Below are 72089 nucleotides of genomic sequence, written 5' to 3'. Positions count from 1 at the left end.
CGGTATACAGTTGTTGAAAAAAACTACAGCTGGATGTATGCAGATGGAGAGCTGGGCCTCACCTGTATAACATCAGCAGGTTTGTCTGTGTTCTCTTTGAACAGGAGCATGGTGGGAGCGTATGTGTTGATGTTAAACCTCTGCACGACTTTGGAGGTCTCAGTCAGGCCCATGTCCACATAGCCAAACTGTACATAGTCTTTAAAGGCAAACGCGGTGAGCTGCGAACAAGAGAATATAACAACTTGTGTCAAAAACACAGATGATTTTAATGACAGACTCTTTGAACGGCTAATATAAGGAACACTCACCTTATACAAAAGAGGGATATTAGATGCTACATCAAACATTAGCACTCTTGGCTTATTCTCTTCATGCCAACTATTTAAAAACTCAAGGTAGCTGTTATCAGTCACCTAAAAGAAAAGAATAAAGAAGGAAAGAAACAGGGAAGGAATGGAAAAGGGAAAAGAACGGCAAGGGAATACAAGAGACAAAGGGATGGGGGAAAAGAAAAAGTTACAAAAGTGGGAAAACAAAGGTAAGGGAGAGGGAAAGAAGAGAGGAGGAAAAGGAACAGAAAAGGATTAGGAAAAGGGAAAAACGGAAGGGACAGGAAGAGGAAGAAATGAAATGAGAAAAGGAAAGGGAAAAGAAAAGGAAGAAAAATGGCAAAGGAGAAAGGGAAAGGAAATGGTAAAGGAACAGAAAGATATAAGGAAAGGGAAAAGGGAAGGAAAGTGGGTGGAGGAAGAATGAAGTGAAAAGAAAAGGTAAAAGAAAGGGGGAAAAGGGGAAGTGGAGAGGACAAGTGGATAAAATAATGAATGAAAATGAAATGAAAAAGAAAGGCAATGAAAAAAGAACAGGAAAGGAATAGAAATGAGTAAGGAAACAGGAGAGAGAATGAAAAGGATAGGGAAACGGTACAGGAAATGAAAATAAAGAGACAAAGGGAAGGGTTGAAAAAAGGAGAAAGGAAAAAGAAAGGATAAAGGGATAGGGTGGGAAAATGAGCATGAAGGGAAAAAGAAAACGCAAAAGGAAGGAAGGAAAGCGGAAAAGAAGAGAAAAGGCAAGGAAATGGAAAAGAAGAGTGACAAAAAATGGAAAGGGATAAGGAAATGAAAGTGAACAGCAAATAAAACTTCATTAATGAACTCTTTTAAGCTGCATTTATGTGATTGTTCAATTGACAGTCCGTGTTCATTGCAACAAGAGCCAGTGCTTGAGTTAAGTCGAACCTGACATATAGTTAAATTCACCTCAGAATTAAAATAATTATGTCATTAATAATTAAATATATAATAAAGAATACACCTCAAAGTGGCTGGCTGAGTACAAACCTTCTCAACCAGCTTCTGGGGCAGAAGGCTTTCCACAAACTGTCTCAAGTGTTCCCTGACCACAGCATAGTGGAAGAAAGTGACTTTGCCATTGATTAAACCAAGTATGGACGGTGTGCGGTGGGCACCAAGATGATTAGCAAGCTGTCTCTCATATCCAATGTCCACCACACCAATACCAACCCCTAAAAACAAACCAATAGCTTATATTCCGATTATATAATTTAACTGAAAATATTGTCATATGATAAAGATTCATTTGCCCAATACTTGCATGCTATGCCATTGTATGCTTATTAGAATATTACCCGATTCTACTGGAATTAACTGTGAAGGTGAAAATCCTGAAGAACCTACCCAGCGGCTCCAGCTCTAGCACAGTGTCCTTCCATACAGGCTCAATATGGATGCAGGTGAAGCACCACTCTGACGTGATCTTGATCAGGTAGGGTCTCTTGAAACTGTCCGGCAGCACCTCACTGATGTATTGGTTGTAGTGAAGGTGGTGCTTGCTGTCGGTGAAATCACCACTCGTCCGAGGGAAGTGAAAGAAAGACTCATCGAAGTAGAAGCTGTCATGAAAATGTCTGAAGCCCTGCGGTGCTCGGGCAAAGTTTTGATTCTCGTCCATTTGACCAAACCGGTCATAGTTTGACCTTCTCTCCTCATTGGAAAGAATCTATGGACAGCAAATCACATGCAATTCAAAACGCATGCTTTTTACTGAAGACACATTCAAATGTTTAAATGCATCTTATACCAATTCCTCCAGTTTGCAAATTCCAACCAGCTTTGCCCTGTTACAATGTCAGTACTGTTGTATGTAAATGAATGATGTGTACTTTTGCTCCGCGTTACATGCAAACAAACATCCCTGTGTGTCTGTCAGCAAAAGTGTCGGATGATGCAAAAATGTTTTGTTTTGCTTCTTCCAGCAGACTTCTGACACTTCTAGGGCTTAAGTTAAAGGAGTCATATGATGCTTTTTTGTAAAGATCATTATTTTGTGTATTTGGTGTAACAGAATATGTTGACATGCTAAAAAACACATTATTTTTCAAATACTGTACATTATTGTAGGTCCTCTATGCCCCGCCTCTCTCAAACCATAATTTTCTACAAAGTCCCTCCTTCTGACAAGCACAGTCTGCTCTGATTGGCCAACTGACCCAGTGCATTGTGATTGGCCGAACACCGCAAGCACTCGTTGGAAATGTAACGCCCCTTTCCATAATCACATGCTTCAATATATCCAGAATTAGATAGATCAACTAATTCAGACCTCTCTCATTTAGCGACCAGAACAGAGGTAAAACAGTATATTAAATAGATATATGGAGGAACAGACACCCAGATACATTCACTTATTCATGCTACTCTAGTACTTATAAAACAATCTTCTTTTATCTGCTGATCTAATTTCCAAAGTTAGTAACTTGGTTGAGAGATCCCAAATTTTTGGAGATCAATGATAAACCGATCTTTTATCAGAAAGATTTTCTCGCAAAATAAATGTAAAGAGAGTTAATAATGACCTTAGTTTTAACATCAGTTTAAGCCTGAAAGGGGAGCTTGTATGTGTTTGCAGTACACAAACCACTGACGATTAAGGCAGCTGACTCCTCTTCCTCTGTCTGTCTGTCTGTGTCTCTCTCACACACTCACAAAGTCAGAATTACTTCCACTCCTTCATGAAACGGTCATTCATAAAATGTGTTGCTGTTCTGTTGTAAGTAATCTTAAAGATTCCTAAATGCATCTACTTTCAGAAGGCCAAATAAAGTGCTTTTGCTTCCTCCTAGATACACACAGCATCTCCCTGACATGACTGCTTCAACACTAACTGCGGTTACTGAAACCACGTGGACGTGGCAGTCTTAAATTTGATATAGAATATCTCTTTGGTTTTGAAACTTTAGTCTTTGCAACTACAGGGATCTTATCTATGCACAATCAGCTTGTAACACTCCAAAGAGAAAGGAAAACTTGAAATTGCATCATATGACCCCTTTAAAACCACCAATTGAACGTCCTCTTTTTTTTTTGTACTTTTTGTATTCACAAAACGGTGGCACCAAAATCAAAAGTGCATTATGTGTATGTCAAAAAGGAAGGTCACATATTATGTTCTTGATTTCTTGCATCTAAACTCTTAAACAAGTCTTTATAATGAGCAGATATTAATTAACATTTGTGAGTGTGTAAACGTACATTTACAAGAAAATATTGCACATTTGCCAAATTTACAATTGTAATTGTACAATTGTTCAATTGTATACAATCACATGCTATACATTTTAGATAAATATTTCATAACAATATTTGTATAAAAGAAAAAATGTGTGACTATATTGGTATAATACAATACAATATTTTCTATATAAATAAATATCCATTTTATTTTAAATTTACAATTCATTGCTTGTAATTATACATTATAATTTTTGCCATTTTATAGCACATATTTCGTGCCATAAATAAACTAGCGCTCAAAAGTTCATACAGAAATGTATAATGTTACAAACAAAAAATTAGATTTCAAATAAATGCTGTTCTTTTTAACTATTTATCAAATAATCCTTAAAAAAGTATCACAGTTTCCAGAAAAATATTAAAGTTCTATAATATGAAACTGATAATAATAATACATGTTTATTGAGCAGCAAATCAGCATATTAGAATGATTTCTGAAGGATCATGTGACACTGAAGACTGGAGTTATGATGTATTTTTAAATGTATTCGAATAGAAAACAGTTATTGTGAAATATTACAACAATTTAAAATATTAATGTCTTTTTGATCAAATAAATACAGCCTTGATGAGAAAAACAAAGTTATTAAAAACATTAATGAAATACACACGTTTCCCAAACCTCTAAATAGTAATGTGTACACACACAGTATTAAGTAAAAAAAAAAAAGTGTTTTTGCTCTTGCTTTACATTATTTCCAAGATGCAATGCATCCATCCTACCTCATATGATTTAGTGATCTTGATAAACATGTCCTCTGCCCCTGGACTTTTATTTTTGTCTGGATGCCTAAGGATAATTGTGAGAGAGTTACACAATTATTACACTGTATTAAACAGAAGCAGGTTTCCTACTTATTTTCCATTTCAAAACTCCATACTTTTCCAGACTCTAATTTCCAAACATCTCAGTAGATTTTCAGACCATATTTAACATAATTGGTTCATAGAGCATTATTTTTAGCTTTATATTTACAGTCCAGCCATCAGTTAATTTTTGTATTCTCTCGTTTTTTTCCCAATTGATTTCAAAAATACAGAGCCCCCGAAAAACTTTTACATTAACACAACAAACTTTTTTGTGCCCTCGAGAAACTATTCACATGCGCATGGAATGTTTTTGCATGCTTATGCATTACAATTTCTAGTTTTATATAACCTATTTCCTTTGTGCATCACTGCCATCTTACTATGAATAAAACGAAAGCATGGATGCACATGAATTAACAGAGATATACTAGCTCAGAATTTAGCTTTTCTTATGGTATCTCTAATATCGAGACCCGTTGTCCAATTTAACTCATCCTCTGTGGCGGAGGAGAATCCATGACACAAAATAGTCTGATGGCATATAATCGGCCAAGTTCAAGGGTATAAAAAATAAGACTGGTACTGTAAACAAGTGTTCAAAATTAGGCCTTCATTAGGGCAGTATGCCATATTTTAAGGCCTTAGGTCTCTATAAAGTCTGTATAATTTGTATTTTTGCATAGGTACTTGAGGCTGTAATACAGTTCTAAAATATAGTGAGAAGAAACCAGAAATGATTATAACCTGAATTATGCATAATGAAAACGTGGACCTTGAAATCATTTAGTGTATTTGACAATCACTAAAGAATCACTTAACAGCTGCCATGAGAGCACACTTCTTATATGACAAATGTATTTTCAATGAATTCTTAATTTGTTATATTATAAATAACTAAATGGGGCAGAAATCTGGAAACACTATTATTTTTTCATACTTTGCGAGGCCCCGCAGGAACCCTGCTCACCATTCTCTCACGAGATTCTTGTAGACTTTCTTGATTTCGGCCTGGCTGGCATGTTTGGACACTCCGAGAACTTTGTAGGGATCAAACTCAGGCGGAGATGCGAGTGAATCTTCAAACAGAGCCAGGAGAAGAATGGCCCAAACACAGCAGGTCACAAACATACTCCAGCCTCCCATCTTGAGGTATATGAACCGACAAGCTACACAAACAGAGGAGACTCGGCTAGTCACACACTTTAAACCACTACAAATTACTCAGGAAAGGTCTACTTCTTTATAAACAAACAAAGAAACATACAGTTCACTGACTCCAATAGCGGGGCATGTTGTCACACTATATGGGGTAAGTTGTCACAATAGAACATAATATTAAACGGCCTATTATAGGCTTCCCGACTAAATAAAAAAATAAAACAATTCTAAAACATAAAATACGCAAACATGTAAAAGGTAACAATAATATCAAACCACGTTTTGTGTAGTCAGTCTACAGTAAACAGTGCCCACACCTCTCTAGTCACCTGAATGCTAATATTGTAAACACTGATCTATATAATGTCTATTATTGATCAGTGACTGCAATTTCATCTGAAGCGTTTCTATGGGAACCAGCACACCGAAGCGATCAAGAAAGTAAATCAGCATCAGATCAGCTCAAGGTGTGATCATTTGATCAGTGCAGTCAAAATGCATAAGACAGCGATTATTTACAGCAGACAAAAGCACTGTCAGCGTCTGATAACTAACAGATATGCCGAGAAAACATTGCCCGATTTAATGATTTCCACATCAGAGCGCAGAAGCGCGAGCTGCATGCCCTATAGAGGATGACGCTTTCATGCAAACGCCTCATTAAACACATTAATCCACAATGATTGTAATACCTAGGCACGACTCTTGCTGTAATCGTATGTATCTTCAATTTAGCAACAATCCATGTTTTCCCGATGGCAATGGGTGGACCGCTTCCCCGGCCTTCCCAGTCCAGGACTTCCGGAAGTGAGGGATTGTGGGTAAACACTTTCTAAGATAAAAGTCCCACGGATTTGTTCCAAAATCAATTTAGTATTATTTCTGATCTTCATCAAATCATATTTTATTAGGGGATTATATATATTAGGGCCGTCAATCGATTAAGATTTTAAATATAATTAATCTAAATTCATTACAGGGTGCTGCGATTAATTTTTAAACATATATATTAAAAATGTATAAGGTGTTCATTGTAGCTGACACCTAATGAACACATTACAATTGTTTTATGACTGCAAGTCTTTCTCCTCAAATGCTATTGAGCTTCAAATTTGCGTTTGAGCCCATGTGAAAAATTAGCATAATTTACATATGATTTACAGTTTATTTTAATAAATATCAAACATTCAATTCAATTGTGCATTATGGGTGACACCTAGATGAACAATTACAGTTGTTTTTATGACTGTAAGTCTTTCTCCTCAAATGCTACTGACGTTAGAAAAGTGTATACCAATATCGCATGTAACTTTAGAGACAGTCCCTAAATTTGAGACTCTCGAACGTCCAAAGTCAAGCCAACTTTATGCCTGTTTTTTATTTATTTTTACTTTCTTTAGTTTTCTTTTCTCTGCACCAGATTGCTGATGTCCTTTAACCAGGCATAGATGTCCATCCATCAATTATGAACATTCAGCCGCAAACATGAGGTGCGAGCGGTCGCGAGCGCGGATGGGAGATTGGCGCATGTTTTTTTTTTTTTTTTTTTGAGCAACTGGGATGGTGCCCCCTCTGGGAGTTGGTGCCCTACGCAGACTGCGTACTCTGCATATAGGGAGCGGTGTTACTGGGCTCAATGACTGTGAGTCTGACTCTCACGCCGGAGACCAGACTTCTAGTTCCGGCTCTGACTCCAAGCTTTGTTGGACTCAGGTGCAGCCAGGAACTTTATGGACCTCACTCTTGCTGTGAGTCTCCAGATCCCTCTGAATCACTCGCTACCCTTCTGACAGTTACTGCTCTGGATGGAACAACTCTGGGTCCAGGCAAAGTAACACTTTTTACCTCTCTCCTTTGACTCTCTGTTCGCCAACACCAGGAGGAGTTGTGTTTTCATCTGATACAGTCTCCAGAATTCCCGTTTATCCTTGGTCACCCCTGGCTTCTTCACCATAACCCTCATCTTGAGTGGTCCACTGGCACTATCCTCAGTTGGGGTCCCACTTGTCATGATACCTGTTTAGTCCAGAGTTCCCCTGACCCTATTCTCGAGTCTCAAGATCCCCTAGACCTTTCTCAAGTCCTCTCTCAGTACCCTGACCTCAAGCCAGTCTTCAATAAAAAGAAAGCCACCTCTTTACCACCACACCATCCCTATGACTGTGCCATTGACCTGCTTCCAGGTACCTGTCCCCCCAGAGGTTGCATCTTTTCCTTGTCTTCTCCTAAGCATGCTGCCATGGAGAACTACATTGAGGAGGCCCTCACAGCTGGGATTATTATCTCCGGCTGGAGCTGGTTTTTTCTTTGTGGGAAAAAAGGATGGGGGTCTACGGCCCTGGATAGATTACAGAGTTCTCAACAAAATCACCATCCATAATCGTTATCCATTGCCTCTTATGGCTACAGCCTTTGCGTTACTGCAGGGAGCTTCCATATTTACCAAACTTGACTTGCGCAATGCTTACCATCTTGTGCGCATTAGACAAGGGGATGAGTCGAAGACCGCATTTAACATGCCCACTATGGCACTATGAGTACCTAGTTATGCCCTTTGGCCTCACCAATGCTCCTGCAGTTTTCCAGGCTTTGATAAATGATGTCCTTTGAGACATGCTCAATCAGTTTGTATTTGTCTACTTTGACAATATTTTAATTTTTTCAAGTTCCTTCAATAAACATATGGGGCATGTCAGGAAGGTTCTCCAATGCCTCCTTGATAATCATCTTTTTGTGAAACCTGAAAATTGTGAATTCCAATTGACGCAAATACAGTTCCAGGTATTCATCATTATGCCTGGCTATATTCAAATGGATTCCCAGAAAGTTCAAGTAGCCACGGATTGACCCACTCCTGTGTCAGTGAAAGAGGTGCAACGATTCCTTTGCTTCACCAACTTTTACCACAAATTCATTTTGAACTTCAGGTCTGTGGTAGCTCCCCTATCAGCTCTCACTCAATGGAATAATGCAGGGTTTGGTTGGAGCCCTGAAGCAGAGTCAGCCTTCAGTGAACTCAAACTCTGCTTTACTTCAGCACCCATTCTTAATCTTCCGGACCCAGACAAACACTTTGTGGTAGAGGTGGATGCTTCGGATGTGGGTGTTGGAGCAGTGCTTTCCCAGAGGGGGAAGGATAACCGACTTCATCCTTGTGCATTCCTTTCACACCATCTTACACCAACAGAAAGGAATTACCATGTGGGAGACCGTGAGTTACTGGCTGTTAAACTGGCACTTGAAGAGTGGCGACCTTGGCTTTGGGGGGCCAAACACCCATTTCAAGTACTCACTGACCAAAAAAATCTAGAGTACATTCAGCAGGCCAAGCGACTCAACCCTCATCGGGCATGCTGGTCTCTATTTTTCAACCGGTTTTAGTTCAGCCTGTCCTACCGCCCCGGTTCGAAACATCTTAAACCTGATGCCCTGTCTCGAGTATATGCAAGCAGTTACCAAGAATATCCTATCACACCCATTATTCCAAGCTCCAAGATAGTGGCCCCTGTAAGATGGGAACTTGAAAATACAGTAAGACAAGCCCAGGCCCGAGAACCAGACCCAGGAGGAGGGCAAAACAACGCTTGTTTGTCCCTAAAGCTGTCCCTCACAGGTTCTTCAGTGGGGTCACTCCTCTCACCTGACCTGCCATCCAGATACCACTCGCACCCTTGAATTCCTCCATAGACATTTTTGGTGGCCGACCATCAAGGAGGATTCCAAGACCTTTGTTAAAGGGATCTCCGGTTAGTTTGACAACTTAGCCTTATTGGGTTAGCGATACCATTTGATACCATACCATAATAACACACCCGATGTTTAAGTTGTAGCGAGATATTTTTAAATAAAGTTTTTACCTGTAAGCCGCCATTGTTGTTTTTACCCATTGCATTCTGGGCCGTGACGTAGAATGGTCCCAGGCCCAGCGCGCTACAAACACAAGGCGCGTAAGCGAAATGTCTGCCGTTCACCCTTTTCAGTTTGAGCCTGAACGTGTCGCAAATACGGAGGAAGGTTCACAGGATGATAATAATCTTGTAGCCGTAGGTGAGGATGAGCAGGAAGAGAGAGTAGGGCACATGCATTGGTGTGGTTGTGGCAATTGTTTACCGATGCTTACTGAGAGGGAGAGTGTTTGCTGTAAGGAACTCCACTTCATATCAGCAGCAGTCCAGGGTAAGGTAGCAGCTAGCTAGCTAGGGAAGCTATATTGGCCTGAAGAATTTTGAAGTAATCTACCACAGTAGATGCATATTATAGCCTAAGAACAGGATACTTGTTTGCAGATTTACCATGCATCATTGCCCACCCTAATTTTGAGGCAGTTTGTCTCAATCCAGATGTACTGTGGGCTGCCCTCGTCAGTCTCCATGACAGATGGAGCGCTGGTTTACCCAGCCGCGATGCAGTTACTAACAGGCAGGTCTAACATGAACATATTTGTTTAGAATTATATAACATGTTATTTCTTCATAACAGACCGCTGCGAAGTATAACACACCATTGCCATGAAAACAGCGCGTTGCTATGGACGCGGAACGGACTATTTTCTTTTGCGGAAGCAATGCAATCGTTTTAAATCAATAAACTCCCGTTTAAATTTATAATTTGTGTCAAATTATTTATTTATTTTGTAGGTAGCCATGTAATAAGCGGGATTATGTATAGCGAGGCGGTTGTTATAATTTGCGAATAACAACCCCTTCAGGCTGATTCAAGCTCCGCTTCGCGTCGGGGTTGTTATTCGCTATAAACCGCCTCGCTATACATAATACCTTACATAGTTTGGCCAACACTGAAAGTTTTTCCAGTAATAAAGCATTAGACAATAATACAGCGCAAACATTATTGGCTGGCATGTATTGGCTTGAGGCAAACCTTGATTCACCCTTTTATAACATTTAGTGTAAAATTTTGGCTTTAGGTCTTACAGATATTCTTCCTATCGCCAGTTTACATGGTGGATGCATGGCTGGCTGGGGAGAAGAGTCCGCAGAATCATTCCCTCGTGTGCAGTGAACAAAATAAGAAATGTCTATCCCGAACCAAGTGGAGCCTATACAGGATTTGAACATGCAGACAATCAGGGAGAAGTAGAGGAGGCATGGAGGAATTTTTAACTATGCATAGACTGAACTTGCAAAAAACAAACTGCTAAAAATAATTCAAAATTAAAGCAGCTGAGCATTTAAACTACAATGGTGTGTTCATTGTGTATTATCAGAGGTGTCAAAAGTGCACACTTCCCATACTCAAAGTAGAAGTTTCCTGTCAAATGAAGAGAAATAATTTTCAAGACCAGAATTCCTTTGGGACCATCACAATTTATTCCCTATACAAAAGCAGGTGTGTGTGTATCAATCAGTAGCTCCCCCTCCCTCCAAGGTCCACACAATACTACAATAAAGCACAGTTATGTACATATTCACAGATTTAGATGTTTATACACCAACATATAATATACCAAGACACACCAAATCAAACTGTTGAACACAGTTGTTATGTACATATTTGCAAGTTTAGATATTTATAAATACAGGTTTGCTTTCCTACATCACTGATAACTGAATAAACAAACACATGCCAGAGATTCGCAGCTATTTAAAGCGTGAATACTGAAATGATTGCAAAATGATCTGTGATCTTGACAGTGTCACCTGTGGAGCCATGATGTGTCTTTGGTTGAAACTCATGTCCACTGCCTGGTTTGGATCGAAATCAGAGGAGAGAACATCTTCCATCATGGCAGCCATGTAGCTGTAGTCCTTTTCTGTCATCACAGGTTTTGCTCTGAAGGTCTTGTGGACTTTGCTCCAAGCGATTTTGAATTTGGGTTCACCCACGCTCTCCCCATCTTGATAAACAGCCTATTCAAAAACAAAAAAGGGAAAATAACTTAATATCAGGTTATTGCATATTGCATTCTGTGACAAACTTTAAGAAATGTATGTATAGGAAAAGTGATGGTCACTTGGTGAAATAGACACTTGCACAATTATGCATGGAGTATTCATTAAGATTTTAAAACATTATTTTCTTTATTTATAAAAGTAAATATTTATGAAATAATTTTGTCTACCGTCACACCATCGGACAATTTTGAGATTTGGCTCAAAGTTGTAAAAAAATAACTTTGGTATTAAAACAACAAATTCATGTAAAACAAGAAAATGTGTAATCATTTACAGTATTATTAAAGGGATAGTCTGCCCAAAAATGAAAATACTGTCATCATTTACTCACCCTCAAGTTGTTTCAAACCTGTATGAATTTCTTTTTTCTGCTGAACACAAAAGAAGATATTTTGAAAAATGTCGGTAACCAGACAGTTGATGGACCCCATAGTAGGAAAAAAAAAATACTATGGAAGTCAATGGGGTCCATCAACTGTCTGGTTACCGACATTTTTCAAAATATCTTCTTTTGTGTTCAGCAGAAAAAAGAAATTCATACAGGTTTGAAACAACTTGAGCATTCTTGTGAGGAAAAATCGTGGGTATTGCATTCGGTTTAAGTACTCGCCTGTAACCACGAACCCCCATGAGCTCGTTCATCAGCTGTCGGCGATCAAAATCCTCAAATGAATCAGGGCTGAAGTGTCGAGAACAGAGCCGCGGGTAATTGGGGAGTTTCACTCGCCCACAAGCATCTTCCCATTGTTTTCTTCTCTTTGCATCAGAACTAGGAAAACAGTGGAAGGTCAAATCACCGCTCTCGTTTGTCTTCGAATGGGCATCACAACCAACAGCAACACAGTGTGGCATTTTATCTCTCTAGGTGTGTCCAACGGAACTGTAGAAGAAGAGTGTGTCGAACTGCCCGCGTTTTAGTTTGGCGCTCTGCCGCGCTCAGGACCGTCGTGCGTCAACAACAATCGACGGCCCATAGTACAGAAAAGCTGAAAAAAGTAGTGATCGCGCTTTTTTATTTTTCTTAATCATGAACGCGTTTCATGTATTTTTAACTAAGCGCCTTACTTAGAAGGGGTATTGACATCATATCTAGACCAGTTTGGCGAACTAACCTGATATCCTTTTAACACCTGTCCCGTATGCAATCAGGGGAAGGGCTCCCATCATTCACCTCAAGGGTTGCTTCATCCTCTCTCTATACCTCAAAGACCGTGGTCTCACCTCTCCATGGATTTCATTACCGGACTCCCGCCATCAAGGTAACACCATAATTATGGTTGTTGTTGACAGATTTTCTAAGGCTGTCAGATTCATTCCTTTGCCCAAATTTCCCACTGCAAAAGAGACTGCAGAGTTCATCATTAACCATGTTTTCCGAGTTTTTAGCATCCCACAGGAGGCCCTCGGTTCTGCTCTCGGTTCTGGCGGGCATTCTGTCAACTTTTGGGGGCAAGTGTGAGCTTATCTTCTGGATTCCATCCTGAGTCCAGTGGCCAAATGGAGAGGTTGAACCAGGATCTGGAAACTACTCTGAGGTGCATGGCTGCTGTCCTGTCAGTGTTTTGCTTGTTATGTTCTGTTTTGATCTCTAGGGGTCCTGATGATGCTCTCGTGACCAGCTTACTCTACTTGTAATTAGTGTTATTAGGGTCACCTGTGTCTCGTTCAGCTGTGTGTAAGTGACTTTGTCTTGGGAGTTCTAGTCTTGGCTCTGACATGTGGCACTGCACACAGCACACTTTAAGTTGATTAACTGCTCAGAATAAAAGATCCACATACTCAATGCACTATAATTCTTCATATCTGCTGTCATGTAACTTAAATTTGAATAAATGTATTGTGGAGCTGATATTTATTTATTTTTACATTACCATTGTCAAAAGAGTACATGAGTGATGCATATGCTTGAAAAATCATTTTTATTTAATAAATGTTTAATGCAAAGAAAACATCACTGATATGTAGTAATGTTTGTTTTTGGGTCAACTCAGCTAATATGGTAATGACTTAATGATTTAATAAGTAAGACACAAATTAATAATTAATGACTTGAGTATGACAACACATTTACAGTCCAAACAGTCACACAGTGTTAAAAACAGACAAAACGTTTTAAATTACTCAAGGGGAGGGTGTAAGAATACAATATAGTTTTCCATTTGGTCTGGGAACTGCTGTCAGATGCATGTAACTGCATAGGAGGGTATCCCCACATGGATGTGTCTGCCCAGGTACCCCCAGCACCATCTGACAAAACTTCTGTATGCCAGGTGTCTGTAAGAACTGTGAAAGACATTTAAGTGACTTTGTATTGATATACTGATTAGTCGTGTGAATATTGAATCTTGCATTGCTTATAGTTAATACATTGTAGAAACATAGCCTGTTAAAAGTCAGTTATTCAGATAACCTACAGACATGTAACAATGCAGTTATTTTTTAATAGTGTTTAACAAAACTGACCTGTTGAGGACAGGGTTTCTCATCTCCCCAAACAAATGGCGATATGTGCCATACACTGCCTGCAGGACATATGGGTTTAGAGCGACAGACTCAAAACCTGGGTGATCTGTTACACAGGCAATACCATCCAGCAGTCCACATCTGTGCATCACCTGTTTGCACAAAATGATGAGCTTTTTTATAATACTTTGCAATGGAAGATTTGGCGTTTACATGCAATATAAAATTTCAATTTGATAAAGACATATTAAACTTTTTAGAAATATTGGAAATACAAAAAAAAAAAAAAATACAAAACATTATTTGTGCACAAGAGATTTATTAACTAAACACTAACACAAACTAGTAAACAAACAAACAAACAAACAAACAAACAAACAAACATATATACACTTACGCGTGCATACAGAAGGGGAGCTAAAGTGACAAGTGAAGTGAGTGATTGACGTGACATTCAGCCAAGTATGGTGACCCATACTCAGAATTTAGCAGAAGACTTGGCAGAAGGATTGGGCTTGTCCAATGAGAATAGCTGAAATTCCAAGCAGGAGGTTGGAAATACTGGGGAGTTTTACGACCTATGTCTGAGAGCATGTTAATTTGCATATGGAACTCAATTAAGTGTTGATGCACAATTACTAAAGATTCTTAGAACACTAATATATTGCCTATGCACTAACATATAATATACACTCTCGTTTAGATTCATCAGAAGAATTCATAGATACTAAACATGGAAAGATTATATATAGGTAAGATTACATAAACAAGCAGTTCTATCATGAGCATGCATAAAACCGTATACAATACAAAAGACAATATACAAGAACAGTAACAACATAATGACCTGAAGTATATAAATGTTCATTCAAAGAAAGTTTTTCCTATGAATCAATTAGAGAAAAGTCAATTGGAGGTTGGAGGATGTAGCCTTCTCGCCCCCCTAAAAAATCTGATGATCAGGTCATGCTTCCCCAGGGACTTCCCTTCTACGGGGTCATTTTTAGCAGCAATCACAGTGACATAAACTTTAAGGGTGGAGGGAGACAGCTGCACCCAAAAAGCACATTGTAAGCAGAGGCGTCGTGCCCATTCGAAGTGAGGGGGCACGTGCCCCCTCAGATTTCTGAGCCAAGTGGATTCGCTTCCAAACGAAAAAAAAAAAATTGCAGAATAATATTTTTTATATATTTGATACAATCACAGCGGTGTGATTAGATCGTTCAGTGCACAGCATCAGCTGCTAAAATCAAATCTGCGTTCGCTGGCTGGCGCTGAGCCAGAGACAGACGTGTTCGTACAACGCTTCATGATAACCAATCAGAAACTATTCTGTTGCGCTTATGGATGCAATGGCCAATCAGAGACATCCAGAAGAGTCATCACTGAAACGCAGTGTTTTGTTCACTTGCTCGCTGACTGAATTATTTAGCGAATTCTCTCATCAGAAACAACAAAAAGTGCAGATGTGCGTACGAATGTAAGTAAGATATTCGTTTCATAATGTAAAGTGCTTCAGTGATTTTAATGGGAGTTTTTGAGAGTGCCTGAACTCTGGCTAGACTGAATGAAAATGTTTTTTGATAATGTAAATGTTCTTTACTCTCTGTAAAATTAAAGTGTTAAAATAAGTATCTTACAATATTGTTATTAAAATTTACATTAAATGCAAATTCAGTCGTATTAAAAATATTTTATGGCATGATATGGCACTTAAGTAAAAAGTCAGGTTTTTATGTGTAGTTAATAGATTACACTACATTTCCATATATTGATCAAATAGCAATCTATAAAGGTGCAAAACGCGTTTACCTACACATATTTGAGAAACGAGATATTTCCTGATATATTAAGCATGTTTGGAATTGTTTTGAATAAAAAGGAAAAAAAAAATAAAAAAAAATAAGCCTATATCAGTTAATAAGACTATATCATACAGTGCTTTCGTAGAATGACTTATACCCCCGACCCCCCCCCCCCCCCCCCCCCCCCCCAAAAAATGTGTCCCCTCAAAAATCATGAATGCATGACGCCCCTGATTGTAAGAATACACCCATCGGCCCAAAAAGCAGAATCCAGTGGACTGGTCGAAGGTTTAATGCATATTCATTCTTTTACTTGCACTTCTGAATTTATCAGGATTCAGTTTAAATTTTAGTCTAGCTCCATGTTCAATCTGACTCCAATTTCATGTGATCATTAAATTTGGGCAATATTTCTAATCAAAAGCTGATTACAGATATGGATTGTTTATTAATTTAGAAATTTGAGTATTCTGGAAATTCCATACTTTCAATTCTTCATTTATTAGGGACCAGGTATCGCATAGGAATTGCACTCGACCGATAGTGTACCCATGGACACAAACTCTGAAAGTTCTGAACTTACTCAGAGGATGCAGAGTGGTTTTAATACATTTAAGTGAGCTGCACCTGCATGCTCATAACAAAAAGTGTATTTTCTCCTATAACAATGAGAGCTACACCGTGCTAAGCCTGTGACAGTCAGAGATCAGAAGCCCATCATCCATTGGTGCTTCCATATGATCTGTCCTGAACTCAGATTTACAGAAATACCATTACACATTAATCTTCTTGAAACATGATTTCAGAAGAGATCAGAATAAATAAAATATAATAACAATTTGCTATTTGTCATGTAAAGTTGTATCTAGCCAATTACATAATGAAACAGCTGGAAGCCAATTCATAATTAAATTCAGTTCCAGTTCAGATAAATACATAACAAAAACGTAATCTAAGAGATGCATACCTGACTTCAAAGAGACAGCAGCGAGAGTTCTGGTGCAGAGCTCTAGAGACTCTCACACACTGCATGGGTTTTTTTCTGACTACAGAATCCCAAAGTAGCTTTGTCACTTCCCTTATATACTCAGACCAGACAAAACAAAGAAATCTTCAAATCAGTTGTAAAAAACATAAAATAATTTTTACTTGTTAGGTTTGTTGATCAAGTGTCACACCTGGCTGGAGATAGATAAACATTCTCACAGACCCCAAAAGGGGGACACACCTCCTCCCCAGCAGAACACAATTCTACAATTTTCAATATTTCTCATAATACAAGTGACTACTGTAAAATTGAGACCATTTTACCAATTGCACAACTGCAAAGACCTTTAAAGTGACACCAAACATGAAGAGTTTATGATCATGAATTTTGAAGATGTAGTAAATCTTTGTGTTCACCATTTATGGTCAGAGGAACATGTTGAGTGTGCACTCTCCTGAAGTCAACAACAATCTCCTTAGTCTTCTCCACATCCAGAGAGAGATGACCTGGCCAGGTGGCTCACCTGACTCCTGTAGTTTGTCTCATCTCTGTTGCTAATGAGACCCACTACAGTTGTGTCATCAAACTTAATAAAGAGGTTGGTGTTGTTTGATGGTGTGCAGTTGTGTGTCAGCAGAGTGAAGAGGAGGGTGCTCAGTACACATCCTTGGGGGCCCCAGTGTTCAGTGTGATGGTGCTGGATGTGACACTGCCGACCCGTACTGCCTGAGGTCTCCCAGTCATAAAGTCCAACAGCCAGATGCACAGAGAAGTGTTGAGCCCCAGCAGGACCAGTTTGTGAATGAGCTGTTGAGGGATGATTGTGTTGAAAGCTGAACTGATGTCTATAAACAGCATTCTGACATATGAGTCTTTTTTGTCCAGGATGGCAGCATCGGTCGAGCGGTTGGACAGATATGCAAACTGTAAGGGGTCCAGGGAGGGTGGGTGTACAGACTTGATGTGTTGCTTGACTAACTGTTCAAAGCACTTTATGAGAATAGAAGTACAACTGGATGGTAGTCATTGAAGCAGGATGGAGATGACTTCTTCAGGACTGGAACGATTGTGGTAGCTTTGAAGCATGTGGGGACAACAGCCTGACTTAGTGAGATGTTAAAAATGTCTGTGAAGACATCAGTGAGTTCTGCTGCACAGTCTCTCAGTGCATGCCCAGGAATGTTGTCAGGAACCAGAGCTTTAAGTTTATTGATGCTGCTGAGGGAACTCCTCACGCTGTCTGGGGAAAGCTTCATCACCTGTGTAAGGGAAACAGGTCAATTTAGCTCAAAGGGAATCATTAAGACTTTAAAGGTTATTTGGATAGAATAACTGTTTTACGGCTGATCACTGAGACGGCCAGTAATTCACTGAATGAGCTGTATAACATCAACTCTGCAATGGATATTAATATCCAAAGTATAGTGAAAAAACTATTACTTAGCACAGTAACAAGATCAGCAGTTTAAGACATTAACTTATAAACACAAAACACTTCAAAAAGATACTTCTCTTTTCAATATAAATAAGGCTTTATTAGATACATCTAAGACATAAACTAATCTAACACTCAGGGACGTGCACAGACATTTTGAGGGGCAGGGGCTCAAGTGAAATAAAGGGCACTTCTCATAATTAGTTTTTTTTTTTTTAACAAAAAAGTATATATATATATATATATATATATATATATATATATATATATATATTAACGCAACTCTGACTTCCATTTAAAAAAAATAATTTAAAAAGTTAATTAACTAATCTTCCTCAAACTCACGCAATTGTTTCATTTTCAAAAGATGTCTACAAAATAATCAGCACACAGAAACCATGGTCTCCTTAGTATTCACTAGGTTTATAGAGCAGCAAAGGAAACCATTCCACAATGTGCATGTTTTGAAAACATTTTCTATGCTACTAGTTTCAAGTATATATGAAGAGTTTAGATGCAAAAGCCTCTAAGTGCCATCTGAAATTTTCTTATGAGCTTTTTTTTTCAAGCTCGTATTTAAGTTCAGTAATTTAACTTAAATGACAATTAATAGGTAATTTTCATTGCCAGTAATGTGAAATAAGTGAACATAAACATACAAGCTTGATAAAAATGATCATTGAAGGAAATTTCAGATGGCACTTAGAGGATTTTTCATCTGAACTCTTCATATTTAGAATAACCTAAATAACTGCATCAAACAGAGGGGCGTGTTTTACTAATAATTTGTTTATTTTTGCACAAGGCACTACATCGTTTTAATTATTTTGGTGTTATCAGAATACATAACACTTTAAAATTAAACTTACCAAAATAATTGAGTAAAAATTCAATAAAAGCCAATGTCATGTATGTATTTGTGGTGGTATGGAATACTATTTTATAAAGGTTTCGAGGAAATAAAAAAAAGTTAAATTACTTAAATAGTTAATTTATAAATATTGTTATTTTTAAAGTTTAATGTTAACTTATTTCTACTCAGTTTTATTTATTAATGTACCAGATGCAGTTACTCAGATTTACTACATTTTTTAGAGTGTATCCTCCATGTAGATTTCTTTTTAAATTCACCAATTTAGATTTCTAAATTTCAGGGGGAAAGACTCTTGATGTAAGTCATTACTGGGTACGTTCTGTATGCAAATTAGGCGTCAACTAGTTAAAATGCGCACATTTGCATCTAATTGACAGGGAAATGCAGGTAAATAGGATAAACAAAATAACTAAAGCATATCACCTGGTGGTGATATATGCTTACTTTATTAACTTATTTTATTACATGGCTTGGTTGAATTCCAATGTAGAATGCGGTCTGTTATAACCAACAGACCACTGTGTGGAGTATAACAGACCGTTGCCATGAAAAACAGAGCGTTGCTATGGACTCACAGGATTCTAACCGTAGAGACGGAGCGGACTATTTTCTTTAGCGGAAGCAATACAGTCGGGTTTAACAATCGGGGGAGAGGGAGAGGGAGCGCTTCAGAACTCCTGACCTGATATTTAGATACTATATTTCAATAAATATCTTTGTTTGACAGGGAAGCTGTGTGCAAACAGAAATATATATTATTTTTCAAAAATAAAAAAAAAGCATCCCAGAAAAAAGGGCACTTTCTCTCCAGGAATAAAAAGGGCAGGTGCTCAAGCCCCCTTTCGTCTATGTGTGCACGTGCCTGCTAACGCTTAAGCACACACACTCACACATTCATACAAGTTGCAGGGAGAAAGTGAGGAAATGTGAGAAGGTGCTCACATTAATTTGATACTTCTTGATTCTGTTCTAGAAAATGCCAGATTTAGAATTTTTGCTTTCCGGTAGAACTAGCCTATTTGTTTTAAAAATCCGGTATCTAGTGCATTAGATCATGACAGCGTGTGCATGCAGACGAGGACGAACCAGCACGGCTTTGGCTAGATTTATATGGAGATTACTGCTAATGTCCCATTCGGCACAAATCCAAATGTTTCCATATTCGCAATGTATTTGAATGTTAAACTATTATTTATAATGTAAACTACTTACACATTCGTACATAGATGGAAACGATGATCCAATGTCCAAGATGTTCATCTTCTATCAATGAGAACATAACTCATCCACAAACGCCACCTCAGAGTGTTTAATGCCCAGACATGTGAGGCAGCAATCGTGAACATCCCCCTAGGTACCAGGTAACGACCACATCCAGAAATGCCTGGGTGATACATTGTCTATAGCAAGACCCAAATCGTCTTTACAAAGATGTTGTCAAGTTTGCATGTTGGGGGATTCAGTGGGGGTGTCCTATTTCAGGGTGACTGTGCCACATTTTCTTTTTTTTTTTACAACCCTGCTAAAATATAGCCTAGCTCACCTATGCCTAGAAATGGTGCTGAGGTATTGAGGTCTTATGAAGCAAGGTGATCTGTCTGTGCAAGAAACTAAGCATAATCTGCTATGTTATTACCTGTAATCTATAACCTCAGGTAAAAAGAATTCACCAAATGGAACTGAAACTTGCAATATATCATCTAGAGCCAAAGTGGTGGTATCCGTTGATTTGCAGTTCATGAATCACCAAGGACAATCGTTTCAGCTATAAATCTTCTTTACTGTTCTACTGATGAAAAAGAGTCACCTGAGTCACTTTGATGGACTGAGGGTGAGTAAATGATGATTGTTGGTTGATCTATCCCTTTAAAGTCAGGATAACAGCAAATGCACTGGGTGGTGTGAAAGGTTACAGGATTTCTGAAAGTTCCAAGTTCTTCTACATTCAAACTTTATTCCTACTTTTACATTTAGATTATTTAAGTGTTACGTATAAACTATTGCAATTCTCAACTTGAATTTTCTCAATTTTCATACTGTATGATATAATGTTAAGGTTTCCAAATTTATGATAGACAAAATAATAGAGAATTTTAATATTGGCCATTTATCAGTTATTGGTCATAGTTAATGGTTAGCATTTTAAAGTTCATGCCTAAACATAACGCATGTCAGCAAGACTTTGTTATTATTACTAGTTTTGGTAAGACTTCCTGAAAATTTCCAAAAAGAAAAAGTGCACTTTAAATGCCTGGATAATGCACTTAGTAAACTGGAAATAAATAAATAAAAGTGTGGAGTGTTGGACACTTAATACACTGTATTAGCTTGTCCAACACTCCGACGGGAAGGGGCTTTCAAACTCTGATGCTGGATGACAAAATAATCCTTTGTAATTCATGCCCTGAACCTGGAAAGTTACTATCCAGCAAACTTCAGTCCAACCCTGCTCCAACAAACTGCCTGGAATTTTCAAGTAACCCTGAAAAACTTGATGAACTGATTCTGTTGTGTTTGAAATCTGCTAGATGGTACAGTAGCTCTCCAGGAACAGGTTTGCACAGTGTAGAGTGCCTCGTTTCCACCGGAATTACCCAGAACAATTGTACCAGGAACCATTTTCCCCCCAGACCTGTTGTTTTTTGTGTTTCCACTGCTGTCTAAAGTACTGTGAAGATTAGGCAAATAGAAATTTTAGAATCCTCGGTAGTTCAGACTTCGCGCATTCGACTCGGGAGTGTGATGTCCATGACGACGCAAATCAGGTAATTCTGCAAACAGCAGTGTACTTGATAACATCAGTCAGCTCGCTTTGGCTACTGCAATTTTCCTCACTGTATATTTACAATAGAATGAAATAGGATATCAAATACCACTGCCTCCTTTTGTTTTTCATTTAAACATAATAATAGCCGCAGAAATTTACTTAGTTCAGGGAAATGTGTATATATATAGCCATTACAATGAAACAAAATATTATTATGCCTCTTTTTATTTTCATTTTAACATATAGATACATTTAAAGGGTTAGTTCATCGAAAAATCTAAATTATGCCATTAATAACTCACCCTCATGTCGTTTCAAACCCGTGAGACCTCTGTTTATCTTCAGAACACAGTTTAAGATATTTTAGATTAAGTCCGAGAGCTTTCTGTCCCTCCATTGAAACTGTGTGTACGGTCTACTGTCCATGTCCAGAAAGGTAAGAAAAACATCATCAAAGTAGTCCATGTGACATCAGAGGGTCAGTTAGAATTTTTTGAAGAATCGAAAATACATTTTGGTCCAAAAATAGCAAAAACTACGAATTTATTCAGTATTGTCTTCTCTTCCGTGTCTGTTGTGAGAGAATTCAAAACAAAGCAGTTTGTGATATCCGGTTCGCGAATGATTCATTCGATGTAATTGGATCTTTTTGAACCAGTTAACCAAATCGAACTAAATCGTTTTAAACGGTTCTTGTCTCCAATATGCATTAATCCACAAATTACTTAAGCTGTTAACTTTTTTAATGTGGCTGACACGCCCTCTGAGTTCAAACAAACCAATGTCCCGGAGTAATTCATTTACTCAAACAGTACACTGACTGAACTGCTGTGAAGAGAGAACTGAAGATGAACACAGAGCCGAGCCAGATAATGAACGCAACTGCATACTGACATATGAGGTAATAACTTCTTATAGTCACACAGCCTGTTAGGATCTATAACTACTACTATTAAAGTGTGAGAATTAACTTGCGCTAGTCTACGGATGCATGCGCAAACGCTGCACATACTAGGCGCTTCAGATCAAAGCCTCAGCAGTCTAACAGTGCTCGTCAGATCAAAGCCTCAGCAGTCTAACAGTGCTCGTCAATGTCAAAATGACTGAGATGGCCAATCAAATCAAAGTAGGCAGGGTTTACTGTTCACAGAAGCAGAGCGCAAAGCATCAGTTTAATGTTAAAGAGAGCGAGGTAAGATGAAGCTGCAAATCATTTAATATTAGTCAACTTTTAATAATATGTTTTATGATAGAAATGTTAAATGAGCGACAGCTATATGAAGTGAAAAATATGGCCAAAGCAGAGCAGTGGCGTCTCGTCAGGGGAGGCACAGCTTCCCCAGAATTTCGAGGTGAAAATAAGAACGATTTAATGTTAATAAAATTCACTATTCATTTCAGTTCATAACTCAGAATTTGTATATTTTGTTTGTAATTTCACAGTTAACAATACCGTTACGTGAAAGCGCCGCTCTTCTATCGCGAAAGTGCCAAATCGCTAAGTGATAGAAAAGGGGAGGGGGAGGCCAGGTTAGCGCAGTATTTTTTTCAGCGCTGAGGAGTGTTGAGAAAAGGAACAACATTGAGGAGGCTAGCCTCCCTTCGGGTATATCAACCAATCATCATAGGGACGTGAATTACGTGCTTTTAGTTTGAACGTCTCCCATAGCGGCTGGGCTGATAATTTACCAAGAACTTATGATGAGTAGCGATATTGAATATTTAATCTCCAACAGATTTTCCAAGTCATCATTCAAACAGTATATATACAAATATATACACAAGTAGGCCTAATTAAAGCCACGTTTCCATCGCTGGAACTTTACCCAGGAACTAGGGGCTTGTACTCGGTGTGTTTCCACCGCAGGAACCAGGAACTAAATAAAATTCCGGGTAAAAAATCCTCCTCAGAAAGTCCCTGCTGACGAGGTAGTACCTTTTCAAAGTTCCAGAACTTTGGGGGTGGGAATTGGGCGCTAAACATGCTAACTGGTTTAGTTCATGCAGCATTGTGATTTCAACCACCATTTATTCGGATCATTTTCAAAATATTACTGTTATTGTGTCACAAAATGTAATTTTAAATGTATTTTAGGTGAGAATGTAATTGTTTAAACTCAAATCTGCTGTTTATTTATAAAGACAGCGCCTATTTAAAACTGTGTTTCACCAATTTCAGAGACAGTCAGCTTCACGCGAACAGCGGGAGCTCAGTGCTCATGTATCCGCCGAGAGCAGCCTCACTTCGGCTAGACCTTTTGATATGTGCCGCTGGCTTTGATGTCTCTTTAGTGGTTGTTAAACATAAAATATAATTTGTTTTGGGTAAATCTAATCTGGCCTGTATTCAATTTATCTATATGTTAAAGTTAAAATAAAAAGCAATTGATATAATATTTCGTTTTATTGTAATGGCTATACCTATACACATTTCCCTGAACTAAGTTCATTCCTGCTGCTATTATTATTTTTAAATGAAAAACGAGAGGCAGTGGTATTTGATATCCTATTTTGTTTTATTTGTAAATATACAGAGAGGAAAATTGCAGTATCCAAAGCGAGCTGACTGATGTTATCAAGTATATTGCTGTTTGCAGAATTACCGGATTTGCGTCGTTGCGGAAATCACACTCCCGAGTCGAATAGGCAAAGTCCGAACTACCGAGGATGCAAGTCTGAAATTTGCGTACTTTGTATTGAGTAATGCGCGCAGACCTATGTCACCAGACTATTTGCCTAATCTTTCCGGTACTTTAGACAGCGGTGGAAACACTGAAAGCAACAGGTCTGGGTGGAAAATAATTCCTGGGGAAAAAAAGTTCCTGGTACAATTGTTCTGGGTAACTTCGGTGGAAACGCTGCATAGCACAACAGGCAGCTCTCTTTTAACACAGACTTTTAAGAAGGGATGGATGTTTGTTTCAAGTGATAGGACAGGTACTGTAAGTGAATTTATGTTATCTTGCTGTATGTGTGTTGTTTTCTGACTAGGGCTGGACAATATGTTGAACGATATGTGTGGAGGCGGAGGCATGGTTTAGCGAAGCCTGCAGCGGGAGAGAGAGTCGGGAGACGAATGGTGAGTGAGCGGGTTGAACGGAAATAATCAACACCTGTCTCTTGTTCTAGTAATTGGCGTGGAGAGAGTATTTAACGCCAGGGGAAACTGGAGTATTGGTGAGAGAGAACGACTGCTGACGACCGCACGAGCCGGAAGCCGCAAACCCGGAAGTGTTCATAGTTTTTGTTATTTACGGTGTGAGTGTCACCATTGAGTTAACTCTTTGTTTAATAAAAGCGTCAGCAGTCAAGCCGACCCCTCGTCCTCTTCCTTTCCATCCTCGAACATTTGTACACTGGTGCCGAAACCCGGGAAGGAAGAAGGACCGCCGTCGCCATGCGAAACCCGTCCTCCACGCCACTCGCGGATATCATCACGTCCCTCGCGGTCCTGCATCGCGAACAACATCAGCAGGAGGACCGCGAGAGGTTCCGGAGCTGGATCGACCGGGAGGTTCACACCAAGGCCGCCGGGCCGCCCACGGTCCCGGTGCATCTGCCATTGCACAAGATGGGACCCCGAGATGATCCGGAAGCATTCCTGGAGCTCTTCCAGAAGTCGGCAGAAGCGTGCGGGTGGCCCCGCGAACAGTGGCCGGTGCGCCTCATCCCCCTCCTCTCTGGCGAGGCCCAGGTGGCCGCGCAACAGCTCCCGGTGGCGAAGCTCCTGGTCTTCAACGACCTGAAGAGGGCCATCATCCAGCGGGTCGGCCGGAGCCCCGAGCAACATCGCCAGCGCTTCCGGTCCCAAAATCAATTTTAATGATTTGTAAATTCGTGCAGGAAGATGCCAAAAATTGGGATAAGTGGTTAGAACCCTTGTTGTTCGCCGTGTGAAAGGTCCCGCAAGCCTCCACGGGGTTTTCCCCCTTCGAGCTTCTCTACGGACGGCAGCCCCGCGGGGTACTGGATGTCCTGAGAGAAACTTGGGAGGAGGGACCATCTCAAAGCAAAAATGAAATTCAGTATGTCCTGGACTTGAGAACAAAACTCCACACTTTGGGGCGGCTATCAAGGGAGAATTTGTTACAAGCTCAGGACAGACAGAGCCGGCTGCTTTCTTGAGTGTTCTCATGAATCTCTCAACCTCACCATTGGCTTGAGGCCAGTAGGGAATGATCTTTCGATGGTGAATACCAAGGTGGGTTGTGAAGTTTGCAAGGTTTTGACTGGAGAATGGAGGGCCATTGTCAGACTTAATTATTTTGGGAATGACGGCTGTGGAAAATATTTTATCCAATAATGGAATGACTGTATGTGCAGATGTTGATGGTGTTGTCTCTACAAAGGGGAATCTAGAGTATTCATCCAGAACAACTAGAAGATAGACAGGGACCGCAAAGAGACATTCTGCCATGGACCTTCAGGAAACTCTGACATCTGGAGTGGTTGATGTTTGTTGTAAGTAGTTGATGCTTGACAGGGAATGCAAGGTGATATTAGTTGTTCTGCCTGCTTGACTATTCCAGGGAGCCAGACCTTTTCTCTCAGCAGCTGTTTTGTTTTTACTAAACCTTGGTGGCCTTCATGTGCAAGATCAAGTGCTCTGTGCTGCAGTGCCTTTGGCATAACGATGCGGTGTCCTCTTAGAAGTACACTTCTGTCATCCAGGACAGTAAGCTCCTCTCTGATATTGTAGAATTATTTCAGATCAGACAGATCACGCTCTGTGGTGAAATGATCATGGGCAATGTTGATGACATGCTGAAAGTCCTTTGCTGTTGCAGACTTTACTTCCTCCAGTGTCATGGCTTTAGGGACTGCGTTAGTGGCGATAAAGTTTACATGCATTTCTGTGTCAACATCATGCAGGACTTGTGCAGTTGTTGTGGGTGGCGAGACATATACCAGTCAGCCGGATTTGTCTTCCCTGCTTTGTAGATGACCTTATACTTGTAAGGCTGGAGTCTGAGAGCCCATCTCTCAATTCATGCTAATTTAGGATTGTTAAAAATTAGCTATAAAGGTTTGTGGTCTGTGATCATGTTAAATTCAGCACCATAAAGATACAGATGGAAGTATTCACAGCTCCAGACGATGGCAAGAGTCTCTCTTTTCGTCTAAGAGTACCTCTGTTCAACTGGGGTCAATGCCCTGCTTGCATAAGCATCAATATTTGTGTTATTAGTGGTTTTGTCTCTCTGTGCCAAGATAGCGCCAAGGCCGACAGGACTGGCATCCACAATGACATTGGTTTCTCTTTCAGGATAGAAGTAGCTCATCACAGGGGCTTTGACCAGTCTTTCATTCAGGTTTTGTCAGTGCGTCTGGTTGCTTTTTACCCCACAGCCATTTAGAGTCCTTCTTTGGGAGTTCCCTCAGAGGTTGTGTGAGTGAAGTGTAGTCAGGAATGAATCTTGCACTATAATTGGACATTCCTAGGAGGCTTCTTACCTCACGCTAGGTTTGTGGGGGTGGCATACAGGTTATTGCCTACATTTTTGGGGGGCCAGGTGCAATGCCACGATTGGAGAATACATATCCAAAAAACTCCAGGGATGTTTTGTGAAATTCACATTTGTCGTTGTTGATTGTCAGGTTGTTTTCATGCAATCGTTGAAAAACTGCTTCAAGAGATCTGTTGTGGGCATCTGCTGTGGCGCCATACACCAGAATGTTGTCACTGAAATTTCTAATTCCAGGGATTCCCAGCAGGACCTGTTGGATGGTATTTTGAAAAACTTCAGCTGCAGATGAGATGCCAAATATGAGCCTTGTATATCTCCTCAGTCCAACATGGGTTGAAAATGTTGTGATATATCTGGACTCAGGTGCTAGTTCAAGGTGGTGATAGCCTGAGTTAAGGTCCAGTTTAGAGAACATCACTGCTCCATTGAGATCGTGGATGATGTCATCAACCGTTGGTGAAATGTGTCTCTCTCTTCATACGGCTTGGTTTGACAAGGGCATGTCGACACAGATACACATTTTCTCTGGATTTTTAGGCTTGGGCATTGCTACTATGGGTGAGACCCATGGTGTTGCACCTTCCACTTTTTCTATGATGCCTTGATCCTCAATAAGCTGCAGTTCTTTCTCCACCTTTTTTTCGGATGTGGAAAGAGATACGATGATGTGGCTGGATGACAGGTTTGACAGTTTCATCAATGTGTAGCTTAACTTTAATGTTTTTCAATTTTCCAATGCCCTTCGTAATGTTTGGGTATTTTAGCATAAGCTGATCAGCAACAGAAAGGGTAGGCTGCTGAACTATGTCTGCAGAGTAAACAATGTGAATGAGTCCCAGCTCTGAAGCTGTTTTGTGACTGAGCAGAGACCCATGATCTCCCTGAACCACATAGAAAATTGCTTCAGTGGTTCTTCCATAAGTTGAAACATCAGTGGTTAGTTTTCCCAGCAGTGGAAGGGGTTGTTGCTTGCCATACGGTAATATTTTTTTGTTTGTTGGCTCCAGTTTTGTCTACATTTTTATTCTGTCATGGGCATTGTTGTCAAGAAGGTTGCCTGTGGCTCCAGTATCGATCAGTATGTCCAGAGGTTGTTGAGATATCCATACTTTTGTCATTGGTTGTTTGATGTTTGAAGGTGCTTGCATGACGTAGACATATTCATCATCTGTACTTGAGGGCGCAGTCAGCTCCAGGTCCTTTGGTGAGCAGTTTTCTTTTATCTGTATTGCTCTCACCTTTTGTGTTATATTAGGTTTTTGTTGTGGTTTTGTGTGTTTTCTGTAGACTTGTTCTGTGTGTAGTTTGTTGAGACAACAACATACATGCAAAATTATTTGGTTTGCCACATGATTTGCATGACAGACCTCTAGCTGGACATGCTGATTGTCCACCAGGATGTGGAAAAGAGCCACCACAATTTCTACATGTTGATTGTTGTTTTCTTTGTACTGTTTTCTGTTGTGGGCTTTTACTTATCATCTTTCTTTTAAAGCTTGTCTGTGGTATCGCTGCAACACGTTCAATGTCACTAATTTGTGTGTTATTTTCAATGCCAGCTGCTTGCATTTCTGATGTTTCAAAAGCTCTGGCTAGATCCAACAGTTGCTGTCTCTTAGTGCTCTTCTCCGTAGTCGTGATGATGAAAAGGTAAGTATGATTTGGGATTTTATTTCTTTTTCTGCAAATTCACTGGTTGTTGCAAGCTGTCTTAACCTGGTGTGGAAAGCATCAATGGTCTCTCCTTGTTTTTGTTTAGCTTGTCTGAAAATGTAATCTTCATACTCAATATTGTGACTTGGGCTGAAGTATTCTGTGAGAACTTGTACTGCTTTATCATAGTCATCACTGTCACCATTTTCTGGGATCGTTTCATTTTATTGTGAGAGATCCTTGGTCTGTGTCAATATCAAATGTTGCAAAGTAGGGCAGTTCAGCAGCTGTAGCCATGATTTATCATCAAACAGTAGCACAAGTTATTGAAACGCGTTTGGCTTGTTTACATATACACGAGCATTTGCAAATTGTGTTAATTTGCATTTATAAATCGCTGCTGCGTTGCATTCACCGTTTCTTTTTCGTCTCTCGTTTTACACTCAGGCGGAGTTCAGATTTGACGATTTTCTCTGTCCTGTGATTTCATGTTTTGCTGGATCCTGTTGACTGTCTCAGCAACTTTTAGCGATGTCTTCTGCTTATGGTCGTCTTTTTGTTTTGTTTGTGGGTTTATTGAGGTTGTATTGGCAATTAATCACTCGTCGCCATTGTAATAACTTCAGACCAACAACTGTTTGAAGTGCAAACGTCTCTCTCTTTTACTGCTTGTTTCTTATTCTCAAATAGTACATGCTTACTGTGCGTCCACACCGCCGACGTCGAGAGCGTCAAAGTGGCCGGAAGTCATTCATTTTCAATTAAAGCCGGTGTCGAGCAGCGGCGAGGAGCGACGCGACGTGACTTGGCCATTGAGAGCGTCGAGAAGTGTTGAAATCAAGGCAACTTTATGGTAATGAGCTATGACACGGTTGGGCAGCAACCAATCGGAACATAGAAGTCCACCGCTTGAGAGGATTCCAGAGAACGCAGCTCCGACCCCAAGCACAATATAGGACAGGTTGATTATTGCTGTTTCGCGTTTGCAATAATCTATGATGTGTCCCTGTTTGCGTACAGGGACATTAAAAAAATAATTAAAAGTAATTCGTGGACCAAGGTTTCTGAGATTGTTCATTTTCCTGGTGAGTTGCTGATGTGCAGTATAGGAATAATAATCTAATGATACAATAAATAATAGTACTGTAGTCCCAGTTTACTTTTAAACAGATTTCACTGATTATACTTACATTAAGTTTAATGTTTATACTTGATTATATTTACCTAAGTAGCATTTTCAATGCAAGACTTTTACTTGCATCAGAGTATTTTTTACAGTGCTTTATACATTATTAGGTAAAGGAACTTAATACTTCGTCCACAACAATATTTAATGAGGTTAACTTATAACGTTACCCTCCTTGTGGTTAGTCTGCAAAAGATCAACAAGCTTGTTTGCTTTGCAGCCGCTTTAAATACAAAATAATCATTCAATCTACGTCAGAGCGTCTGAGCGCTCACAAATCTTTTTGCAGCATCGTGAGCAGGGCGGCAAGAGCGATTTTTGACGCTCTCGACGCCGGCGGTGTGAACGCACAGTTAAACACACGCTACAGCACAGCCACTGGGAAAGCACTTTCTTAAAGGCGAAGTACAACATTACAATGATCATGTGCATCTTGTCAGTAAAGCCAGTTGGGATTTACCGCTTATCACTGAACCGGCTTTATTGACGAGATGCACATGATCATATAGTTCAACATATTGTCCAGCCCTCTTTCTGACTAAAAGCCACCAAAAAGCCATTTTAAAGTGGCTAGGCAAATAATCATAATAACAATCGGCAGGGATCCCAAGACCAATACAATAAGTGTGCCTCCTCTATTTTAAAACCCACGACCCGCCACTGTGTGTGTGTGCGCACGCACGCACGCACGTGTGTTGGCACAGTGGTTAACCAGAAAAATAAAAAATGGCACATCATGATGAAAAGGTTGTCGACCCCTGGTCTACACCGTATTTAAAATGTGTCAGACTTTAATGGACAGTCAAACAAAGGCAGAACACCGTATAACTCCAAGCCGGCACCATAGCTTCATATTGTCATGCTAAACAAAGGCAAGACGCTGTAACTCAATTTGAGCATTCCAAACAAAGTGAAAGAGTGCTAACTGGTGTTATACGGTGTTCTGCTTTGGTTTCTCCGGGGCTTTTTGAAGCTGCGGTTGAGAAGACCCAATATGTTCTCATAAAAACAACTAAACTGACTCAAGATACTTTATCATACACATGATAAACGATGTCTTGAATGTCCCAAAAATATCAATAACTAATTTTCGACAAAAATCTTTGCCTTTGCACAGCAGTATAGCTGTCCAATTATTTAAATGGATTTAAATGAATATTATAATTATAATATTCTAATATAATACGAATAATACTTCCCCATAGACACACTTAATAACTCTAATGACTATATTTACTTAGTTGTCACACCACAGAATTATGTAAAATGAAATCGTGAAGGCAATGAAAAAGGTGTCAATGTAATAAGCTCAAGACTAATGTTTAAATGGCTGTACTCATGAGCTGTGTGCTGTTCTCACTGTATCTAATGAGAAGCTGTGGTCACTGTAAGCACAGGGAGCCACTGACTGTAAACTTGTAAAGCTGAGAGAATGATACGCTTCACTGACGACACACAGATCAAGCACTCACTTACACCTGCTCCTTAATTTGGCCAAGAAAATATTTACTGGATGAGATCTGACATTTGTGAAAGGAGTTTCTTAAAAACCATTCAGACTTAGTTTCCTTTGAATCATTTGCCACAGTTTAGTCATCATTTTAGTTTGAGTTAGTTGCTAGATTTGTGTTGTCTTCAAAGTTTTTTTATTTGTATTTATGTTAGTTGTGTGTGTGTGTGTGTGTGTGTGTGAGTGAGTGACTGACTGTCAGGTGTCATGTAAGGTATCATGTTTATTTGTGCTAAAGTTTATTTTAAATTTTTAATTTCTTATGCTTCTTTAAGGGCTTCGTTAGATTTGTAATGAATTATCTTCTCCTCATAAAGCCTGCATTTATTTGAGCCAAAATACTGCAGAAGCAGTAATATTGTGAAATATTTTTTACTATCTAAAATTACTGGTTTCTATTTGAATATATTTAAAAAATATAATTTATTTCTGTGATAAAGCTAATTTATCAAAGCTAAATTTTCAGCATCATTATTCTAGTCTTCAGTGTCACATGATCCTTCTGAAATCATTCTGATATGCTGATTTGCTATTATTATTATTATATTAAAAATGGTTGAGTAAATTTGTCTTTCAGGATTTTTGATGAATAGAAAGAACCAAAAATTTGAAATGATCTGAAATACAGTTTTTTACAATCGCTATGACAGATTTTTCAATACATTTAACAAATTTCCTAAACTCTTAACACACCAACACACCTAAAACACACAATTGGCAAAACGGTTAATTTCATGCTCAAAATCACACATTGTAAACTAAACTCCAAATCTAATTTTCAAAATACAATAATACACTAACACAATACACTATGTCTACCAAAACACTGCAAACATGTTTCAAAATCAAATAATTATTCAAAACACTAACACATGTTCTCTTCCAACAGGAACATTTAGTCAATCATAACACAATGACAAAAAAAACACTATCATCAGCTGAAATTACAGAAACTGCATTATTTTATGTGACAGGTCTGCCCTTATACAATGGACAGTACAGTATATTGTATTGATCAGAGATTGTGTTTTGCACTGTAGTTTCTTTTGAAGCCTCTCTACATTTTTGTTTTGTTGGGTTTAGTAAATGCATGCATTTTGTCACAAAAAATGAATGACCATCTCAGAGTAGCTTTATAGAATGTACAGTTACAGTTCTAAAAAAAAGACAGAGACAGAATTGCTGCAGTAAAGACTTTATTTGCAAAAGGACATTACTGCAAGATATACAAACAGAAAAAGCACCGGAATAATAATAAAAAAAAACAAAGTAAACTTCTAATCTGCCCGGTCTTCTGCATTTGGCCACATGTTCTCATCCACATCACACCTGATATCTTCCACATCACACCTGATATCTTCTGATATCTGAAAAACTCCTCAATGGGGTTGAGGAAAGGGGAGTAAGGAGCAAGGAAAAGGGACACCATCCTAGGATGGGCGTCAAACCATGCTGTGACTGCACGGGAATGGTGGAATGCCACATTGTCCCATGTGATCACGTATATTGGCAAGTGGTCTCCCACCTGTCCCCTTTCTACCTCTGGCACCAATCTTTCGTGCAGGTCTTCTAAAAATAGGAGAAGGCGGTCGGTGTTGTAGGGGCCAATCTCACATTTATGCAGGAGTGCACCATTGTTGGAGATTGCGGCACACATGGTGATGTTGGCTCCTCTCTGGCCCGGCACGGTAACTGTGGCCCTTTTGCCAATTATGTTTCTCCCACGGCGACGCCTTTTCGCCAAGTTGAAGCCAGCCTCGTCAACATAGATAATTTCATGTGGGACTTGATTGGCCTCCAACTCCATGACTCTCTGAAAGTAATTAGACACAGTGTATGTACATGCTGTGCTGTACTGTATATCTACTGTATGTCCTAATGTACTCCAGGTTTATAGAGTAGTTTACTGCAAAATAACCCTGTGTATAGTACAGTAATGACTGTATTGCATAACCTTACCTGGAATATATATACCAATACGTGACGGAGTTCTTTGATGCGCTCACTGTTCCTTTCAAAAGGAACTTTGTATAGTTGTTTCATTAGGACTCTGTGTTTAGCTAGAGTCCGAGAAATGGATGTTATGCTGATTGCTGCAATGTTCCCAAAGACAAGGTTGTCCTCTACAACTCTGGACTGAATGTCCTTCAGTTTTATTTCATTGTCAGCAATCACCATGTTGACAATAGCAAGTTCCTGTTCTTCATTCAGGAGCTTTCCTCTGCCCCCTGAGGGAGGTAGACGTTGAATCCTTAGAGGAACAAAATACAGTTACATATTAGAGACCGGAGGCATACAGTCACTCTAATACTGTAAATGGTAATATTACAGTATTTACAGTACACTTTGCTGTAGGAGAAGCAATATCCTACCTGTTGGTTTCTCTGAAAATACGGACAATGGATGCCACTGTGTCCCGGCTGAGATTTGGTTGTACTCGTTCACCAGCCTCTCTATATGATAGCCCATGGTTTATGACATGGTCAATGATAGTTGCTCTTATTTGATCAGTTACCCTAGCTCTGGTCCTTCTTTGAGCGCCACCACGCATTCTAACTCCTCTCCCTCGCCCCACTCCTCTGTCTCGTCCTTGCCCTTGCCCCACTCCTCTCCCTTGCCCTTGCCCCACTCCTCTCCCTTGTCCTTGCCCCACTCCTCTCCCTTGCCCTTGTCCTTGCCCCACTCCTCTCCCTTGTCCTGGTACTCGTCTTCCTCTCCCTCTTGCAGGCATTCTTTCTTTCTTTCTTTCTTTCTTTCTTTCTTTCTTTCTTTCTTTCTTTCTTTCTTTCTTTCTTTCTTTGTGTTGCTCTATATTGTTTCTTTTCCACACAAGATCAGCCCAAAGAGTCCTCTTTTAGAACATATGATCATGTGATTGAAAGAACCTCAACACCTGAGTGTGCTTCCTAGATGGGAATCAGCTGTGATTTATATATTTGCATAACTTCAATAAGCTGTTTCTCATTAGCAATGGAATAAAATACAGGGAATATATTTGTGTTTCAATTCACAATATGAACAGCTGTTTACCTTGACTTTAGCCTGTAAGGTTAGGTTTAGAACATGGTGTTATCTGTTCTGACATACAGTGTTAAATCATTGGTAAATTTGGCAGTAAAATTCCATTGTTTTGGTCTTGTTTGAGCTTGTGTGTAAAAGAAGTTAAAGCATTTTAAATTTGTGTTAATTGTATGCATTTTGTGTTAAAGCAACAAGAAATGTGTTAATAGTATAGCTTACACAGGCGGATGTAGTGCTAACTGTGTTAAGAGTTTTGGAAAATTGTTAAAAGTATTGAAAATCTGTCATAGCAATCGTAAAAAAACTGTAAAAGCTTTTGTAACATTGTACACTAAACTAGACCATTTAAAAGCTTGGAGTCAGTATTATTTTTATTTTATTTTATTTTATTTTATTTTATTATATTTTATTAAATGATAGAAAATAATACTTTTATAGTAAGGATGGTTTAAATTGATCAAAAATGATGATAAATACATTTATAATATTACAAAATATTTATATTTCAGATAAATTCTGTTCTTCGGAACTTTCTAGTAATCAAAGAAACCTGATAAAAAAATCTGCTCAGCTGTTTTCAACATAATAATAATAATAATTCTAAAAAATGTTTCTGAGCAGCTAGTCAGAATATTAGAATGAAGGGTCCAAGTGTGACCCAAAAAAGAGGGTTAACATGACATACTGTATATAGTGTTGCAAGTTCTTTAGACATTTTACCAAGCAGGCTGTGGAAATTGCTTGAAAAGAGGTGTCCTAGGTAGTCTTGATGATACGGGTGTTTCTGCCAGTCTTTGTGCAGGAGTCCCTTAGAGTCAATGTTAAACTGCAATCTTTGATAACCTGCAGATCCATGAAAGAAGGGCAACGTTCTGTCAGGACGATGAGTCTTTCCCCTGTTCCCTTTTGAAAAGGTTATTTCAGTTAACTCATTATGACTTAATAGAAATAGTGAAACAACGATATCCTACATCTTACTTGGGCCCTTTGACTAATGCAGTATCAGTCCAGAAGAATTTTGCCTGTTTTCCCTTTTCAGAGACAAAGATTTCCTTTGTGCTCACCATCAATCTGATACCAAATTTCTCATGAATAATCCTAAAGTGGCCAAAATAGGTGTGAATCTTGTTTCCTGGGATAACGTTCTTATCTCCAATGGTTTGGCCATTGATTACAATCCCTATGGAACCCCACCATATGTGTGATTTCAAATACAAGTCATTATAAGCCATTTATAAGCTATTTATAAGCTTTTTATAAGTTGATTTCTCTGAAATGTTAAGGTACAATATTTCAAAATTCAAAACTTCTTGTTTCAATAGAAATGGGATTCTTATATCCAACTGAAATGTGAAAAAATAAAAATAATATATAAAATATGAAAACAACTTACAAAGCCAGAAAATGCATCTACTATTTAAACTTCTTCTTTTTCTTCTGAGGCTAAATTTGGATTTCCTTCTAGAGTTTTCAAGCTATAACCACCAAACGTGGATCAGACCTCCAGATTGGTCTGACTCGGGTTGCCATCTTTTCTAACTGATCTGACCTATGGTCACTCACTCACTCTAAACTGTAATAAAAGTAATATCATAAGAATGCAGAATAATTTACTGATGAAGTATATAATGATTATCTCCCTGCTTTGCTTTAAAATAAATATTTCAGTGTTTAGAGTTCCTAATGTGCTGTACTTGCAAATTCTGTTTAGTACTACTATGATGATTAAACTATGATGGATATTTTCCCATATTGACAATGAAGACATAATGTAGCTCAGAATGTTACTTATCACTGAGTTAATCACTTCATTAGTGCAGCAAAACAAAAAACAAAAAAGTGAATGACAACAAAACCAGACCTACCCATTGCTCATTTCCTTTTGAGACGACCAGGGCCTCAAAAGACCCTGAAGAAAAATGTATGTACACAAATATGCATAATATCCACCCTGCGGACATGATGCACCAGCTACCCTGTCACATTCAGGACTTCTAAACCAAATTTTGTACAAGATCAAATATTTATTTGAGTGGGAGTGGGAATTTGTGATCATTGTTCAGCTCTGAACATATGCAACCTGGTATTTTTGTGTATATATTGTTCTTGCTTAAATAATTTTTTTACTGTTCATGTTAGTATTTGGAGGTAAAAATGGAGGATAGAAACATAACACACGGTTGGACAGGCAGTTTATTTTGTAGTCACAGAATGCCAGTGTGTGTGTGTGTGTGTGTGTGTATATATATATATATATATATATGTATGTATGTATAAAAAAACAATGAACAGCTCTTTAAACCAGCTTTATAAGATTTTGCATTATAACCAAATAAACCCATCACATCTTATATACTTCAGACTACATGAAAGCTAACATGTACTTTTTGTGCAGTGCAAATGTGGGTACAGTGACAGATGTTGTCTATTTTGTTTTGAAGAGACCAGAGACAATGTAGTCTGTGTGAACTCCATCGAGGAGCCCGGTGCCATTATTGTGAATGAACCAGCAGGGCACATTTTCTCCATTCTTCACGTCCTGTCTGAAATCTCTCTTCCAGCCCCTGGAGTTGTGTGAGATTGAATGAAAATCTGAATGAATTTTCAGTCTCTCTTGAGGTGTGAATTCAACAATGCATTTTATGTTCGTCTTCATTCACCTGGTAACAGTGAGCTTGTTTCCTTTCACAAACATGTTGGCATCTTGTTTATCAGGGTCCTTTCCTGGAAACAAGTCACTGACCTCAAAGTTCACGCCATGGTAGAACTGACCTGCAGTAAAAAAATAAATAAATAAATAAATAAAAAAAGCAAGCTTTTGTCAAAGAGATAATTACCCTCAAGCCTTCAAAATAGATGTAATGCACTTAATTAACTGGAAACAAATAAATAAAAGCGTGGAGTGTTGGATGCTTAATGCACAGCAGCAGCTTTACTTGCATACGTTATTTACCAAAGGTTAAAGGTTCAAACTCTAATGCTGGATAACAAAATAATTCATGCCCTAGACCTAGAAAGTTACTGTCCAGCAAACTTCAGTTCCAACCCTGCTCCAACAAACTGACTGGAATTATCAAGTAACCCTGAAAACCTTGATGAACTGATTCAGTTGTGTTTGAAATCTGCTAGATGGTACAGTAGCTCTCCAGGAACAGGTTTGCACAGTGGACAGGGTATAGTACGTCATTTGTCACACAACTAGTGAGTTGTGAAATGTTTGTAAAGACAAGAAAACTTGAATGTGGGGATGATCAAAGATTCAAAGGATAATATAAAAAGTCATAACATAGTTGCATCTCTGTACAGCTTTTCTCCTAAGAACATCTAATTTTACCAAGCAGGCCGTGGACGCTGCTTGAAAAGAGGTGACTGTCCAAGGTGTAGAACCCGAGGTAGTCTTGATGATACGGGTGCATCTCCCATATTTTGTGCAGGATAATGAGAAACTTGACTGAGTTCCTTAGGGTCACTGTTAAACTGCGATCTTTGATCACCTGCAGATCCATGCTGGAGAAAGCAAAAGATTGTGCTCAAAATCAAATCAAATCAAAGAAGGTGAATAAAAATTCGGCCATAATTTATTTTCTAAACCCAAATGCCAAAGCACTGTTTAATATAAATGTATTTAATTAACTTACTGCTGTCCTTCTAAAGTCTTGTTAGTCCATGAGAATTTTGCCTGTTTTCCTCTTTCAGACACTAAGATCTCCTTAGTGCTCACCATCAATCTGATACCAAACTTCTCGTGAACAATCCCAAAGCTCCCAAAATAGGTGTGCATCTTGCTCCCTGGAATGACTTTCTTATCTCCAATGATCTGGCCATTTACTACAATGCCTGAATATGATTAAATATGAGAAGAAAGAGAATAAACCTAGTCACAATTACCCACATTTAAACTTTTTTCTTGTTTTTTTTTTTTTTTTTAAAGAATGAATCACCTGTAGTTGGGTCTCTAACCAGGTTGAAGATGGTACCAGGTTTGTGATCAATGTTGAAGCACAGAGCGTCCTTCTGATCTGGCAGCTCAATGATGAAGTGTGGATCTCCATCAACTCCAAGACAACAACAGACAAACTCATGAGTAACGTCAGATATTTTTCTTTACTGTAATAGTTATTTTTAAAATGAATTTAAATTACAAAAAAAAAAAAGAAAACTACATGTCTTCTCACCAAAAGAGGGGTAGTGTAACATTTGGGGTTTTACTGCTTGGCCTAGGACAGCACTGCCAACCATTTGAGGTGGATCATAGCCTATATCTTCAAGTAGTTGTGAGATGTCGATATAGTCTTCATTCCAGAGATTTTGTAACAAATGTAAGTTAAGACACTTCTCAACGTTCACAATGATGATGTACCAATCAAATTCCTCTTACCAGGTTGTGTTGTGTCCTCTCGCTGATCTGTGAATCAAAAGAAAACAGTGTTAATGTGTCACATTAGCCCCTCTTCCGCCGGTCACATTTTGTGGCCTAATAATAATAATTATAAAATTCAAGCCCAAATAACTCATAATTTGAATATTGCTTTTTACATCGAATTATATTGTCATTGGCTTCTACAAAATACAATGGATGCGCAGTTCAACCTCTTGGAGTTGGAGGTCTATAGGTTTTTATCAGCCCACAAGGAAACAAAGGTAAGGTTTACTAGGTTCTAGGCTGGTACAATGAATAGGTTCTAGAAAGAACTAGTTTCTGGATTTGTTGAAGTTGGTGAGATTAGTAGAGGGGAAATGACTGTGTCATAAACATTTTATTTACCTGCCTATGAGCTGCATAATAAAATACTTGTCTAAAGTTTAGAACACCTCTATTTACCAAGTTAGAAAAAGAGGCTTGCCTAAGACATGAAGCACTGTCATTGCACTACTGGAAAATGGACTTTTAAAAAGTTCTAGATGTTGATCTTTGAAAAATATCGGTCTTTAAATGCAAGAGATTTAAAGTGTACCTACATATCTTAAGTTGGATTTTAGCACTACTTCCACACAATTAAACTGGATTAAACAGAAAATTAGTTCCAAATTTATTAGAATTTAAGTTTGCCAGTTTAGTATACCAAAAGTTTTTTTTTATTAAGTAGCCTACTTATGCAAATATGTATTTGTATAATTAATAGATTTAGCATTAAATAAATGTAATTCAAATACATTTTTGTATATTTATTTGTATATTTATTATATCAGGGTAATATATCTAAAAAAGAAAAAGAAAGAAAGTCATACAGATTTGGAACAAGATGAGGTTAAGTTAATGATGGCAGAATTTTCATCTCTTTAAAATGTAAAAACGTCCCTAGGTTATGAATGTAACCCTAGTTCCACGAAGGAACGAGACGCTGCATCAAGCGCTTTTGGGGAACGCCTTTGGCAAGAACAACTCTGAATATCGTGTGCAATCAGTCCAATAGAAGAGCGTGACGTCACAGGCGGGGTGACGTAGCGACCAGGAAGCTATAAAAGCACATGCCGTGCAGCTGGCTTCAGCTTCGAGTAGGGAGCAAGCACCGGCAGGGGTGCCGGGAGTATGGCTCTGCGATGCAGCATCTCGTTCGTTCGAGGAACTAGGGTTACATTCGTAACCTAGGGAGGTTCCTCTTCAGGAACTCGAGCTGCGTCAATCGCTTTTGGGGAACGATGTGCCAACGCTGCCAGACTACCAAACCCCTGCCTAGTGTGTATCTGAAGAGCACAGCTAAGGCAAGACGACAGAAGAGTCAGGAGCGGTTCGCATGTCAAGATTGTAAAATCTGGCAAATGTAGAGGGCGTGGACCATCCCGCAGCGTTGCAGATGTCCAAGAGGGTCACACCTGCTAGAAAGGCCTTAGAGGCAGCCATACCCCGCGTAGAGTGAGCCTTGGCTCCCAAAGGAAGGGGAAGACCAGAGGACTCATAGGAGACGTTGATAGCCTCGACTATCCAACGACTAAGGGTCTGCTTAGAGGCAGGGGAACCCTTTTTAGGAGGACCGTAGCAAACAAGCAATTGGTCAGATTTTCTCCACAGGGCAGCAATGTGGACGTATGCGTCCAGTGCTCGAACTGGACACATACAATTTAGCTGTATGGCTCCCGAAAGGGAGGAGGGCAGAAGGCCTGCAGTACGATAGGTTGTGGTGTAACAGAGGGAACTTTAGGAACATAACCCGCTCGAGGGTATAAGAATGCTTTGGCCATACCAGGGGCAAAGTCTAAGTAGTTAGGGGCCACCGAGAGGGCCTGAAGGTCTCCAACTCTCTTTAGAGACGTACTCTCCAGTAACAGGGCAGTCTTAAGGGTCAGATGTCTATCTGAAATATCTCAAATTGGCTCGAATGGAGCTTTGCAGAGAGCGTCTAATACCACAACCAAATCCCACGGGGGAATACAGGACCGTACTGGAGGTCTCCGCCTCAGTGCACCGCAGAGGAAACGTGTAACTAGGGGGTGCCTACCCACTGACTGACCATCGAAAGGGACCTGGTAAGCAGCTATGGCCGCCACGTACACCTTTAGGGTGGAGTGAGTTAACCCTGCAGAGAGCCTAGCTTGTAGAAACTCCAGAACTGTACCAACTGGGCAGTTAACAGGGTCAAGCAGGCGGTCTCTGCACCATGAGGTGAAGAGTTTCCACCTCAGGGCGTACAGTTTCCTCGTAGAGGGAGTTCTGGATTGGAGGAGGGTCTCAACAACCTCAGTTGAGAGACCGGAAGCTATGAATTGTGCCCCCTCAGGGGCCACACCTATAACTTCCACAGCTCCGGGCGAGGGTGGATTATTCTGCCCTGCGCCTGAGAGAGTAGATCTGTCCTGATCGGAATCTCCCATGGAGAGCCGTCAAGGAGAGAGATCAGATCTGCGAACCATACTCGGCCCGGCCAGAACGGGGCTACTAGCAACAGATGGACCCTGTCCCGTACTCTCGCCAGAACTCCCGGGAGCAGAGCGATGGGGGGAAAGGCGTACAGACGAAGCCTCGGCCAAGTCTGTGTCTTGGCATCTAGTCCCAGTCGAGCTGGGTGAACTAGAGAGAACAAGAGGGGACATTGCGATGTCTCTCGAGTCGCGAAGAGGTCCACCTGAGCTTTGCCAAATATCTGCCATATCTGCTTCACCACCTCGGGGTGAAGCATCCATTCCCCGGGCCTCGGCCCCTGCCTCGACAGCATGTCTGCTCCCACATTCAATCTCCCAGGAATATACACTACTCTTAACGAGAGGAGTTTGCCCTGGGACCACAGGAGGATCTGGTGTACCAGCTTGTATAAGGGGCGTGAATGCAGACCTCCCTGGTGATTGATATAAGAGACCACCGATGTGTTGTCGGTGCGCACTAACACATGACAGCCTCTTAGGTCTGGGAGGAAATATTTCAGTGCTCGATACACTGCTAACATTTCTAGACAATTGATGTGCCATGTCAGATGGCGCCCGCTCCACAGACCGCGGGCAGGGTGGCCACTCATGACCGCACCCCAACCGGTGAGGGATGCATCTCTCGCTAGCGTTACATGGCGACCAAGAGCTCCCAGCACCGGGCCCTGATTCAAGGACCAAGGTTTCTTTCATATGTCTAAGGCACGAAGGCATCACCGCGTCACCTTGATAGTTCGCCATGGATTTCCTCTCGGGGAAAACCCCTTGGTCTTGAGCCACCACTGTAGGGACCTCATGTGCAGGAGGCCAAAAGGTATCACGTTGGACGCAGCTGCCATGAGCCCTAACAGTCTCTGAAACTGCTTGACAGTGAGTGACTGGCCTTCTCTGACTCTCTTGACTGAGGAAAGGATTGACTCGATCCGAGCAGGAGACGAATCCCATATTACGCCTAGATAGGTGGTTCTCTGAACTGGAGAAAGTAAACTCTTCTTGGCGTTCAGTCTCAAACCCAGCTCCACCATATGGGCGAGAACGACACCTCGATGTCGAACCGCCAACTGCTCTGACTGAGCTAAAATCAACCAATCGTCGATATAATTCAGAATGCGGAAGCCCTGCACATGGAGGGGTACCAGAGCCGCATCTACACATTTCGTGAACGTGCGGGGTGAGAGTGCAAGGCCGAAGGGAAGTGCTCGATATTGGTAGGCTTTGCCCCCAAAAGCGAACCTCAGAAACTGTGTTGTGGAAGGATGGATATGTGGAAGTATGCATCTTTGAGATCTATTGTGACAAACCAGTCCTCGGATCTGATTTGAGCTGCAACCTGTTTGACAGTGAGCATTTTGAACTTCAGTGACATTACTGAGAGGTTTAATTGACGTAAGTCTAAGATCGGACGCAACCCTCCATCCTTCTTTGGAACTATGAAATACCGGCTGTAAAACCCGGACTCCCTGTCTAGAGGATGGACCACCTTGATGGCCTCCTTCCTTAATAGGGTATTCACTTCTTGTTCCATCACCAGAGCCTGCTGGGGCTGACGACTGTCGGTGTAACCCCATTGAATCTCGGCGGTGGACGGCCGAACTGAATACAATAGCCTCTTTCTACTGTGTGCAGGACCCATTGAGATACATTTGGCAGTAGTTTCCATGCTGCTAAATATTGTACTAAGGGAATCAGTCTCTCGAGACTGATCTCTGGTGTAAGAGGCCCCCGAATCTCCGCTACGCTCGCTGGTGGACATAACTGGGAGTGACACTCGCGGGAGACCGCTGCGCCCTGAAACACTGGCAGGGTTGGCAGACCGGCCCCCAGAGGGCGCTGGGGTGAGACGGGCACCGTATTATGAGGTGGACACCGCTCTACCCCAGTAGGGGCTACCCTCGTGGTCACTGTGCCTGTGGCGTCAGGACCTCTTGGTCGAGGACTTCCTAGCTTCGATAATTGCACGAAGATCTGACTTTACCTTGGAAGTCCCCGACTCAGAGCAAGAGCACGAGTGGCGACGCTCTGCTTTTGAGCCTCGCGGTATGAGGAGCTCGCTTGTCAAGTCAAGTCAAGTCACCTTTATTTATATAGCGCTTTAAACAAAATACATTGTGTCAAAGCAACTGAGCAACATTCAAAGCAAAAAGGGAAGGCTCCGGGCTGGAGGTGGCTGTCTCGGCCGCAGAAACTGCTCATCTAATTTACTTTTCTGCGGCTCATGTTTTTTCTCTGCAGGCCACTCGATTTTTAATTTATCAACTGCACGAGTACTAGAATTCAAAGGTACACCACGCACATCCAAAAACTTTAAAACTGGGTGCTGGGCAGACAAGTAGTTGAAAAGGTAAACAATGAGTCCGCACACCAGAAAATGCTCCTTAGAAATTTAATGGTTGCTCACCACGTGTAACGTTTCGGGCACAAGCCCTTCATCAGACTAGTGCCCGAAACGTTACACGTGGTGAGCAACCATTAAGTTTCTAAGGAGCATTTTCTGGTGTGCGGACTCATTATCAACTGCACGAGTAACCACCTCCAACAGCTCCTCATACTGGGGCGATAGGGGTGGCGAATCCCTACTAATCGTCTCCACATCCACCTCATCAGATGAAGACAGGTGGAGTGTCGACCCCTTGCCCTGGGGGGAAGAAACCGACGAGCGTGCTTCCGAACCCAGGGTTTGGGCGCCGGATCTGGCAGATGAGGAAGGAGATAAGGACTGGCCAGTCTCCATACCCTCCGCCAGATCCACCTGCGAACCCCACGAGTGCAGCAGCCGCTCTGCCTCGGCAGAAGTGGGGCCAGCACCGCGGGGAACGCTGGCGAAGGCTCTCTCCTCGAAGAGAGCCCTTTGGGATCGAAGCGTCCGCATCGGCAATTGTTCACAATGAGACCAGTCGGCTCCTTCGAGAGCCGACTCAGCGTGCTTCGACCCCAGGCAAACCACGCATAAATCATGTGTATCCCCAGCCGTGGTGTAGCGTTGGCAGGGAGGAACACACAATTAATAGCGCGATTTGGATTTGCCCTTCACATGTCTGGTCTTAGCTTTGCTCTTTGGCATTATGTTGCTTTATTGGGACAGACAACAATAAATAAGACTTACAAGGCAGACTTTTGAACATGCACACACAGAGCGCTTGCTGAAAGACGCGAAGCTGAAGCCAGCTGCACGGCACGTGCTTTCAAAAGTTCCTGGTCGCTACGTCACCCCGCCTGTGACTTCACGCTCTTCCATTGGACTGATTGCACACGATATTCAGAGTTGTTCTTGCCAAAGGTGTTCCCCAAAAGCGCTTGACGCAGCTCGAGTTCCTGAAGAGGAACTGCAAGTACCTTCAGTCAACTTGTCAGCAATGAGTTTTTCATCCTCATCTTTGGTCTCTGGTTTGGTGACCACCATGGAGGTAACAGGCGTGACAAAGTTATATCTTAGTGAAAGGTTTAGAGCTTGAGCTGTGATGTTCTCCTTGTCTTCTGCGGAGCATTTCTCTCTGTTAAAACGTTATTGGAAACTATTATTTTTGTCATTCTCAGGTAATATTAGAAATATTGGAATGCATGTTCGACCTTTCATCCAAGAGCTGCTGGATGGTCAGGTATGCCCACAGTCGCTCTGTGAAATCCCCAAAGATGTACTCCTGATCAGGAAACACACTGTCCCACTCCTCAGCAATCACTAGACCCTCGACTACAAACTGGTCTCCCAACTGAAATCAGGTGTATGTCACTAATGAAACAGTACAATCAAACTGATTTTTATTTAATAACTAATAATATGCTTTGCTTACCCCATTTGCTGATACTTCAGTCTGAAAGGTGTTGGTCTCAAGTTCTTGTAGACGTCCAGCTACAACAATCTCAGAGCCTTTGAAAAATTGTCTAAAGTGACTTTGTGTCAATTCAGTTACAGCGTTGCCAGGATAATTGAGGTTCACCTCTAAGAGAAGTGGGCTAGCCACCTCATCATAAAAACCCTGTAGAGACAGAAAATCATTCAGGCCCTGGATGCAATCTGGATCAGGCTAGATTTATTGAATATATAACAGTATATTTTATTGTCTGATAATACCTTTAGTTGAAGGGCAGCATCAGAGGCCTCATAGACTCTTCGAGCGAGTCCATCGTTCTGCTTGGCCAATGTGTCAAGAAGACTGTAGTCCACATCATAGCCAAAGCCCAAACAAAAGAGACTCATGCTTCCATTAATAGCATTCTGGACATTTTCTTGGATTTTGGATAGATCTAGCTGGCCTTAAACACACATTATTCATTGCAGATTGTTAAAATAGTATAAATTAAGATTTGGAATGGATTTTATAAAGCAGAAGTTTTCAAACTATTTATTGCCATGGACCTGCAATATAATGATCCCCTTATAAGGGTTACCTTTCTTAAAATAAAAAAGAAAATTATAAATGGTCTTAAACTGTTTAAAAAATTGCTAAACATGATATTGTGAAGAAACTTTATTGTTTCCGGAATTTAATATATAACCTTTATATTAGTGATTAGACAACCTGATTTTATATTGCAACATTTAGCTGGCCACTATATGTATATTAATTTGGCTCTCAAAGTCCAGGATGTTGATTTCTGTTTGACTAGTTAAAGTGATGGTTTACCCCAAAATGGAAAATTATTTACTTCCCTTTAGTTGTTCCAAACCTACAAGAGTTTGTATATTCGGTTGAACACAGAATATATATATATATATATATATATATATATATATATATATATATATATATATATATTTTTTGTTTTCAATATGTACTAACTCCAGAAGGCTTACATTTTCCAGATAAGAGAAGCAAATGTGTTTCTCTTTTTCTTAACATTACTACTAATCACATAATAAGCATTGATGATATTAAAAACAGTGACTGTTTAGGCTGCATTTAGACTTTTATTTTTACATAATTATTATTTTTACATAATTAGATGTTTAGTCCTAATGCCTTAAAAAATATACATCACACGAGTATCATATTAATTTCTTTCTCAAAGGTGAATTCTAAAGCATATTGCCCAACTAAGACAACATTAAATGATTAATAATTATCACCAAAGAAAAAATATTTTAAACAGTTTTGTATTCTGCAAAGACAATACACACCAGAACTGGGTAGCCCATCAGTGAGTAGAATGATCATGGACATGTCTGGGAAAGAGTGACTTTTTTCTGAGATAAGCATATCCACCGCAGACAAAATGCCCTTGTTTATATCAGTCACTAATGGAAAAATATGAGAGAATGTTTAATACAGAATCAATAATTTACTGCAAAATAAAGACTTGATGTACTGGGTTACTTGAGAACCATGGCTCAATATGTCAGAGCTAGGATATGATTTTAACCTTGTGCAGGGTTTAAAGTCCTTTTATTTCACTTCATACTTACTGTGTCTCGCTTTAATAGTTTTGACAAATTCTTTCGCTTCTGTCACATTCTCTGGTGTAGCTCTGCTAAGAAATGGTCTCCACGACTCTATAGTGTCATCAAACGTGACCAGTCCAAAGTAATCATCTTCATGCAGTTCACTTAATATAGTCATCAGAGCTTCCCGGGTCTACCAACAAACAATCAGCAGATGATTGAAATGTACAAACTAGGAGGAGAGTATTGGAAGTGTTCATCTGACTCGCCTGTTTCATCTTCTCTCCCTCCATGGAGCCACTTCGGTCGATCACAAATACCACATTTTTAGGCATTTGTGGCAAATCATCTGGGGCAAAAAAGTGTACAAAGTAGCCATTTATTATCTGAAACAGAAACAAGAGAACATCCGAATAAGGCATGATTAGTAAGCAATTCATTGTGAGAAGAGGCTTTCTTGATACTGTACCTGAATTTCACCTATATCCTGTGGGTGGTTCACATCATATCTGATGAATAAATCTCCATCAATTAATGTTTCTTCACAGTCTGAGCATGTCTTTTGCTGATCCAGTGTTGGAGAGAAGTACACATGTGCCTGAGGAGGATCATAGAAGATCAATGTTACAAGCATAGCAAGAAGTGTTTCTTCTAGTAGTTAAGTACTTTACTGGTAAAGTGAGATGCTTAATGATTAAACTTTTATTACTAGATCAAAATACTTCTGGAAACTGTATTTTGCCTGGTTAGGACAGAGTGTAAGGTGGAGCTATATGAAATTTAAATAGTTTGCAGGTAACTGCAGTAGTTTAAAATAAAACTATACTTTGTTTTTGTAAGAAATCAAGTTTCAGGTTTCGGATATAAATTCGAAATTATGATAAATTAAGTCACATTTATAAAGCTATAAGAAATACTCACAATTGAGACCTAAAGTTGCAATTACGAGAAATAATCCATGACTGTCAGTCACAGTATAGTCAATTGTGAAGATGCTATTACAAGATACAAACATGCAACTTTAAGAATTTTTTGCAATTACAAGAAATTGTTACAATTAAAAGAAAGTCACAAAATTTGCCACTTTCTTTTTATTTACATAATGTATGTATTTTTTCATTTATTTTATTTAGTTTGGTTTGGCCTTTTGTTATGTTTTATTAAGGTATAAACAGGCGCCCATATCAATTAACCAGTGTTAGAAGATTACTGGGTAATTGAGATTTAACTATACTTTTTTTCGCTAGAAATAGTTACTTTGATTTGGTTTGGCTTTTTGTTTTGACTAAGGCATTAACAGGCTTTAATTTTAGTCAATCAATGTTAGGGGATTTCATTTGAACCTTTTTATCAGTGACAGTTTTCTTCACTAGAGGGAGCAGTTCATTGGTGATGAATGTACCGTTGACGTCCACAAACGCAATCCCGTACGGTTCATAGATATCTACCACAATCTGTGGGCGAGAGACATTACTGATATAACATGGCTTCCATTTTTTTATATTTGAACTGAATATGTGGAATGAAAGAGTTTGAGAGAGAAACTGATGATGAACCTCAAAATTCTGAACCAGCTGTTTCGGACAGACACCTATCATGATCTCATAGCTGCCAAGACGCCGTTGCAGAAGCTCTTCGTAAGTAAGAGTGAATGTAACGCGGCTCTGGGCTGCGATGTTCACAGACACTGAAAACTTCTCCATGTTCCTTCCCGAAGCCCTGAAAAGCAAAAACAACAAAAACAATCTCATTTCTGGGAGTGAGATTAGCAAATACTGAAAAGCAAATGTGTACTCTGTCAGCAGTCCAGAGCTTAGCTATTGACCTGTACTTACTTAACCAGGCCAGCAGTTTGGCCGAATGACACAGCACTCTCATACTGCTGCCTGGCCCGCTCTTTTTCCTTCACCTCGCTGACATATATCCTGCCCTCAATCTCTCTAAAAAAACAAACACAAAATATTTCACGAGGCACTAGTTGGTTTTGGGCATGCTAGAAAAAGATTGTAAGTGTAATAGACATATTTATAGCTTGTGCAAAGAAAGGAGGACTAACATGCTAAAGTTGGTGATGAAGGCTGTTTTGGGTAAGTCCACCTCAAAGAACACTTCCTGTGATGCATTGGCTGTGTTCAAGGCTTTGGTGGTCATGACAGTGTGAGCAAAGCGAGATGCGACCTTGCAGTCCACTCGCATACTCTGCACTTCTATCTGAGAGAGAGACTGATAGATAGTAAGAGAAAGTTAGAATCTACTGGACAGTACTATTTATATTGAATTTATATTTAATATATGTAAATGGTCAAAGCATGAGAACAAATTATTTTATTTTATAACTTATGGATGATATCTTCAACTTCCTAAAAGATTGTTGATTTCAGTGCTGTTTTATAACTACTGTAGTTATGAAAACTTTCAGCTGTTTGAAAACATCTGTCCACCATATTTTGTATGCATAAACAGACATGGCCATTCTTAACTTTTGACATTCTTAACATTCTTAAGACTTCTGGTGTCTGCTGCTTTCAGTTATTTTAACTGTACAAAAAACAGCCTATTACTTCTGTGTTGAAAAATAAGTTGAATAAACGCCACCTACTGTCAGAGAGTGAATTTACTTTTTCATTCAGCCTGTGTGCCATTTTTTTTTTTTTACAGCATTTGTATTGGTGTAAAAAGGACTTTGTAGGAAGGTTTTTTTTTTTTTTAGGTCACTTTTTCCACTCCAATTTTGGACCTCAGTGTGCTGTTCCAAGGCAACATTCCCAGCTGTTAACAGTCTTGTTCAAAGGAGTATATTCGTCACTTTTTTGAGGTTAAAACTTTTGATAAAATTTTTGGTTTGTTTAACTTTCTAATCAGATGTTGCTTAACAGATAAATGACTCTAAATGTCACTGCTGTGAAGTACTTTATCTAGTCAATTTACATCAACAGAATTAGACCAGGTTAGTAATTTCACATGACTTACAGTATATGGTAACTTTATACGAGGGAACAACTTCAGTATATTACAGATGTAAACGACAGAATTTATATATATAGCAAACCAATCAAAAGCATCTCAATATCATCGATTTACTAAACTGCCTTTAAACGGCAGGAGGCATCGTGCAGATTACAGATTAGAAACAGGCAAGGCACCAAATGACAGAAGATTTTCAGATGTAACCCCCTTTGAAATCATTCACATTTTCAGAAGTAACTTATTTAATTACAATTTTTTTTTAGTTTCTCAGTAACAGTAACGATAGATAGATAGATAGATAGATAGATAGATAGATAGATAGATAGATAGATAGATAGATAGATAGATAGATAGATAGATAGATAGAGGAAAAAATTGACACTCACCAGCGTTGTGCTCTTGATGTAGACTTGAGAAACTGAAAAACCTTACCTGTTTTGCTGAATTATTGTTTTGATCTCTGATGGTCATAGTGTCTTGAGTTTTAGCTGTAAGAATCGCACAAATACACACACACATCCACAGCATGATTTTAACTGCAGACATGGTGAAGCCTGGTCCGAACTGACTTCAACACTGGGTGTAAACGTTCTTAAACGGGAGTGAAATGAAGAGAGAGAGAGATGGATGAATGAACGCCTGTGTGTGTTGTCCAGGCACTATAAGGGTTGCCAAAGGGGTGTGTGAGTGTGCCCAGTAATCTAGTACATTCTCCACTGCCTACCCACTCCACCCAGAACAGACATCCATCCGTCTGTCCATCTGTACATACATCCTCTGTCTGTATGTATCATGTCTGTCGCACTACAGTGACAATAAAAGTATATGAACCTATTAGAGTTGATTGGTTTTCTGTGTCAATTGGTCATAAAATGGCATCTGACATCAAAATAACAAGTATAGACAAACAAAATGTGCTTAAGCTAAAAAACACACAAACAACTATATTTGTCTTTATAGATCACATCCCATTAGACATTCACAGAGCTGTGGAAAAAGTAAGTGAACTTATTGTCCATAGGAACATTACTTTTTTTTTTTTAACACAAGTTATTTCCTGAGTCCCTTGTTTGTCCTGAGCAGTTAAACTGCCAGCTATTCTTCAGAATTATCCCCCAGATCCTGCACATTCCTTGGTTTTCCAAACTCTAACTTAATTATCTGTGAAACAAGCATTTGACCATCATAGTTTTGCAAGTTCTGATGTGGGACTGCTGATGTGCTTTGCCTCTAAAGTGCTCTCTTTTTCATGAAAGTACAGATGCTTTTTGTGGTGTGATGAGAAATTCTTTAGACCCTCTGTTTACTTGAATAACTCACACAGAACCTCTCATTTATCAGAGGTAACTCCTCTTTACCGTATGTACTGAGAGAGAGAGTTTATGTGCCCGAGAGCTGCCAAATGACAAGCAATCAAGCTGCTGAGAGAAATAGAGATCAAGTGTGTCAATGGGTCTGTTCACGGTTTTCTGGACTCCAGTGTGTCATGTTTGGATAGCATTGCTAAGGCACTAGAGTGTTTGTATGTGTTTTGGTTTTCTCACCACTCCCTCTCTTACAAGGCTGAAGTCAGATATGATGTCATTCTTCAGTCAGCACTGAAGCAACACAAACCAGGGATGGCTGCAAAAGTGCCCTCACTGTGCATCCAAAATTATCGCAAGGACTAATAACTATCATCCCATTACTCTCATATAGTAACCAACATATAGGTCATATGGTTCATCATCAAAGAAATAGTGTCGATAAAGTGACGTTGACAGCCAAGAAAAGGTGGCACTAATGCAATCTATTTTTGCTTAAAAGAAACCGAAACTGCTGTATACGGCCCGCAATGTTTTTAGTACATCCCACTGGATCATTTTAAGTCATGTAAAGATTCCTCTCAGTTATAATATTAATACTATCTTTATCCAGAAGATTGCTATTTTCCAGCCGCTCCCCGTATTAATTTCAACGTGCACTCTGATCATAAAAACAGCATTTTCCAGTTAAGATGGCAAACAGATAGGTTTTTTTTTACAAGTTCAAGGGGATACTTGTATGTTTAGATTGTTTGGAAATCTGTTATTTAAATCGCCATCACACCACTATGCACAAACAACGGGTGCCAGATTTGCACTTGCCTCAAATTTCAAAGGTAAAATTCATTGTCATCAAAAGCTTTTTGCCAAATGCATGACAGAACTGTTTGCACTGAACTATGTTCTTAGGGTTTCCGTGGGTCCTTAAAAACACTTTATAACCATGTAAAACTCTTAAATGATACAGAAAGTCTTAATTATAAGAGGTCTTAAATTTGGGGACAGAAATACAAGAATTGCAATATAGATAGTATGTAGTATGTAGATTAAACTTCAAAAGGCTATGATTTCACTGAATAAACTAGAGGGCAGCACTTTTCAATAAAGTCAAGCTAATGCATTATAAAAATCTAAACAATTAAGACAATAAGATATATTTAAGTAATTTAATATAATGATTAATAATAATTGTTTAAATTACTATGATAATTGGTGCTTTTGACTCTTCCCTTTTCTTAAAAATTGTTTAAAGGCTGAAATGTGAAGTGCAGGTCTTAAAAGGTCTTTAAAGCTCTTAAATTGTATTTTAAAAATCCTGCAGTTAACCAGCTGTTTTATGGTACCATTTGGAATAACTATTTATTTATTTGTTTTTAATAAGCCCTTTTTAGCTGTTGTTTTGAGAATGTTTTGTAGGCCACTAATAAAAAATAGAACCTTTGTACATTTGTTTGTTGCAAATTTCCAGACAATGCAATTGAGATGCTTGCTTGTTGGGCTGATATTGCTGTCAAGTGACAACAAAGTTTCCCTTCTCAATTAGCTTAACTGCACACGTTTTATAGTTAATAAAATCTTTAAAAACAAATTACATTAAATATAGCCTACTTTAATTTTCTTTGATAAAAAGACGATGTAAAAGGTGTCTGAACATAGATTAGTAATGGTAGCAAGTTCGTTTGGAGGAAAGGAAGAGGACAAAGGGGTCAGCTGGACTGCTGACGTATTTATTTAACAAATAAAATTAAAGTTCACAAACACCAACTGGTGACTTTTATTCTGATACGTCGGCACAACACTCTCGGTTTGCTCTTTCCGGTTTCGGTTTCCGGTTTGCGTCAGCAGTCCGTCTCTCTCTCGCTTGCTTCCGACTCTCCTGGCGTTTTATACTCTCTCCACGCCAATTACTAGAACAAGAAACAGGTGATGATAATTTTCGCCCAAACCACTCACTTACCGCTCGTCTCCTGATTCTCTCTCCCGCTGCAGACTTCGCTAAACCACGCCCCCCCTGCCACATACCCCCACCGCCCGACTCCATCCGGCCTGCAGCCCCCCCCCCCCCCCCATTTCTGGAGAGGAAGTCGGCCACCGCCATCTGAACACCCGGCCTGTGGATCACCTTGAACTTAAAAGGCTGAAGAGCTAGATACCAACGAGTGATCCGCGCGTTGGTATCCTTCATGCGGTGGAGCCACTGCAGCGGAGCGTGGTCCGAACAGAGGGTGAACTCCCGTCCCAGGAGATAATAGCGGAGGGTCAGGACGGCCCATCTGATGGCAAGGCACTCTTTTTCGATGGTGCTGTACTTAGCCTCTCTCTTCGAGAGCTTCCGGCTAATGTACAGCACCGGCAGTTCCTCTCCCTCTATCTCCTGAGACAGGACTGCCCCCAGCCCCCTGTCCGACGCGTCTGTCTGCAACAGAAAAGGGAGAGAAAAATCAGGAGAGTGTAACAACGGCCCGCCACACAGAGCAGCCTTGACCTGAGTAAAGGCCTGCTGACATGGCTCCGTCCACTGGACCGTATCTGGCACCTCCTTTTTAGTGAGGTCAGTCAAAGGGCTGGTGATACGCGTCGAATTTCGACACAGCATTCACCTTGCGGTAATCTACACAGAAACGGACTGAGCCGTCCGTTTTCGGAACTAAAACTATCGGGCTCGCCCAGTTACTATTAGATTCCTCTATTACCCCCATGTCAAGCATAGCTCCTAATTCAGCCTGAACTACTTTTTTCTTGTGCTCAGGTAAACGATACGGCCGGCTGCGAACTACCACTCCTGGCTCGGTCTCGATATGGTGCTGAATCAGGTTAGTACGGCCCGGTAGGGGCGAGAAGATGTCGGCAAACTCTGCCTACAATTTCGTCAAATCAGTGAGTTGGGACGGCGAGAGGTGATCTCCACCTAGAGCCAGGGCGAGGGATTGTGGTTTGATATTCGCCTCTGGCCCGAGATCATCCTCTCCGCCAATCACCGTTGCCAACATCACTGATTCTGCCTCATTCCATTTTTTAAGGAGATTGAGGTGGTAGATCTGACGGGACCCATTCCTATCGGACCGTATTACCTCATAATAGAGATCTCCGACCTGTCGTGCGACCTCGAACGGTCCCTGCCACTTAGCCATTAATTTGGAGCTCGAAGTTGGGAGTAATACAAGTACTTTCTCTCCCGGTGCAAATTTGCATAACCTAGTTCCCCTGTTATACAGCCGGCTCTGGCGGTCCTGGGCTTGTAACAAATTCTCCATTGATAGCCGCCCCAATGTGTGGAGTTTTGTTCTCAAGTCCAGCACATACTGAATTTCGTTTTTGCCCTGAGATGGTCCCTCCTCCCACGTTTCTCTCAGTATGTCGAGCACCCCCCGGGGCTGGCGTCCATAGAGAAGCTCGAAGGGGGAAAACCCCGTGGAGGCTTGCGGGACCTCTCGCACAGCGAATAACAAGGGCTCTAGCCACCTATCCCAATTTTTCGCGTCTTCGTGAACGAACTTACGGATCATGGATTTAAGCGTGCGATTAAATCGTTCGACCAGGCCGTCGGTTTGTGGGTGATAGACGCTAGTTCGAATCGACTTAATGCCCAATAATCCGTACAGTTCGCGTAGCGTACGTGACATAAACGCCGTGCCCTGATCGGTGAGGATTTCTTTTGGAATCCCCACCCGGGAGATAAGACGAAACAGGGCATCCGCAACACTTTTAGGGCGAGAGAGAGAAGGGGGGAGAGAGGGAAGGAGAGAGAGAGTTAGTAGGTGGGGGTGCACCGACCCCTGGGCACGCCACCATGTGGTCCTCCACCCACTCGGCTGTCTTTTTGGGAAGCCGAGCGATGAACTGCTCCAGCACCACCAGGTCGACGACATGCTCCACGTCGCTTCCCTCGGCTAGTAGCCACCAGGATGGGCTTTGCATGGCGGCGGCGGCAGTCCTGCTTCCTTCCCGGGTTTCGGCACCAGTGTAGCAAGTTCGTTTGGAGGAAAGGAAGAGGACAAAGGGGTCGGCTGGACTGCTGACGTATTTATTTAACAAATAAAATTAAAGTTCACAAACACCAACTGGTGACTTTTATTCAGATACGTCGGCACAACACTCTCGGTTTGCTCTTTCCGGTTTCGGTTTCCGGTTTGCGTCAGCAGTCCTTCTCTCTCTCGCTTGCTTCCGACTCTCCTGGCGTTTTATACTCTCTCCACGCCAATTACTAGAACAAGAAACAGGTGATGATAATTTTCGCCCAAACCACTCACTTACCGCTCGTCTCCTGATTCTCTCTCCAGCTGCAGACTTCGCTAAACCACGCCCCCCCTGCCACAGTAATCTGGCCCCTTGGTATAAAGGAGAAAAAATGCTGGCCCTCATCACTATTAAAGTGATTAATGTTATAACCACTAAATCGTAAAGTAATATGTCCCAAAACACACTACATGATACCATTATTTAATGGTTTTAATGGTTAAAAGTTGATGGTCTGTAGTGGTATTTGTAGTGGAAATAATTCGAATTTCTGTGATGGTTTCTATTGTTTTTGTTAGCATGTGATGTTATTTGCCATAAATGTGACAGGAATGCTGTAATATTGTGAAATAGTAGCGAGTGTTTGTAGTTGTGGTGGGCCTATTTATACTTACTTTAAGGAATAAGGTGGGTGTAACGAACAAATGAACAAACCAACAAACAAAATAAATAAATATGGCATTCAAAACTTATTCTGGATAATTTATATAATAATCAGTTATTTGGTTTGTATGCACTCCACAAGTTTGTATACAATTAAAGACCTTTGTAACTTTATAAAAGTGGTATGCTGATAATACAATTTTTAATAAAACAATCTGTATTAAAATAATCACAAAAATTTGTCTGAAAAATGAAAAAAATAGTGGGTGATCATTTGGACCCCCTTTTTCATCCATGTCAACCTTGTTTCCAACCATTATTTTGGGGCTTCTGTTCGTCTTCATGGCTGTCGGCCTACTTAACCCCAGTAAGAGCTTTCTGAATCAGTGTTTAGTCAGTAATGCATGTGAAATCAATGGGCTGGAATGAAGCTGTGTGCTTTGCAGGTTTAGTTCTGTCCCGTGGCTCCTGCAGTCTCGCTGGCTCATACTGGGCAGGGGTGAGGATGTGCTGTCAGAATCTCTATTGAGAAGCTGACATCATCACAGAAACATACAACATCATCACTATGGAAACAAGGCTGGCCAGAAGGAGTTTGGTCCGGAGGAATATGGGATTTGGACACGTTAGGGGCCTTTCTCACACAAAGTGTTCAGGTGCTTAAAAAAGCTAGACTGAGCTTGTGGCGCAAGATGCTCAAAAAACAGTTCAGTTCGATGGTCAGTGTTTTTCATTGGATTCTAGTAAGATATATATTGAATTTTATTGTATAGTAGATACATATGAGTGCTGAACCCTTAGCCTCTTTAGCTGTGATTAGATGGCTGAAGTGTATTTCCTTGAGGGAGAGGGCAGAGGAATTGACCCAGATCATGTCGGAAGTTCAGGAGTTGAGCTGTATTTGAAGGAGTCTGAAAGGCCAGAGGGAGATCAGGCTATTGAGGCCTGTTAACTCACAACAGATGTGCTTCTCAAAGCAATGAAAGAGAGGGAGAGATATGGAGATAGGGCGTACATAGAGGTATAGAACTCAATATAGTCAATATAGTAACTGTTTTACAGTGTTGCTTTGAATCGTGAAGTGCTGTGAAACTGATATTAAGTCTTATTTTTTCCCTAGATAATGCCCCTTCAGGTATTGGATGTCTCATCACGGTCCAGTGAAGGTTCCAGCACTAAACACTAGATGGCAGTACAGTCACAGCATTGATCTAGAGGCATTATCCACGAGATGGCAGCACAAGTTGGTATGATAAATTTGAAATGTGAAAATATGTGTCTTAGTTTCATTAATAGGTGAACTTACATTTTGTGCCCTTTTTTAAATGTATTTTTTATTTATTAATAATAATTAAAGACAATGTATAGAGCATCTGTTTTTAGGAATTAAAAGCATTACATAGACATTAAATAGTAGTAAAGTTTTATTATTATTATTATTATTATTGTTTATAATAATAATTATAATAATAATATAAAAATAATAATGCATTTTAGCATAATATTTAATTTTAGTCTAATATTTCATTGTGGCAGGACAATTATATTCCATCTGAAATTAAATTCTTTATATATTTATTCTTTTTACATAGACTCACAGGGTTTTATATTGTATTTTTTATATTAATATTTGAATACTGGCATGTATGTATGTATGTATCTATGTATGTATGTATGTGTGTATAAACCACTGTCATTATCCATGAGATTGTAAATCTCATTTAGAATAAAAACCTTAAATCTTTTTTGTTATTGTGGTTTCAGAAAACAACAATAACAACACAAACAAACAAACAAAAAATAAACATGACCTTAAGTGACTCCATATTTATCCTATAGTATCCAATTGTGTGCTTGAACTAATATATTGTATAATATACATTATAAGTTGCATGTCTAAATTTAAAAGAGCAATCATTTGAATTTACTATAAATCACATAAACACAATCTAAGATTGATTTGGCATATTCTTAGCATCTCTGATGTCAAACTATTATATACATTTACATGCGGTTGTATGTAATCATCAGATTAGTAACAGTGATTGATCTTTTTCATTATACAGAATACACCTATCAAAAAAAAAAAAATATCAAAATATATTTTTTTTTCTGCAAGAAATACTGTTACCAAAAAATTATGTAAAATTCCCTTGTCTTTTGAACGAGCATACCTTTATTATATAGTTGAGCCTTGTTTAAACGTATGTGTGGTATTATTTTATTCACCTGCTTATCCCAAATCTATTACAAAAATATGATATTATAATTTTATTTTGGAAAACAGAATACACAATTTAAAATTTGACCTTAGTGTTTGAAACGAGCACATAACATTGCTAGAGAGAAGAAGGGCTTGTGCAAACAGAAATTTAATTGGATTTAGCTTTTATAACAACTCTTTGTGACAACTAGTCTTTTAGTTTTTTAAATCTGGTTCTAAACTGCTCGTTTTGTAATATTACTGATTTAAAGCTGTGTTAGTCTGTCAATAGTTTAGTGTTGCTTTAGTCTGGCAGTATATTAATATGTAGTCTTGTCTGTTTGTGCTTATATAGTTTATTGTCTGTATTTAGTGTTTTACTAATCTCACTATTTTAATGTTGCTCTTGACAGTAAATTAATACTGGTTTTAAAGCATTTTATCCTTGCTATTGTTGTTATTTCATTATCACTCTAGTTTGATGGTATATTAATACTCCTCTAGCATTTTGTCCCTGTTAGTGTAATAATGTCACTATAGTCAGTTTGTTAGTATTCTGTTGTCACTCTGTCAGTATTTTAATGTCACGTAATGTCCCTCAAGTTTGTCAATGTTGCTCTAGTCTGACAATATATTAATATTACTCCTAGCATTTTCTTATTGTTAGCATTTGATTTTCAGTCTAGTTTGTAAGTATCTTAATATCGCTCTAATCTGTCAATATCTTAATGTCTATCAATATATTAACGTTGCTTCGGTCTTTCAGTATTTTAATGTCTCTGTGAATTTGTCAAAGTTTTAATATCGCTCCAGTCTGACTTATACAGTATTACTCTCATAGCTTTTTTGCTCCTATTAATATTTCAAACTTAAAATGGCGTTAATGTGTGCCGGTGCTTTGTCTCAGTCTAGTCTGAGTATATTAATGTTGCTCTAACCTGCCAGTATAAACGTTGCTCTAGTCTGTCAGTACTTTGTGTCATGCTTGTCTGCACATGTCATATGTAACAGGATCGGTTTCATTATCATTCAACCGGCTGATGTACTGAATGTAATGAAAAATCCAAACACGGCGTGTCACTGAACATGACCTATGACCTAATTTCTCTTGAACTGTATCTAATGGTCCTGAACCTAACCCTAATGGTTCCAGCTCCATCAGAGCTCTGTAAAGTTGCTCCACGGTGTCATCTCCACTCTGATCTCCATGTCCAGGTCTTGTTCTCCACCCGTCACCCCTTCTTCACCCCTCGGCGTTCCGCCACGATCCCCTCACACCCCTCCTGTGCTGTACCTTTGTCCCTGTTTGAATATTTCACATTGCTGTTGCCGCTGGTGCGTGATGCAGGACTGAGCTCTCATTGTGTGCACGCGTGTGGGAGCGCTGGTATGCGGGTCCTTGGCGTGTGGTGCGACGGGGCATGCGTGTGGCCGCTGACGCCAGTCTGCCCGCCTGTGCCCGCCTGTCTGTCTCAGCACGCCGCTGTTTGGACACACCTGACCGAGGCTGGAATCACCCACATGGCCGCCCGGGTTTTATCTCTTTCTCGTCTCCTTCGTTCTCCGGTCGTACATTGACTCTTTCGATCTCTGTCCTTGTTTCTCTCCGTGCTCCTTAGTGTGCTCTTTGTATTTGACTGTCTCCCTCTTTCACTGATTTTTCTTTCATGTCTGGAGTGGTTAAAGAAAGGGTTCATTTATTTCTCGTGTCTCTTTCGGAGCCTTGTGAATCGTATCATGTGATTTTGGGCTTCATTCAATCAGATTTGCTTGAATTGCTTATGCTAGTAAAACTTAGAGCTTTAGAGCTTTAGGTTATGAACTGTCCAAGATCCATCTTGATTTATGTTTGGTGCCCCAAAGTAACATTTTCTAAAGACATTTAAATATTAACTATCTTTTCCCAATAGAATAATTTGTGTTGCTTCATCTATGTGCTTCATTCATGATTGGTTGTTCATGTGTAGATTTGAGGTCTTTCTAACTTCAATAAACTGATGTTGCTTCATTTGGGACAAGTTTACTTATGTGGCAAACAGTGAGACACGTCTACAGTCTGCTATTCATCTGAAATATCATGTCTTAGAGGACTTTTACACTTCGACTTGTCATTATCAGATTGGACATCTGATCAACTGTGTCTAAATAGACTTTATGTACCTACTGTGTAAGATTTTTGGAGCTTGTCTGTACTTTAGATCTCCATTTACTTTAACTGTAGGGCCCGCAGTAAGTGCTGACAGAAATTTGATGACACTTTAAACATTCTACTAACTATAAATAACTTCAGAAAAAACATAATAACTACTATTCATTAGAGTAGTAGTAGATTATATGCTTCATATCATATATATTTTTGATGCTTCTACAATACATAATCAAAGCTTTTTCTTTCTTACTGGTCTGCATAAGACAAAACGAATATGAGAAGAACTTTACATCCACTCAGTGGTGTCAATGATGTTGAATAATACAACTTGTACCTCTCAGATGACCCTGGCGAGAAAGGTTAAAGCGTACAGTTGCAATCTGTTCGTTGTTCCTGTTTCTCTCTGCTCTGCACCAGGACAGCTCTGCCACTTTTGCACATTTTTTAGTTGCATGTGACGATAAGATTCTGTACATATTTCAGACTTATCTTATTGATTTGTTTGTTTGTTTTCACATGCTGAGAGTCTTGTCCCCGTACTGCCATGCCTGTTAAATCACAATTCCATCTTGAGCAAGTGAGAGAGAAGGAGAGAGAGAAAGAGAGACAAAGTGGTGCCCCATGTTTATCAGAACCATGGAGCTGAATTCCAGATGGCATGATAAGGAGAGAAACAAGCAAACAAAAACTCAAAAATAGAAAGTATGGAAGTAAAAGAGAGGGCAGACAGGCTGACGACGGGAGCCCTGGTGCACTCTGGGAAAATTATTCGGGATTGTGCTGGTTGCCATTCCTTTGATTTGCTCAGACGGAGCAGGTTAAAAAAGTTTGTTATTTCAAATTCATCCTCAAACTCAAACTGAATCAACATGTTTTTATTTTTAGTTTATTTTTTTATAGCAATATATGACAATTAAAAGTGAAGGCATTCTTTGTGTACACGTTAAGGGAGTGTAACAAAGGTCTTGATCTCATAAAATAAGAAGAAACTAAAAAGTATATATATCCCCAAGTACTATATATATATATATATATATATATATATATATATATATATATATATATATATATATATGTGTGTGTGTGTGTGTGTGTGTATATATTTTTTATTATATATTTTTTTTTAAGTAGTAGGAACGTTAAAATATTTTTCACATTTGAAAAACCCTTGCCTGCCAAATCCAGGCCAGCATAACCAATATACCAGAAACAAAATAAAATAAGAAATTATATCACAAACAAGACCCTTTAGACCCTCCTTGCTGTGTCAAGGTCAGGTCATGACATTGGTTTCTCAGTGACTACATTAATTAGTTCAGGAAGTGTCAAGTGGCATTACTCAAAGAAAAATGCATTTTAAAAATCTTATCTTTAATATTTAAAAACTCTTTAGAACATTGTGAATTACATAATATAATGTTAAATACAACTTTATTAAAATGTATACATTTGCATATATTAAAAATGACGTTGGACATTTTTCAGACATTAAATCAAAATATATGGTGAAAACAGTGTACAGTATTTAAAAATATATACTATCATAAATACAAAGAGCACATTTCTTAAAACTTGGTTTGCTTTCAACTCAGGATATTTATACACCCTTTGTTGTCACTGACCCATGAGTTATCGATTTTGCAGAGGTCTGAAGTGGGATTTGCCTTTATTTAAAGGTTTTTAAGGTATTTAAAGGTTAGGCTTTTGGGGTGCTCTGGGGTGCCTACTGCTAAACAGCCCTGTCTCGTGCTGTGGTAGTATGACGAGCTCGCTTCCACAAAGAAAACAGGAAATACACTCGAGCTAAAACCAGCATAATCCCCGCTCTGAAGGAGAGAAAATAAGGTAAAGTTTTTGAACGGCGCACAGCTCTCCCATCTGTTTCACTTTTGATGGGTTATGATGACCCGGCCATGACCTCTCCATGTTCTGCCTGGTCACAAGGAGTGATTGCATGAAACAAACCGAATACAAGAACGAATCATTTGTGCTTGATGAATTTGCCGGCAAATTTAGATTGCGGAAGATGTTTATGAAAGGGGCAAATCCACAAGGATCCAAAATCAACACTGACCCAAAACCCTGAACTTGTCAGAAATGCCCCCCAAACTTTTTCTGTCAGAGATTAGACGAACGTGTGAGAGCAAGGAAAGCTAAAAAAGTGTGCATAATCATTAATGCAGAGTGGCTCTGAGAGTCGTTTTTCTCTGACCTGCATGTTCCCGGGTCATATCAATCCCGTGCCAGTAGTACAATTTTAAGTGTGTCACTTCCTGTTTTAGGTGGCGTGTAGGAAGAGAGGCCGTTCAGATTTGAAAGCGCATGTCTGGCCAACAGGATCAGAGGATAAGACTGTTTATTTGCTTTCGCTTGTTCAGAAAGGGTAGGGGAGCTTGGCCCTCTATGTTTTAGAAATGATTCCCTCTGCCACACACACACACAGTCCCAAAACACACTGACTGGAACCTCCCTGACCTCCATCTCACCCATAATCCCTGGGAAAAAGCAGACAGCCATAGTGAACGTTCAGACACGAAATCACAACCAGACCCGTCATTGAGCACAAGAGCCTTCATCCAGGCCAAACCACCCAAGGAGTCGGCCCCCTCGTGCCCAGAGAGAGAGCCCTGCCCTGGGGCAACACGCTCAGCAGCAGCCCTTGTGTCCACATGGAGGAGGGTGATTATTGCTGGAGATGGCGATGAAAAGTGACACTTACATGATTATGAAAACATGTTTTGAAGAGCATCACTGCTAGTCAATAATAGCATTGTGAGTCCAGAGAGGATGACATTAAATCACAAAGAGAATTCCGGGAACGCTGCTCCATATTGTCAGACTGGGTTGCTTTTTCCTCTGCATCTGACTACTGATTTTTGCGCTGGCCATGTCTGGTTTGAGATCCCTTGATCGAGGTCAGGTAAAGGGGAATAGAGGAACGGACACGCGCACACACTCAACACACGCCACCCTTTTCCGACCCCTGCCTCATCTCCCACAAGCCCCTGGGTGCAGAAGCCTGGCACCAGAAAGTTATTCCAGCCCTCGGGCGGCAGAACAACTACAGGTCACACAGTCAGAGAGAAACAGAGATGCAGAGGAAGAAAGAGGTTAAGGTTTGTGTGTGCGAAATGCTCATGCTAAATTTCATAAGAATGTGAAGCTTTTTTTTTTCCATAAATTCCATGTGGAAGTTTATCTGGAAGCCGGCATTGTGATGCTTGATGTGATTTTATTCTTGAGGGATGTGTATTTTGCAGTTTCAGTGGTTTGACACTTGGATTTTATGTTTTGCCAACACAAAACAGCCTCTTTACTCACTGACAGGAGATTTTCTGCCCCTTTAAATGTTTAGGATTTGTTTTGAGTGTAGATTTTTTCTCCTTTAAATATGCTAATTAAACGACATATACATAGCAAGACCAATCCTCATTGCTTTCCCTCTGTCTGTTGTTCCTCTTTATATCTTTTAGCATGCAGTTTCTGTTCCTTAAAATACAAAGTAAACCTTCTTTTTTCATGATCAGTAAATTAATTAGTTGTGCTGTTTTCGTTTTTTAATTTGTGTCCTAAGCTCATGAAAAGAGCAGAAGGAAGCAGAAAGAAGACTCTGTGATTGGATTAAATTTTTCCTCTCTTTGTAAACACTGTGACCTGAGTTTTTGACGTGCAATTTTTCGCGCGTTTAATGACTGTTTTCGTACCCTTTCAACATGCGCATCTTCATAACAAGAGGAGTGGAGATGAAGGCCTTATTTAAAGTTGCCTTTGAGTCTTTGTGTGCCGCATGGGGTGTATTTTGCTCTGTTTTGTTCAGCTAAATCCTCTGTCTGTTTGCTCTAAGAAGAGCCCTGAGCGATTAGTAATATTTCGACTGAAGGAGAACATTTTACCCTCCTTCAGGTTGGTTGATTCTGTTAATTATGTGGAAGCGTGCGTGTGTGTGTATGGGTTTGTTTGTGCTCATGGATTTAATGTGTTTATGAGTCAGACTGATTTACTATAGTACAGGTAGTAAACAAGGTAAATCACTGCAACTTTTTATGCACTTAATAGGCTCACAACACATACTGCTGGTCTCAGGCTTAGAAATACAACTGTACAGTAAAACAAGTAAAATTTACAAATGTTTGTGACAACCAAACTGTTAGTAAAAATAGTTTTTTTTTTATACCATTATCATTACAGTTTTTGGTACTTTATTTAAATTGTTGTAAAAAAATTAAATAAACAGTTTGACACTGTTTTAATGAGAATTATTAGGGCTGCACAATAAATCAAAATAAGTGTGATTATCAAATTGCAAATGCTGTGATTTAACTAATAAATATGCGTTGTGTGTTTTAGAGTGAAGTGACCAGCTCATGATGGATGCTTTATATTTTGTTTGGTTTGGGAATGCAAAATGTACCAACTTTTTGCATGTCCCATACTTAATATTATTATTATTAGCCACATAATTTCTGCCTAATTCTGCAGCCCTACAAACAAGCACAGAAAAACTGGTATTTTTCATATAACAATTACATTTTCACCCCTAATCGTGCAGCCCTATGAACTATTTTGTGACTTTCGGGGGAGTTGAATAGTTCTGAATAGCTTGTTTGAGATGATTTATATATTTTTTTTTCTCCACATCCTTATACTAGTATTACAGTAAATGATCACAGTATTTGCGTGGCTTTAACCAATGCAATGCTGAAGTGTGAAGTCAATGATTTATGTTTCTTAGCATGCTTTGTGACGTGTGTTTCTGTGGATGGACGATCAGGAGTGAAGTAGCATGGCCTGAAACGGGATCGCAGACCTGAGGAGAACAGGGTCTATCAGGAGAGAGGGTCTATCAGCACAGGCATCAATGGAAATCTGAGTGGGGGCCATTAAGCAGAAGGAACAGTAGCGGAGTGGGGGGATGAGACTTGGAAAGAGGGAGAGAGAGAAAGAGGGAGAGGGACAGGGAAAGGATTGTTCAGAACAGACTGACTGTCCTTTTAGTCTTATCTCTCACAGCTTCTTTTACAGAAAACTAAGGAGCGAGTGAGAGAGAAGGGAAAAAGAAAAAAAGAACACCTTTTTCTCCCTGCTATTTCCCTTTCTCTGATTTCTCCTATGACCGTCTCACTCCATTTCTTTCCTTTCGGTTTTCTTTTTCCATTTCTCAGTCTTTTCCTCCTCACCTCTTTCTAAAGAAAAGAAATCCTGTTCTTTTTACAAAACAATATTGGCAGCTGTGTTAGGCAATAAATAAATAAATAAATAAATGTATTTTTGCAAGAAAAAAATACTTAATATTTAACAGTTAAAAATTAACTTTATAATATAACTTCAAACAAGTATGTTGATGTACTGACTAACAAAAAGTTCATGTAAAGTAGTTGATAAACTATCACGATATTTACTTTACTTTAAATTAAATGCTTGTCTGTGCATTCATCAATAAACCATATTTCAAAGACAACAGAATAATAACTATGATATTATACACACATTTAGGAGTTTGCATGCGTTTATCAGTAAAAAATATTTTTCAGTTGAGTTGTCTAAATTATACTTTTTTTTCAGTCACGTGATGTATAGCTTATGTTGTGTTTATCCTGAACTATTCCTGAAACATCTGATCTGCTGCCTTTTCTCAAAAGGCTTTGTTTGTTCAGCATGGATTCATTCAGTACCTGCTCAACCCGACAGCATGTTACCTATTCAGATATTTAACAACGAATATCTGCCTGAAAGAGGGTTTAAGCTGTAATAACATCAGCAGTTTAGACTAATGCAGACACCCATTAATATATTCATTTTGTGCCCTAAATCAGGCTTCTCTCTGTAGTTATTAACAAGCCAATTTGAAAAGACCAAAATATGTTTTACTTTTACAAACATAAATCATACCCCAAATCATGCAATTGTTGGACTATTAATATTCTATTTATTTAGACTTATGATTTTGACCTTTGATAGAGGCATATTCATGGGCTCGTTTGACTTAAGCCAAAAAGTACTTATAGAACCATTATACTCTAAAAGAGTATGAGTGAGTGATGTGACATTCAGCCAAGTACACAGTGACCCATACTCAGAATTTGTGCTCTGCATTTAACCCATCCAAAGTGCACACACACAGAGCAGTGAACACACAAACTGTGAACACACACCTGGATCAGTGGGCAGCCATTTATGCTGCGGCGCCCGGGGAGCAGTTGGGGCTCAGTGCCTAGCTCAAGGGCACCTAAGTCATGGTATTGCCAGACCGAGATTCAAACCCACAACCCTACGGTTAGGATTCATACTCTCTAACCACTAGGCCACGACTTCCCACCCAAAGGAAACGCGTTGGCCGGGAAAGTATACTAAAGTGAACTGAATGTAATGTTTTCCATTCAACACTCAAATCGTATTATGCTTTTTCAAATTACTTTTTATATTGTGTGTAACATAGCTTTTTGTGAATATTAAAGGCTTGCAAAGTTTAAAAGATCAAAGTGCATGGTTAATGCATGCGTGACAAAAAACAGACTTACCGACTCTCCGCATCACTGTAGCGCCATTTTGGAGAATATCCTCTGAACGTAATCTGCGTATGCTATCCTGTGTCAGCCGCGACCGAAGGATATATGCTTTCTACGAATATTTACGTTCCATTTGAATGAAAACAGCACATCTGTGCAGTGCCAATGTCACAGAAGAGCGTACGCTGCTTGTGTTCAGCTCATATTCTCCAAAATGGCGCTACGGTAATACGGTGAAACACAGAGGAGACGAATTGTTGAATAAAGTCGTTATTTTTGTTTTCTTCTCGTCACTTCATAATGTTACAGTTGAACCACTAATGGCAGATGGACTATTCTGACGATGTCTTTCATACTTTTCTGGACCTTGGCAGTGTAATTTACTTGGCAGTCTGTGGGACAGTCACAAGCCTCCCGGTTTTCATCCAAAATATCTTCAATTGTGTTCCAAAGATGAACAAAGCTTTTACGGGTTTGGAACGACATGAAGGTAAGTGACAAAATTTTCATTTTGGGGTGGAGTATCCCTTTAATAACAGGCATGCTAATAAGCAACTAGTTAATAGTGAGAATTGATCCTTATTCTAAAGTGTTGCCATGTTTTCTTTAGCAAATGTAAAAATGTAGCGTTTGTTTTGCAGTCCGCCTTTTAAACAGTGTCATCCTCATGTTCATTAGGTACATTGGTGTAGCATGTTCAATGGCTGATAGAGAGGAAATGGGAGGGGTGTGTGTGTGTGTGTGTGTGAGGGTGAGGGTGGGGATAATTAGATATCAAAGGCAAGGGTGGGGAGGGAGGCAGAGGTCTTCTCTGATCCTAAAGCACTTATTAATGAGATAGGCCTTATCTTACCTCCTCGGAGGAATTCTGCCTTTGATCGGCCCCACTTTGGACTTAATACATTTTTGATTGATAGGCGGAGATGACAGAGGAAAGAGGTGAGGAGAAAAGAGAGAGAAGGAAGGGCAGTGCAGTAAAGATGGAGATGCAGTTGTTTCAATGCCCTTCATTTGCCAGAATAACCAGTGAAATGGGATCATGGGAAGGCATTAATTGTACTGGAAGGAAGAGAGATGTTGAGCGAGCCTCTACCGATGACTCACAGACCACACAAGAGCGGCGAGGTTGATGGCTAGCAGGAGGAATTCTGGGAAGTTATCGAAGGTGGGCATGGTATAATAGATAACACGCGGCTCTCAATAACACACAAACACCACATACAGACACACAGGCGATGTGTCACCTTCACTTCCTACGACCGAACATGGCCATTAAAGCCGCGTGACTCCATCGTCGTGTGTCTCTGTCAGGAAGAAAGGAGAAAGAAGGACGAGAGAGGAGGGAGGGATAAAATGAGAGAAGCCATAACTGCAACTCTATCACTGTCCATTACTTACATTCATCATAAACTTACACTCACACACTTCCATTTAAGCCATTCTACTCATAGACAGATTCTAACCACCACTCACAGAACATTCTTCATGAAGACAGGATATCGATCAACTTGACGACATTTCAGGAGGCCACTTCAGTTGTTAAAATAATATAGCACTGGAAGGCAGGTTTAAACTTCCTGTGGAAGAAAGAATGAAAGCTCATTTATTCAGAAGTCAATGTGACATACAGTAGAAACTATTCTAGAAACTATTTCATCTATATAAAATGTAAAACGTTGTGGAAATGTATTGGATTTTTTTCTTATTAAATTAATTGAAATTATTATTTTTTTTTATTAAAGATAAAACAAATTTTATCAGATTTTATTTAGATTTTTATTATTATATATTTTTTTTAATTTAAAGTAAGCCAGAACCTTTTTCAGTTGGGGTGCATGACTATTCCTATGTCCCGGCTGATCCCTATTGAATTTTGTATCTTTTAACCCCTGTGTAAAAAAATAAAAAATAAAATAAAATAAAATAAAATCCTGAAATCCAGAATCCTGAAGTATAATGGTTTCCATATACATTTTAAGCAGCATTTTATTTTTTTTATTTTTTTACAGCTGCCAAACTAAGTAACACTCTTAATAATTGTTTGCAGCTCATGATATTAATATTGAATGTGCATGTGTGGGAGTAATGTTTCAGACACGGCTTGTCCAATCAGCATAGAGCCAATACTAACCATTTCATAATAAACCACTTAACTCCCCTCTCCAATGGCACCAAGTTCTACCTTTTTTGTTTGTTTTGTTTTTTGTCTACCAGTTTGTTTGTAGGTTAATTTTCACGGTCTAACCTTTACTGTCTGCCCTGAGAGGTCGATAAATGTTGAGACTTATTGAGTTTGCTCTGAGGTAATCCAACTCCAGCAAGGCCTTCAGTGTCCGGTTCAAATATGGATCCTTCTGAAAGTCGTCTAGAAGTTTCATGTAGGGTAGTTTGCAGTGAAATTACAGAGTTTGAACCACTATGGACAAATTCCATTTGACTTATTTGCTTGATGCTGCAAAGAGTATGCAAGTGGGTGAGAATCAAAAGAAAGATGATGACAAAAGAAAAGAGGAGGGCAAAAGAAACAGAGAAGGGGGGACAAATCCCATTTCAGGGACATGAGTGGTATTCCAGAGATGGAGGACAGTCAGGAAAAGAGCTATAAAGTATGGAGCGACAGCACACACATCACACAGACAGGCCTGCCGCCTGCTCGGCTGATAACACAGCCCGTCTCGCACCTCTCTCGCCCTATCAACATCATCCGTCATCCACCCACAAACCCCCCGCCACCCCCAAGCCATCTCCACCCAGCCCTGCCCAGCCACACCTGCTGTATGGTCCCATCTCCATCTAATAGGACTGTCATCAACCAGGGAGAAAGATTTTCAGATGCCATGTGCATCATCGATAATATAAGCTCTCTCAGATGGGATGTCTGTGTTGCCATGCACTCAGTCTTGTGTGTCAGGCTAACTCACCTTTCTCTCTGCATTTGAAAACTGCTGAGAATGTACTATAGGAAGTGTCTCGCCTGGTAGAGAACTTCTTGGAAATCTGCAGAGCTTTCTGGAGAAATCTGCAGGTTGGTCATTTTGAGGAAACAAAGACAAATGTGTTGTAGAATTGCAGAAGTATACCTTTTATGATTCATTTGTTTTTAAGAATTTCATTTGAAAATGCTATTGCTGAGCTTTCAATAATTAATATTTTAACACCTCAGGCCCAAACTACCTCTCATTAATATCCTTCATTACTATTGTGTCTGCAGGTTTGGACAAAATGTAGAATTATCTGTCAGTTGTTCTGTCATTCTGTCTTATAATTATGCTGGCTTGAGAAATCCAACAAACTGTTATACTATTTAAACTTAATATTCTGCTGAGACTCAAATTTTATACTGAGCCACCAAACTCGACAGAGTATGTTCACTTTCGCTGCTTTTGCCACTTTAGCGGTCAAATGCATACAAGATCACATTAAAATATATGATATATTGGCGAATAGACAGTCATTTATGTCTCAAGTGAGCATAAATTGAAATAAATCAGAAGTTGATCATTATAATGGATTTATGCATTAAAGTGATGGCATTTACCAGCTGCCGTCTGTCTTTAATGATAAAATCACTCATTACTGTTCTTGGAAGCATAATTTTTGTTGCTTTAACAAGAATCAATCTATATTTAAAGAGGTCATATGATACTATTTTCAAAGATCATTATTTTGTGTATTGAGTGTAATAGAATATGCTTTAATGTTCAATAAAACACATTATTTTCACAAACTGTACATTATTGTAGCTCCCAGTGGCTAGTTCTCCTAAAATTTCTACAAAGCCCCTCCTCCTGAATAGCTCAGTGTGCACTAATTTGCAAGCTGAGACAGTCCATTGTGATTGGTCGAACATCTCAAGCACGTGTCCGAAATGTAACGCCCCTTAGCATAATTATAAGCTTCAGCATCAAAGTAATTATAAAGACTGTTAATAATGTCAGTTTTACCATCAATTCAAGTCCGAGTCAGGTTCTGAGAATGCAGATGGCCATGCCTCACGACAATTTCCACATTTGAACAGTCAATAGCAAATAATAAATCATAGTTACAGGCTCTGATTCAGAAGCGCCAAATTGTCCTAGCAAAGTTGGAATTGTCTTTTTTTGTTTTAGAAATGGCCTTGTCCGCTCCCAGGTTTAGGAAACTGTCCTAAAATGCACTGCACACACTCAAAAGGCCATATAAAATGCTTTTGCTTTCGCATAGAAACACACAGCATTTCCACATCATGGTGGCAACAACACCACTGCGATGCCTGCAAAACCACACCTTCTTTCTTTGCGTATACATTTGGTTGGCATTATGCAAATAGTGCTTCATAGTGACTTATACACGAACACCTGAACTCCTATCAAACTTGCTTTTGTGCTATTGTTTCTAACTGCTCATTGTGAAATGTAACTGGTATCTACAATTTTGATGCCATAATAAGCTTATTTCTTAGAATAGAAAATAACACATTTCTATATAAAATAGACACCTGTTGTACTTTTTTGTGGTGGTTCCATCTCAAAAATGCTGAACAGACATGTGATTTGGCTTTTTTGTCTCAAGCTGCCTATGTTGGCTTTCTCAAGCCAACATCAAAGTTTGTTCACAAACTGCCTCTAGTTCTGTCTGACAATTCATTGTTATTTCCAACCACATAAGTTTGTGACGCTGTTTGCAAATGTTCGTTTGGACTATGGTTTCAGGAAGCACTGTTGAACATCGTTGCAATATGTTTGTAACAATGGAATTTGAGACCATTATTGGCTAAAGATGATTTTGGGAAACGTACCCCAGTTTATCTGCCTTTCTGCTTGTTTTTCTATCGTTCTATCTGTCAGTTTATCACCCTATATCCCTGTTGTTCTGTCTTTCTTTCTTTCTGGTGTTCTATCCTTCTTTATGTCTGTCTGTCTGTCTTTGTTGTTTTATTGTTCAGACTTTCAGTCATTCATATAAGGTGTATACATATTTTTTGTATTATTTCTGTTTAACCAAATTATTTTTTTTTCTTAACTTTTGCTTTACTAGAAAAACAAAACAAAACAAAAAACTTAGCTATAAAGTCTTTGTATTTCAATTCACCTTAAGTTTCCTTGTATTCAAATTTTGATTTAATTTCTCTATGCTGTTTGCTACCTCAATTCAAATTCTAAACTAAATGTCAAAAGTGGACAATTGATTTAAAAGTAGCATCATTCACAAACTTCAACATCCAAACAAAAAAACAAAAAAATGCATAAATTTGATAATGCCTTCAGGCACCAATAAGTTGTAGCGCTCTAACATCCTTCTGAAACATTCACCACATTAAAATCCAAAAGATTCTGCAGACTTTCCCCCTCAGTCAGCACAGAAAATATGGAAAAAGAGTGTTCATACTATTCCATCTGGGCCACATATAACCCACATGTAATAGTTTAACCACAGTCATAACAAATACTGCAGTTAGTCTGTTACATGAGAGTCTT

General features: G+C 39.5%; 2 protein-coding genes across 2 annotated transcripts in view; both read right to left on the bottom strand.

Moving 5' to 3' along the window:
- Positions 1-6405, bottom strand: part of LOC132126062 (dnaJ homolog subfamily C member 16-like) — a 15673-nt gene extending 9268 nt beyond the window's left edge. The window contains exons 1-7 of the mRNA XM_059537072.1: positions 6260-6405; positions 5377-5575; positions 4323-4389; positions 1704-2025; positions 1347-1531; positions 312-416; positions 63-221 (exon numbers count right to left, since the gene is read on the bottom strand). Of these exons, the coding sequence (XP_059393055.1) occupies positions 63-221; positions 312-416; positions 1347-1531; positions 1704-2025; positions 4323-4389; positions 5377-5552 (1014 nt within the window). The 5' untranslated portion in view covers positions 5553-5575; positions 6260-6405. The remainder of the gene's footprint in view (positions 1-62; positions 222-311; positions 417-1346; positions 1532-1703; positions 2026-4322; positions 4390-5376; positions 5576-6259) is intronic.
- A 30485-nt stretch (positions 6406-36890) lies between these two features.
- On the bottom strand, positions 36891-50482 carry itih3a.2 (inter-alpha-trypsin inhibitor heavy chain 3a, tandem duplicate 2). Its single transcript, XM_059538086.1, has 20 exons — positions 50284-50482; positions 48941-49107; positions 48720-48824; positions 48441-48603; positions 48228-48338; positions 47354-47482; positions 47154-47270; positions 46909-47077; positions 46624-46740; positions 45577-45758; positions 45296-45481; positions 45075-45214; positions 44841-44998; positions 39028-39054; positions 38825-38911; positions 38591-38704; positions 38288-38486; positions 37984-38156; positions 37310-37421; positions 36891-37213 (listed from the first exon to the last, which is right to left on the bottom strand). The coding sequence occupies exons 1-20, from the start codon at positions 50395-50397 to the stop codon at positions 37075-37077; spliced, it is 2709 nt and encodes a 902-aa protein (XP_059394069.1). The 5' UTR covers positions 50398-50482; the 3' UTR covers positions 36891-37074.
- Between the last annotated feature and the right edge of the window lie 21607 nt (positions 50483-72089).

The sequence above is a fragment of the Carassius carassius genome, chromosome 44, assembly GCF_963082965.1.
Source record: "Carassius carassius chromosome 44, fCarCar2.1, whole genome shotgun sequence".
In the NCBI taxonomy this organism is placed as follows: Eukaryota; Metazoa; Chordata; class Actinopteri; order Cypriniformes; family Cyprinidae; genus Carassius; species Carassius carassius.
This window is presented reverse-complemented; position numbering and strand designations above follow the sequence as displayed.

Bases quoted from the DNA above. Each gene is read 5' to 3' on its own strand.
- itih3a.2 (XM_059538086.1), bottom strand. From the start codon at position 50,397: ATGTCTGCAGTTAAAATCATGCTGTGGATGTGTGTGTGTATTTGTGCG. The intron at 45,759-46,623 runs GTGTGTATTGTC...TGTGTGTTTAAG, and splicing joins TGATGGGCTACCCAGTTCTG to GCCAGCTAGATCTATCCAAA. The intron at 38,487-38,590 runs GTGATTCATTCT...AATCATATTCAG, and splicing joins GGTTAGAGACCCAACTACAG to GCATTGTAGTAAATGGCCAG.